Consider the following 70,994-nt stretch of genomic DNA (forward strand, 5'->3'; position numbering starts at 1 on the left):
CCAATTCTTTCTTTGCATAGAGCAAGAGTAAACTTTTAAAATAAAAAATAGGATTTTGGTATTCCATGCTTAATGTTTTTCAGTGGCTTCTATCACTCAATAAAACACAACCCCCCTTGAGTCCTGCTCACAACTACCACTTCAACTTCCTCTCTTGCTGCTGCTGCTGCTGCTGCACCACTTCAGTCGTGTCCGACTCTGTGCGACTCCATAGACGGCAGCCCACCAGGCTGCTACTCTCCCCCTTACTTATTGGGTTCCATCTGCGTTAGTCTTTTCTTTTAATTTCTTGGATTTTCCCCACTTTAGAGCTTTGTAAATTAGGTTTGCTATACCTTGAAAGCTTTTCATTTCATTCTCTGGATAAGTGGTTCCTTATCACATCTTTCAGGGCTCAGCTTCTCACCTCCTCAAGGAGGTGAGTCATCCAATCCAAAATAGTATTTTTTGCTTCTTAGCAATTTGTAACTGTATATTCATTTACATCTACATTGTTGGTGTTGTACGCTAGTAAGTAAACTCCATGAAAGCTGCTGCTGTGTCTGCTTTGTTCACCATGTTATACCTAGTATCAGAACAATGTCTAGCACATAGTCAGTGTTCGATAATATTTTATGAATGAGTGCAGACATCTATTTTAACTCGGGTTTCCAAACCAATTCTAACATATACTCAAGGTGCCATTCCAACAGGCTAGCAAAGCAGCTGCTGCTGCTAAGTCACTTCAGTCGTGTCCGACTCTGTGCGTCACAAAATCAAAAGTTTTATTACTTAATCTCAAATGTACTGTCCAGCTTGAAGAAAGCTTAGGGCTGCCAACTCAACCAAGACTTCCCGGGCACCTCTAAACACTTGAGGCTACAACAGGACTCCTCTGACGAGATTGCACATCATACTATACGGTCACCAGTGCCACCTGCTGGTCAAGATCATTTTCACGTTTCTGGAGAAAAGTCTCAAGTGGGAGCTACAATTAGCCCAGTGCACTTAACGTGCACCTCCCATTCAATTCTAACAGTGGTTCCGTGTGGTCAGTAGTCACTATCTCCATTTTACAGGAAAGAAAACTGGCTAGGCCAAGCTGTGAACCCCAACCAGCCTTCAGAGCCCGTTGCTTTTAGCCAATATACCAGTCTAAAGTAAACTCCATAGTGTTTAAATCCCAGACAGCCTACAAATTGAGAAGATAGGCTTGTCATGATGGCAAAAATGGTCCCCGATACGGTCAGAATGGCGGAGCCTGGGAGCGTCAAAGGTGGGGAGAGCTATGATCAGGCAACCAAGAGCTGGGCACACTGGTGCAGTGAAGGGGGAAAGCCAGCTTTCCTTAGCTGTCCACTCCCTCTGGAGGACGGTCGGCCTTCCCCGCGGCTCACCGGCGTCAGCACCGACGGGCGTTGTCGCCCGGGCGGGACACACAGACCCGCGGCCGACTCTGGGCCCCGGACAGGTCAGGGCCCAGGGCTGCTGAGAGAGGCGCGAGGGCAGCGCTGGAGAGAGATCGTCGTCGGGCTGCGGGGCCCGGGCGCCGCAGGGAGAGTGAGCAGGCTGCAGTCCGAGAGCAGGGCGGACATCGTGGGGCCCCCTGAGAGGCACACCGGCCGGAGCCCCCGGGCGGGAGCCTGACCGGCAGGGGTCTCCGCCGAGGGCGAGCGCCCCCCGGTACTCCTGCGAGAGGAACCGCGCTCTGGTTCCTCGGCGCGCCTTCTGCTCTCAGGAGCCCCGGGATAAGCGGGGAAAACCAACCTGCGCGGAAAGCCCAACTCAAGGGTCCGGCGCCGCAGAGCTGGAGTCGGGAGCCGGTTCCCTCAGGGCTTTGGAGCTCCGCGGGCGCTGTCGACGGCGGCTGCAGAGGGCCAAAAGTAGTCCAGGCCGCGGGCGCCGCCGCCCACAGGCGCCGCTTGACGCCAGGCCCAGGACCTGGACAACCCGCGGAGAACGTTCCCTCATGGAAATGTAGCTTTTAGTGGGGCTTCCCTCACCTGTCCTGTGATTATGCAGTGGGTCAGATCCCGCGACTGTTAAAAGTTCTGGTGTCTTTTCCTTCTGAAAAGGGAAAATACTAATTAAGCGGAAAAGACCTGGTCCTAGCTCCAGGAGCGCTCTGTGGAATCCACTTAGCTGAAAAGGTGAAAAGCAATCTAGGCCAGGTGGAGCTAGCGATAACCCGCCTACCAATGCAGAAGACGTAAGAGACGCGGCTTCCTTCTCTGGGTTGGGAAGATTCCCTGGAGAAGGGCATAGCAACCCACGCCAGTATCCTGTGGACAGAAGCACCCAGCGGGCTACAGTCCATAGGGTCACAAGGAATCGGACACGACTGAAACAACTTAGCCCGCATAGGCCTTAATAGCAGAGTGACTTTGTGAGGCGGGCCAAAAACTGGTGCTCCCAACCGTTGGTTGAACTAATTAAGGGCTGTAGATGGGCGGAGAGCGAGGTACCGTAGACCAGGGGCTGCTGCTGCTGCTAAGTCGCTTCAGTCGTGTCCGACTCTGTGCGACAACATAGACGGCAGCCCACCAGGCACCCCCGTCCCTGGGATTCTCCAGGCAAGAACACTGGCTGCTGCTGCTGCTGCTAAGTCGCTTCAGTCATGTCCGACTCTTAGCGACCCCATGGACTGCAGCCCACCAGGCCCCTCCGTCCATGGGATTTTCCAGGCAAGAGTACTGGAGTGGGGTGCCATTGCCTTCTCCAATGGATTAAAGTGAAAAGGGAAAGTGAAGTCGCTCAGTCGTGTCCAACTCCTCACGACCCCATGAACTTCAGCCTACCAGGTTCCTCCGTCCATGGGATTTTCCAGGCAAGAGTACCAGAGTAGGTTGCCATTGCCTTCTCTGAGACCAGGGGCTACCCGGAAGGTATCAGAGACTAGACAGGTGTTAACACGTTGAAGTTTCAAGAATATAGGTGATGTCCCAACAAGGAGAAAGGGGCCCAACAGACTGATAGGCACCCTGGCATTTCCCATACTGTGAATTAAAGTGGCTACAATTGGGGAACTGGGCTGACTACAGATTGTGGAATACTAATTCCACTCTGCAGGTAATTGGGAGTTACTGAAAATTATAAGTAGATGTGGTGGCTCAGGGGTAAAAAAGCTGCCTGTTAATGCAGGAGACTCTGGTTTGATCCTGAGTTGGGAAGATCCCCTGGAGAAGCAAAAGGCAACCCACTCCAGTATTTTCTTGCCTGGAAAATACAATGGATAGAGGAGGCTGGCAGACTGTAGCCCATGGGGTTGCAAGAGTCGGAAACAACTTAGTGACTGAACAACATGCAGTAAGATTATATCACTAGTGATCTGGATCCTGTGGCAGGGAGAACAGAGCTGGAGGCAGGGAATCAAATTAGGAGACTAACAGAACAATTCAGGTACCAGGTGATGAACTCTTGGATTAACGGATTGTAATAGATTGTAATAGCTGAACAGGCTCTTGTGACTGATACAGGTAAACAGTTGGCAGGGATATCTGTGATCATATATATCTATTGATTGAAGGAATTATGGCATTTCCAAATAAAATGTTCTGTAGGCAGCTGAAGATTTTGGATCTAAGTTATTTTGATTCAAAACTTTAATGCATGAATTCTACTGTAGTCCAGTCTACCTCCAAAGATGGTGAGCTGGTTATGACTGGGCCCTGTCTTTGTGACACAGCTCTAGATTTCCTTTTCACATGGATATGGAAGTTTTGAACTCAGAGCAGAAAAGAATGTAGGGTACTGGTGAATTTCTCAGCACAACAGTGGATAAGAAACAGAATTGAAAACTGAACCTCAGGCAACACCTCAAAGGAGGGAATGAGGCCAAGGTGTGTGTTCTGAAAGAAATCTGAACCAAAGGTATAAGGTTACAGTTTCAAGTAGGACATGATTTTAAAAAAACCAAAAAACACACTCTTCCTGCAACTGGGACATCTTAGAAACTCTTTTCACCTTTTTATAAATGCTAAGTCTTCTTTTCTAGGTAACTCATTGAAGGCAATTATTTTCTTGTTCAACTTTTTATCTCCAAGGCCTATCAGTGTCATATATATTAGGCAGACAGACGTTTGTTAAATTATCAAATGTTCTAAAGGACAGAGAATGAAGACAAAAAAAGTGGAGACCTTGAGAGAGGCATTTCAAAAAAGAAAAAAAAAAAAAAAGAGGCATTTCAGCAGACCCACTCCCTGATCTCATAAACGTCTTTCACTGTCTTCACACCTCTAAAGGACTGCTTATCTAACATGAATGGACTTGCTTCCACAGATCATGCTGAATGTATACTTTATGGGACAGGTTTTTAGGCAGTATCATTGTAATTTAAGAAAATGGCCCTAAAGGGAAGAAAAGAATATAAATTGGTTCTCTTTAACAGATGCATTGAGATAGACCCTTAAAAACATGGTTTTTCTCTTTCTAAGGCTATTATAGGAGCTTGGATGAATCATTAAGGTAATGAAAGCCATGCATAGGTTCAGTAATAACTGCGACTATCCTCTAATTCATAAATATAGGTAATGTCAACTTGTAACAGTCTAGGATTCAGAAGCTGCTTTGGAATACATATTCTCTTTTTTTAAAATGAAGGATAGTTGATTTACAATGCTGTGTTTTTAATAAATACATATTCTTATAAGAGAGACATACAAAATTAGAGGCAATCACAGCCCTAAGCCTGTCCTAGAACACCTATTTATCCTATAGTATTTTGTAACATGTAAGAGTATACTTTTTTTTTTAGCTAACTACTATTATTAAAAGTTTTTTTTATGGGAAATAAACCTGTTCCAATTTGAGAAGTCAGAAAACCCTGTAAATGGGGAGTTACCCTCAACTACCTTTCCCAGCAAAATTAACAAATCAACATCCTCTTTGCTTCAGTTCAGTTTAGTCACTCAGTCGTGTCTGACTCTTTGCAACCCCATGGACTGCAGCACGCCAGGCCTCCCTATCCATCACCAACTCCCAGAGTCTACCCAAACTCATGCCCATTGAGTCGGTGATGCCATCTAACCATCTCATCCTCTGCCATCCCCTTCTCCTCCTGCCCTCCATCTTTCCCAGCATCAGGTCTTTACAAATGAGTCATGCTTAAGCAGTAGCTATTCCCAGAGGAAATGAGGCACAGATACCACAGCACTGTTTTATTAGGGATTTCATTAAAGTTAAATTTCTAGGATTGAAGGAGTCAGTTAGGGAACACAAAGCTCATGAAGCCTCCTCAGATCTCATAGTGAACCACTGGCTCAGGTTCTTTGCTGGGATCGCCGCCTCGTTCCAGGTACAGATTATTGTAAGGATACTGCTTTGGCCCCTAAGGAAAAAACACAGGTCAGCAAGAACAACATATATCCAGCCAACACCTGGCTACAGCCTACCCTGAGGGAAGAATCACACACAGTAAACAGGTACACAGTAGCTTCTGGTGAGACCCAGCTGGGCCAGAACAGCAGGGACAGTACTCTTCTTCCCAGCTCAGCCCAAGGCAGTGAGAAAGCCTAGATTGTAAGAGAAGGGGTGCTACAGAGAGAGAGAGAGAGAGAGTGTGTGTGTAAGAGAAGGTGTGCCTACAGTATATGTGTGTGTGAGAGAGAAAAAGAGGAGGGAGAGAAAGAAAGGGAGAGCATGAGGGAAGCTTTCTAAATGAGATGATGCATCCATCCATCCCACTCTCTCGGGGTTGAGACAGACTCAATCTCCTTTAAGTCACTCAGCCTCTAATGGTTCCACCACTAAAGTGGCCTAGCAAATGAGGCGTGCAGGAGCAGCAGTGGGGGAAGCACAGAGGAAACATGGCTTGGACGTGCTTTAGGGGCTGCTGGCTTTACCAACAAACAGCTGTCAGAGAACACAGCTCAAGGGGAGGAGAAAAGGGTGATGTGCTTACAGAGCTGAAAAATGGAGGAGCCACACTGCGTTGCTTGCTCTCCTGAAGCGAAGTTAGTGCTCACACCAGCCCTATGTGCACTCTCCAGCCTGGGGCCCCTGGGGCTCGGTAGGAAGGCTTGTGTCCGTGCACAGACATGCGCGCTACCATTAGGACATTGCCTGTCTCAGCAGAGGTAGCACTGTGCAGCCAACTGGAGACACGGCAGCCTCCTGCTTTCAGTACCTTTCTCACAGTCTGCCCTGTAGACTATTCCCAGGTTAATCTTTTAAAAACCTAGGCATCATAACAGCATTCTTCTGTTCAAAATCCCAGCATGGCTCCCTGCTTCCTAGAGGCAGGCCAAGTCATCAATGTATTCCCAACCCTTGGCACGTTCTGTACCCAGTACATGACAGGAGCTTCATAAACATTTATTGAATTAATGCATTACTATACCATCAAGTCCAGATCCCTCAGCCACGCAATAAAAGGTGCCCAACCAAACTGATCAAATGCACTTCACAATATTTTTAACACAGCAGTTTCCACACCTGATTTCCCAGCACATCAAAATTACCTGGGAACTTGTTAAATATTGATTGTAGAACCCCACTGTGGAGTTACTGAATTAGGCTCTCCAAGAGCTAAGGAATCTGACTTTTTAGCAGTTCCCCAGGTGCAGCTGGTTGTCTGAGAGCTATTTATAAACCTATTCCACTCCAGCTAACTCACTGTCCTCTTTCTCCATTCTGTTTTTTTCCCCCAAATGTTCTCTTCAACTTCTCTCCGTCATCTAAAAATATATCTGTTTTAGCATCTAGCATAATCCTCCCTAACAGCACAAGCACATATATTCACTATGCACATATATATACAAAAACTGTGCCAAATTCCTATATATGTGCCAATGCTGCTCACGTCACATATCTAAATTTTCTTATCCAAATTAAATGTCCTCAAAGCAAGAGTATACTTTCATTCTTTTTTTTAGTTTATTTAAGTATAGTTGATTTACAATGTTTGTTAATTTCTGCTGTACAGCAAAGTAATTCAGTTGTGTGTGTTTGTGTGTGTATATATATACATACACACACTTTTTCATATTCTTTTCCATTATGGTTTATCACAGGATATTGAATATAGTTCACTGTGCTTTATAATAGGACCTTGTTGTTTATCCATTCTATTTATACTAGTTTGCATCTGCTAATCCCAAACTCTCAATCCATCCCTTCCCCACCCCCTCCCTGGCAACAAGTCTGTTCTATACAGACAGTATATTTGCTGTGTCCTTCATGTTCTCTAAAATTAACTGTCCATGCTTATAGTAAACATTTAATTGCTTCCTATAGAAAATGCCCTTCACACTAATAAAGGATAAGCTTTCAACTTGAGATTCCTGGACTCTACCTTAAAAGATCACTTGCTGAAATATGGTGGTAAGTACAGTTCCCCAAATGGCAACTCTAAAGACTAGCTGGCTTCTTCATTCTCATTCCTCATCTAGTCCTACACAGTTTCTTCTCACTCAGACTGACCCAAGATACAGGCAAAAGCTGTGCTCTGATACTTGTTCCAGGCCAGTAGCTAAGGAACTAAAGCCCTCTATAGGCTAGGCCTCACCAGGAAGCCAAGCTTAATATTGGGTAGATCTCTACTCCAGAGACTGCATTCCCTCAGGAAAGTGTGCCTGAGGGAGCACTCCTCAGATACTCACCACAGGCTGGTAGGTGGGGTAAATCTCCCCTACCCAAAACATGAACAGCATGAAGGCGACGAAGCCGAAAAGGTGCTTACACATGAGGTTCCAATTAACAGGAGTCGGGGACGTGTCCACACGGTTCCTGATATACATGTCCAGGTCCCAGTGCATCTGAGACAGAAAGGCAGATCACCATTACACACTGCTCTTCCTGCAAAAGGCAGGCAGTCCAGAGTGATCAGAGCCTCATACAAGACTTGAAAGGCATTCTCCTGCCCTGGGCAATATTCTGAGAGCCACATCTGAGATACTCTGGCCCACAGGACTGGATGCTGGCTTATGTCTGTGTTTGGTTGATCAGAGACAGTCCCAATCATTAACATTCACAACTCAGAGCTTCAGTTATTCTCAGAAGTCCTTTACACACACACACAGACACACATACACACAGAGACACACACAGACACACACACACACACGGAACCTCAGATCTCAGAGCACTTGACCCTGCTTCCTTGGGCAGAAAAACCTTAGTGTTGTTGATGTTTAGTCACTAAGTCATGTCTAATTCTTGGCAACCCCACGGGCTGTCCATTGGTTCTCCCAGCAAGAATGCTGGAGTGGGATGCCATTTCCTTCTTCAGGGGATTTTCCGGGATCAGGGATCAAACCCATGTCTCCTGCAGTGGCAAGCAGATTCTTCACCACTGAGCCACCAGGAAAGCCCACTTGGGCAGAAAAGTGCCATCTGATCTACAGAAGACATAGGGAAAAGGAAGAAAGGGCAAATGGGACATGGTTCTCTCACCGGTTCACCCCAGTTCAACCGCAGGTCTGGGTGGTCCCAGTCATACCATGGATCCCTCTCCTGCTGTGAGCGGTCAGGCAGTTTCGGATAGTCACCATACCTGAGAGACAGCAAGAACTTCTGGACACGGCTTTGAGAGCCTCCGACAATGCGCAGCCTTCTCATCTCTGAGATGAGAAACCAAGTGACAAGATAATGGCCTCCCACTAAGGACAGAGGAACTAACCTTCCAATCAAGATCTCAGTGTTTTCCTGTGGTGCACATATTGAGAATGTTGGGTTAAAGGGCTGCTGGTAAATATCCCAAATATCCCCCCAGAAAGACTGTGCAATTTACATTCCTACAAATGGTATAAAAGAGATTAATTTTCCTGAATGCTTTCCAGTATCAAAGTTATCATTAGTAAAATAGTTGCTATTTTATTGTTTTATTAAATCTCAATTTTTTACTCACTAAGCACAGCACTAACTGCAGAAATCCAAATTGTTATTAAAAATTCATGTCAAACTCCGAAACATTATTTAACATATGTAAGCTTTTCTTATCTTCTTTCAACAAAAAGAAAAAAAGTCATGCCATGTTCTAAGATTAGCAATGGAAGGGAATTTAACAATCAATCACTCTGTTTTCCTCAGTAGACAGAAAAAGAAACTGAAGTTTTGAGTCTGAACCTAAGGTTGCCCAGTAAACTGGAATAAAAACAAAAAGGTACAGATGAGAGAAGTACTCTCCATAGCAACTGTTTCTCAGCCACAAAATTGACAAACATCTCCAAGCCTCAACACCTGATTGTTGAGTCCCTTTTCTCCCTCTGCTGACTTAGACGCATCCCGGAATAGCGGGCACTCAGGTGTGATAGGCTGGATCTTTCAACAACAAGTCCAGGTTCATCTTATACAGACTGCTACCGAGGCTGCTCTTGTCCACAACACAATAAAAGTCATAGGAAATGATGACAACTAGACATGTGTCACAGAAAGTGATTGGAAAACAACAAGACGAATAGGAGCTGCTAAAATCACTGCTGAAAGAGTGATGCTAGGGAGAAAATGAGGGTGACAGTAATCAATTCAGGTAATTAACCACAGAGATGTTACGGGGTATGGGGGAAAATCATCAACTGGAGTAAGAGTTAGCTATTTAACCTTTTAAAGTTGCTAAGATGTCCACAACGCTAACAGCAACGACTTAAAAAGACAGAAATATACACATATTAATATATAGAGTACTCGGTCTACAAATAAGGTTCTCATGACAGCAGTCCAGCTCCAGCCTGGTCACGTGCCTGGATGACAGCACCTGAGCCCAGCAGATGCTCAATCTAAATGAAACCTTGCACTCTGGATGGACCAAGAAGGTTCCCGCTATTCAGGGGTTCTCAAGGGAGCTATTAAAACCTCAGCTTCCTCATCTGAGGAAACAGCCTGAGCCAAGGAGAAAATTAAAGTCCTCGCGACTGCAGCTGCTCACCCATCCCCTCCCACCTCTCTCCACCGAGAAAAGCACCCACATCACTGACTCTGACGGGTCACGAAAAGGTTCGGGAAAAAGGGTCAGAGTAGAGCCACCCACCCCAGTCCGAACTTCTCCCACTACTACTCGGGTGCGAGCAGACCCTATCTCACCCCATGCCATCATCTGGGTACGGCTCGTAGTCTTCCACCCGCATATTATACTTCTTGGCGGCGGCAGCCCGTTCTTCTGGGGTCTTGGGATAGGGTCCCGGGAGCATGTCCTTGGTAATGTGGGAGGCTAGGGCAAACGAGGGCAGGTCAGAAGCGACCCCACTTTCTCTGCCACTCTAAAAGCTTCAGGCTTCAAGGTCAGAGCCCGAGGCTTCGAGGGACCAGCAGACCTTCCTTCCGTTTTTGTGGATATGCCAACCCTACCTCCGCCCTTTCCCGCACTCGGCGGCCGTGGTGCCCCACCAAATCCACCCTGCGCCCGACACAATAAACCTCAGGCACTTCCCCCTCCCACCCACACTGAGGCCTCGCCCGTTCTAGCGGACCTGTCCGTGCCCCCAGCGGCACCACGTTTCGGGCTGCCTTTTGCAACCATCGGATTCCCAGGACCCCCGCTCTGGCCGCCGCCATCTTCACCTTCTTTCCGTTTCCCCCTGCACATGCGCAGAGACCTTGTCACGGCGGCTGAGCCGGGCCAAACGCGATTAGGGAGAAAAGAGTTAAGGTTCAGTAAGGGCGGGGCTTAAACGGTGCTGGTAAACCAGAGGGAAGGTGAGCGGATCCGTAGAGGCCGAGAGGCAAGGCGGAAAGGACAGAAAATCAAGCGGGTCACTGCTTTGACATTTCTGATTGTTGAGTCCCTTTTCTCCCTCTGCTGACTTAGACGCATCCCGGAATAGCGGGCACTCGGAACCTGAACATCTCGGTGGACAGCTGACCCACCTCCCCCAGGACCTGTATAAGTAAAATGAGCCTGTTTAATCTCTTTTCTAGGGGCTTCCCTCATAGCTCAGTCGGTAAAGAATCTGCCTGCAATAAAGGAGACTCGGGTTCGATTCCGGGGTCGGGAAGATCCCCTGGAGAAGGAAATGGCAACCCACTCCAGTGTTATTGCCCGGAGAATCCCATGGACAGAGGAGCCTGGCAGGCTACAGTCCATGGGGTCGCAAAAGTCGGACACGACTTAGCGACGCAAAAGTCGGACACGACTTAGCGACGCAAAAGTCGGACACGACTTAGCGACGCAAAAGTCGGACACGACTTAGCGACTAAAGAGAGAGAATCTCTTTGACTGCTTGCCTTGTTCCTCTCCTTCAGTGGCAGTTCCTCTTTCCTTATTCAAACGTGATCATTCTTCAAATTTAGTGCTTGGTTTTGTTTGTTCACGTTTTGTTTTCCACATTAATTATTTCCTTTAGTTAGAGGCACGATGCAACACACAAATTGGCCCCAAACTGGTTGTTTTGTTTCAGCCGCGCGGCTGGGGGAATCCCAATTTCTCGACCGGGGATTGAATCCGCACCCTTGGCCTTGAAAGCGAGGAGTCCCAATCTCTGGACCTCCGGGGAATTACCCCCCGCCCCGCCAAATTGTTCTTCAGTTTTTCAGTCCCGTGTTTACATCCGAATGTCTCAGTCACCTCAACCCAACAAATATAAAACCAGTCCTATTATTTGAACTCGCCTCAGATTTGCTAGATTTGGATAAACACACTTCGAGCCGAACCACAATTATCGAACACTAGCCCAACAAAAGAATGAGAGGGGCATTATTGTTCGCATATGAATGTTTTTCTTTACACAAGTATGATTTGCATAATTTACAGTATATCAGTTCAGTTCAGTCGCTCAGTCGTGTCCGACTCTTTGCAACCCCATGAATTGCAGCACGCCAGGCCTCTCTGTCCATCACCAATTCCCGGAGTTCACCCAAACTCTTGTCCATCAAGTGGGTCATGCCATCCAGCCATCTCATCCTCTGTCGTCCCTTTCTCCTCCTGCCCCCAGTCCCTCCCAGCATCAGAGGTGGCCAAAGTATTGGAGTTTCAGCTTTAGCATCAGTCCTTCCAAAAAACAGTATATACATGCACATATTTCCAGGAACTTTTAGGGTGATTACTGTTCTGGAGTAGAATCCATTATTATAGACATTCCCAAATATATATCAGAGCAATAAAAATTGATATATAGTCTTCAGTGTATGAAATTTGGGGGAGAATTACTTTACAGCAACTTTCCCTCATGCATTGGAGAAGGAAATGGCAACCCACTCCAGTGTTCTTGCCTGGAGAATCCCAGGGATGGGGGAGCCTGGTGGGCTGCCGTCTCTGGGGTCACACAGAGTCAGACATGACTGAAGCAACTTAGCAGCAGCAGCAGCAGCCCTCTTGCAAATGAGCAACTAATTGATGTTCAGAATGGTGGGATGACATCTGCACTTGATCAATAGCAAACCCTGATCTAATTCAGTCGAGAAACAGAGTTGGACTAAGGCAAAAATGCCTTTTAAGTAGGTGAGATAGCAGAGAAATCAAATGGTGCCAAGCAAAGAAAAAAAAAACGCCTTTGATTTTGGAAGAATTCAAGTTGCCATATATTTTTTTGCAGAGGACTTCAGATCAAACTTTGCTCAACATCTATATATTGGACAATTGCTTTTCCTTCTGACTTCCTTAGGTGGGTCAAGTTTGTGTCTCTCCCCATCCGTCAGGGTAAAATTTAATGCTTCACTAAACTTGCCTTCTTCTTTGCCTGTTGTGTAGGCCTGGACGCACTGAGCAATAATATTTTGTGAACTGGTTAGCTCAAATGATGACTCCTACTCAGTGAAACAATTGTCTAGTCCTAGGAGGGGCGGCGGTGAGGAGATAGCCCTCGTCCAAGGTAAGGAGCAGTGGCTGCGCTTTGCTGGAGCAGCTGTGAAGAGATACCCCACATCCAAGGTAAGAGAAACCCAAGTAAGGCAGTAGGTGTTGCAAGAGGACATCAGAGGGCAGACACACTGAAACCATAATCACAGAAAACTAGTCAATCTAATCACACTAGGACCACAGTCTTGTCTAACAATGAAACTAAGCCATGCCCTGTGGGGCCACCCAAGACAGGCGGGTCATGGTGGAGAGGTCTGACAGAATGTGGTCCACTGGAGAAGGGAATGGCAAACCACTTTAGTATTCTTGTCTTGAGAACCCCATGAACACTATGAAAAGGCAAAATGATAGGATACTGAAAGAGGAACTCCTCAGGTCGGTAGGTGCCCAATATGCTACTGGAGATCAGTGGAGAAATAACTCCAGAAAGAATGAAGGGATGGAGCCAAAGCAAAAACAATACCCAGCTGTGGATGTGACTGGTGATAGAAGCAAGGTCCAATGCTATAAAGAGCAATATTGCATAGGAACCTGGACTGTCAGGTCCATGAATCAAGGCAAATTGGAAGTGGTCAAACAGGAGATGGCAAGAGTGAATGTTGACATTCTAGGAATCAGCAAACTAAAATGGACTGGAATGGGTGAATTTAAATCAGATGACCATTATATCGATGACTGTGGGCAGGAATCCCTCAGAAGAAATGGAGTAGCCCATCATGGTCAACAAAAGAGTCAGAAATGCAGTACTTGGATGCAATCTCAAAAATGACAGAATGATCTCTGTTTGTTTCCAAGGCAAACCAATATCACAGTAATCCAAATCTATGCCCCAACCAGTAACCCTGAAGAAGCTGAAGTTGAATGGTTCTATGAAGACCTACAAGACCTTTTAGAACTAACACCCCAAAAAGATGTCCTTTTCATTATAGGGGACTGGAATGCAAAAGTAGGAAGTCAAGAAACACCTGGAGTAACAGGCAAATTTGGCCTTGGAGTACAGAATGAAGCAGGACAAAGGCTAATAGAGTTTTGCCAAGAGAACACACTGGTCATAGCAAACACCCTCTTCCAACAACACAAGAGAAGACTCTACACATGGACATCACCAGATGGTCAACACCAAAATCAGACTGATTATATTCTTTGCAGCCAAAGATGGAGAAGCTCTATACAGCCAGCAAAAACAAGACCGGGAGCTGACTGTGGCTCAGATCATGAGCTACTTATTGCCAAATTCAGACTGAAATTGAAGAAAGTAGGGAAAACCACTAGACCATTCAGGTATGACCTAAATCAAATCCCTTATAATTATACAATGGAAGTGAGAAATAGATTTAAGGGACTAGATCTGATAGATAGAGTGCCTGATGAACTGTGGACTGAGGTTCGTGACACTGTACAGGAGACAGGGATCAAGACCATCCCCATGGAAAAGAAATGCAAAAAAGCAAAATGGCTGTCTAGGAAGGCCTTACAAATTGCTGTGGAAAGAAGTGAAAAGCAAAGGAGAAAAGGAAAGATATAAGTATCTGAATGCAGAGTTCCAAAGAATAGCAACAAGAGATAAGAAAGCCTTCCTCAGCGATCAATGCAAAGAAAGAGAGGAAAACAATGGAATGGGAAAGACTAGAGATCTCTTCAAGAAAATTAGAGTTACCAAGGGAACATTTCATGCAAAGATGGGCTTGCTAAAGGACAGAAATGGTATGGACCTAACAGAAGCAGAAGATATTAAGAAGAGGTGGCAAAAATATGCAGAAGAACTATACAAAAAAGATCTTCACGACCCAGTCAATCATGATGTGATCACTCACCTAGAGCCATACATCCTGGAATGTGAAGTCAAGTGGGCCTTAGAAAGCATCACTACGAACAAAGCTAGTGGAGGTGATGGAATTCCAGTTGAGCTATTTCAAATCCTGAAAGATGATGCTGTGAAAGTGCTGCAGTCAATACGCCAGCAAATTTGGAACACTCAGCAGTGGCCACAGGACTGGAAAAGGTCAGTTTTCATTCCAATCCCAAAGAAAGGCAATGCAAAAGAATGCTCAAACTACCACACAATTGCACTCATCTGACATGCTAGTAAAGTAATGCTCAAAATTCTCCAAGCCAGGCTTCAGCAATACGTGAACCATGAACTTCCAGATGTTCAAGCTGGTTTTAGAAAAGGCAGAGGAACCAGAGATCAAATTGCCAAAATCCGCTGGATCATGGAAAAAGCAAGAGAGTTCCAGAAAAACATCTATTTCTGCTTTCTTGACTATGCCAAAGCCTTTGACTGTGTGGATCACAAGAAACTGTGGAAAATTCTTCAAGAGATGGGACTACCAGACCACCTGACTGCCTTTTGAGAAACCTATATGCAGGTCAGGAGGCAACAGTTAGAACTGGACGTGGTTAGAACGTGTTAGAACTGGAACAGACTAGTTCCAAATAGGAAAAGCAGTACGTCAAGCCTGTATACTGTCACCCTGCTTATTTAACTTCTATGCAGAGTAAATCATGAGAAACGCTGGGCTGGAAGAAGCACAAGCTGGAATCAAGATTGTGCGGAGAAATATCAATAACCTCAGATATGCAGATGACACCACCCTTATGGCAGAAAGTGAAGAGGAGCTAAGAAGCCTCTTGATGAAAGTGAAAGAGGAGAGTGAAAAAGTTGGCTTAAAGCTCAACATTCAGAAAACGAAGATCATGGCATCTGGTCTCATCCCTTCATGGGAAATAGATGGGGAAACAGTGGAAACAGTGTCAGACTTTATCTTTTTGGGCTCCAAAATCACTGCAGATGGTGACTGCAGCCATGACATTAAAAGACACTTACTCTTTGGAAGAAAAGTTATGACCAACTTAGACAGCATATTCAAAAGCAGAGACATTACTTTGCCAACAAAGGTCCATCTAGTCAAGGATATGGTTTTTCCAGTGGTCATGTATGGATGTGAGAGTTGGACTGTGAAGAAAGCTGAGCGCCGAAGAATTGATGCTTTTGAACTGTGGTGTTGGAGAAGACTCTTGAGAGCCCCTTGGACTGCAAGGAGATCCAACCAGTCCATTCTAAAGGAGATCAGCCTTGGGTGTTCTTTGGAAGGAATGATGCTAAAGCTGAAACTCCAATAGTTTGGCCACCTCATGCGAAGAGTTGACTCATTGGAAAAGACTCTGATGCTGGGAGGGATTGGGGGCAGGAGAAAAAGGGACGACAGAGGATGAGATGGCTGGATGGCATCACCACTCGATGGACGTGAGTTTCAGTGAACTCAGGAAGTTGATGATGGACAGGGAGGCGTGGCGTGCTGCGATTCATGGGGTCGCAAAGAGTCGGACACGACTGAGCGACTGAACTGAACTGAACTGAACTGAACTGAACTGAACTGAAGGTCTACAGTGTGGAGCTATCGGTTACCATTAGGAGGCACTCCCCAAGGGCTCGGGCGGGCGTTCTTAATGTCTTTGGGCCGCTCTCTCTGTCTGCCTATCTCTATGGTTTCCGTTGTGTTTTTCTCCGGAATAGGCGCACTTCCGCTTCCGCTGGGGCCGTCCCTAGCGGTAGAGATGGCGGCGACTGCAACGGAGGCCGCGTCTTCGGCCTCTGGAGAACCCCGGGAAGAGGCTGAAGGCCCTGGCCCCGCCTGGGATGAGTCCCAACTGCGGAGTTATACCTTCCCGACCCGGCCCATCCCGCGTCTGAGTCAAAGCGACCCCCGGGCGGAGGAGCTCATCGAGAATGAGGTAGGGGGCGGAGCCGCTTTCGAAGGGGGAGGGGGAAGGGACCTGGTTGGGAGGAGAGGTCAAACGCGAGTGGTGGTAGAAGGGAGGGACCCGCTGGGCTGTGGACTGGGGCCTAAGCGGGGATGGAGAGGGAAGCGAGGAGAAATGGAACTTGCGGCGTTCATGCTAGTTAACAAGTTATTTTGAAGTTGGGAAATAGTTGGAATCTTGGGACAAGAACCCACCAGCTCCTTGGGACAACTTGATTTGTTTTTTCCATTTAGGAGCCTGTGGTGCTGACGGACACAAATCTTGTGTATCCTGCACTAAAATGGGACCTTGAATACCTGCAAGAAAATATTGGCAACGGTGACTTCTCCGTGTACAGTGCCAGCACCCACAAGTTCTTGTACTATGATGAGAAGAAGATGGCTAATTTCCAGAACTTTAAGCCAAGGTCCAACAGGGAAGAAATGAAATTTCATGAGTTTGTTGAGAAACTGCAGGATATACAGCAGCGAGGAGGTGAAGAGAGGTGAGTTCCAAGATCATGGCTTTTTCTATTGAATCTAGGGCATCTGTTTTTCTTTCCTGTATTTATTTTAGGCTGAATTTTCTAGCTTGAGGGATGATGATGGAATGACTAGACTTGAAGTGTGACTCTGAAATTTGTTGTCTTCATAAAGTGAGAGTCACATTTGCCTAGCAGAGTCTGGTAGGTGAATGATAGGAGTGAAGGTTTGAGTGAAAGCTATGATGAAGCTGAAGGCATATGCCCTCTTCAGTGTGAGAAGTCATTACTTAACTCTGGTTTCCATTTTGGACCGCAGCCCCAGGGTTGCCAGATAGTCTGATTTCCCCGCCCCACCCCCACCCCCACAGAGAAGCTAGAAATCAGGATTTCTATTTAAAAAAATTTTTAAGCTTCAAGTGTGGGCAGCTAATTCAAATTTTTTAAAATGCTGCCAGAGGCCAGTTTAAAACGTCAGTGAATTTCCTGAGACTGCAGGTTTGCAGCCTTTGTCCTAAAATATTTGAATGGGAGCAGCGCAGGCTGAAAAGTTGAATAGGTGAGGGTAGGGAGAATATTGATGTTCTGCATTGTATTGACAATAGCAAACATAAGACACCCACACACATAGGGGAATGACTTACCTCTCCCTTTTAACTCTCTTTATGAGGACCTTCCAGAGAAGGCGATGGCACCCCACTCCAGTACTCTTGCCTGGAAAATCCCATGGGCGGAGGAGCCTGGTGGGCTGCAGTCCATGGGCTCGCTACAAGTCAGACACAACTGAGCAACGTCACTTTCGTTTTTCACTTTCATGCATTGGAGAAGGAAATGGCAACCCACTCCAGTGTTCTTGCCTGGAGAATCCCAGGGATGGGGGAGCCTGGTGGGCTGCCGTCTGTGGAGTCGTGCAGAGTCGGACAGGACTGAAGCAACTTAGCAGCAGCAGCATGAGTACTTTCTCTTATGTAGTTCTCTGACAGCATCCAGTCCTGCTTTAACTTTGCTCCTGGGGAATTGCTGTCACTGAGTACTTGATGGTGACTGACTATCTCACATTTTGTGCCCAACCCTGGGCTTTTCTTCAGTTTCCAGCCCCATTTCTCTTTCAGACTCTGTTAGCGGTATGTGGCAGAATGAAAGGATTTGAAATATCCGCTTCCCTTCCCACCCACGCCCCCTTTTTGTTCGTCTTCCTAACTCTTAGGTATTGTCATAATGTTGGAACTTTGACCAAAAGAGTTTCCAGAATCTGAATTACAATAGATTTGTTCTTTATGTCTTATAGAGACTGTTGCAGTTGAATCCGTTCATACATTAATGTCCTCAAATTTACCACAGTGTGCACTGATGCACATACAGACAAACACACACACACACACACAACCAACACTGAGAAGAAAGATTGATTTAAATGATGCTGGTGGAGTGTAAATCTGTTGGGTGAACATATGCTCTAGAATGAGTATGAGATAAGATATGAGTCTTTTGGTTTCCCAGTCATTTTAAGGTTTTTGTTTCCCACAGTGAGAACATTTTGCCTAAATGTGAGCTAGGAGTGTAGTCTGTACTTTATGGATGACTTAAGGAAAATTTCATGACTGTTCGCAGATTTTTCCCTACCGGCTGACTTTAGCACCAACTAACTCCATTGTGTAATGATACAGGTTGTTACGATTCTGATGTAAAGGGTATTAGGATCCTTTTTGAGCTGTTTTGAGCGTTTACTGTTAAGGTTTCAGAGGAATTGTTTAGATTCCTGTTTGGAAAGTGTTTCTGACTCTTTCAGAGTTACTTGAGAAATGTTTGTACGAATAATACGTATTTTGTAATCTCTGGGGAGCATTCCAAGGTTGCATTCAAGTCTTGAGGGTTCCATGTCCCCACATAGGTAGCTCTTTTCAAGTTAGCAAGATTTTTAATTAAGGTTGCTTTAAACATCACGGTTATCATCAGGCACTGAGATACCTTTGAGCTTTTTAAAATAATGTTCTCAACACCATTACTTTTTTCCTTCATGTTTGCCCCCTAAATAATATTTCTTTGGGGACTTGAGCAAGTGTGTTTGGGTTTTCATATGTATCAAGTAACTTCTTACCTTCTTCAGGCGTGTTAGGGGCCCTGAGTCTGCAGAAAGCTTAGTGAGGTTTCTTCCTTCAGTTCCAGATGGCTGCTATAGATAGGTAGTTGAATCAGTTAAGATAAACTAGGCTTCATTCCAGGACTCAGCAGTGTGAACCAACAAAGGTTTATTTTTCACACATGCTACATGTCCATCTCGGGTCACCTGGAGGCTCTGCTCTTAGGTCATCTTTTCCACTTTGGGACCCAGATTGCTCCAGCAGTTGCTATCTGAAACTTAGCAGTTGCTGTGGCAGAGGGAAAGTAATGTGGTGGTAGTGTGTACCGTTCTTAAAATTAAAGTTTGGAAGCAGCACCAGTCATTTCTGTGGACAGCTTGGTGGCCAAAGAAGTTAAATAAGCAAGCCTTACTTCAGGGAGGTGCAGAAGAATAACTCTCACAAGGAGGGAATACAGTCTGCCACAATGACTGTCAGAGGCCAAAGGAGACTTCTCAGGCCCTGAGAGTTTCTGGAACAGGCTGAGTCATCATTCTAGGGTCTGTGGGTAGGCTTTGAGGAATCTATGAAATTAAATGAAGGTTTGATGTATGTGCATTTTTATGGGGAACCTCCCTTGGGTACTTTTTTCCTCTCTTGGATTCATAAAAGATTCTTAGTGTGACCCAGAAAAGCCAAGAATCACTTCTTTAAAATACAAAATTTGATGTTGAACAGAGCTCAGAGAAGGATAGGAGAGGATTCAGCTCTGTGAGAGTCCCATGACTGCAGCTGTTTTTGTTAGAAATGTTGGTGTGGGCTTGGGTTTGAATTTCCAGGTGTAGGGAGGCCATGTCACAGACAGTGTGTACATGCACTAATGGGATTTTCTTTTTGGGGAACATAGGTTGTATCTACAGCAAACACTCAATGATACTGTGGGCAGGAAGATTGTCATGGACTTCTTGGGTTTTAACTGGAACTGGATTAATAAGCAACAGGGAAAGCGTGGCTGGGGGCAGCTGACCTCTAACCTGCTGCTTATCGGCATGGAAGGTAAGAAATCGTTCAGAAAGCAGCACGACTTGGGGTCACATGAACTGATTTCTAATCCTTTTCCTACCACTTACTCGATCCATGACTTTGAACAAGTCATGTAACTTTCTTAAGCCTCAGTCTCCTAATTTGTAAAACAGACGCAGTAATACCTTAAAATTGACTATGAAGATTCAATGAGATTAATAGGTGTTACACCTTAAAATAGCTTCAAGCACTCTAAAAAGAAAGTTCCCTTTTCCCTTCCTCAATTGCTTTTTGAATACATATCCTCAGATACTGGCGATCTCTCTAAAATTCTGCTGTTTTCTGTTGGATATGTCTATAGATTTTTATCCTAGTAGAAGAGAAATATTTTTCCGATATAAATTGAACTTATCTTTTGAACAGATAATATATTTGGGGGGTTAAATTCAAAAGATATAAATAGGTATGTAGTGATAAATCTCTCTTACACTCCAGTTCCCAGCCTCTCAGTTTCCATCCCTCCTTGGAGGCACCAAATGTTGTTAGCTGCTCTGTATCCTGCTAGAGGATTTTACATGTACATAAGCAAATACTTGAATAATTCTTTTTTTTTTTTTTTAAAAAGAGACTCCGTTAAACTCCAATGAGGAGAAAGAAAGCTACTTACCAGCCAGGGTCATTGTCTCAATTCTGTCACTGGCTCAGTGCCAGGCTCATAGTAGAGGTACTTAGTAACTGGTGAGTAAATTGAGTTGAACAAGGAAGCGGAGTAATTACTCATTATCAGTCACCACTAGACTCTGAAGTCTCTTCTTCCCCTTTGATTGTCTTTTCTCCAGATTTGTGTCTTTTACTGCTAGTATTAATGAAAGCTTCTAGTATGGCAGCTTATGAATTGTCCCTTAGCCTGCCCCTTTGAAGCCAACTCTTGGTTGACCTACCAGGAGCCAGTTCTTGTTTACTTGACTCTGAATTTGTATGTTGCCTTTCTATCCTGTGGTAGAGGGCAAGGAAGCAGATGCAGCAGGTAGAGACAAGAGAGCAAGTCTTCTTCAGGGATGCACATGGACTCTGCACCTAGTAAAGTGGCTGTCTTGGCCCACTCAGGCGGACTGGGGAATGTTTTCTAAACTCCATGCCTTGCAGAGGGCCCTTGAGCTCTTAAGGACTGTGTGGAGAAACAGTGGGGCGCTTTATAACTGTCAGATCCAGCCCCAGTTATAAAGAGGAGCATACATACACAAGGGCAGATAATTCAAGATGGCACTTTAGATAATTTGCGTTATTCAGAGTACACAACACTCTTCAGGAATTTGTTATGCCCCTCCTGCCCCCACGAGAATCAACAGCTCCAGTGTTGATCTAAAGAAGTGTTGCAGTTCAACAGGTGTGTTGAAGTGGGAGCAAAGGTTGAGAATCTTTGAGCTCCAGAAAGTGTTAGTCACTCAGTTGTGTCCACCTCTTTGCAACCCTATGGGCAGTAGCCCACCAGGCTCCTCTATCCATGGAATTCTTCAAGCAAAATTACTGGAGTGGGTAGCCATTCCCTTCTCCAGGGGATTTTCCTGACCTAGGGATCGAACCCGCGTCTTCTGCATTGCAGGCAGATTCTTTACTGTCTAAGCTGCCAGGAAAGCCCCTGGTGAGCTCCAGAAGAGCTACCAAAGTAAGTACATATATACAACTTAAAATGACTGGTTAACTCCATCAAAGAAGAGCATGCATGCATTGCTGATACCATCATTTCAACTATTTCTAACTCTTGCTTGTGTTTCCCTTGAGTTTGTGCCATTGTCAAGAAGAGTTCAAGTGCAGGTTCCCACTAGCTGTCTGAAAGCAGACCATCCCTGTGAAACCTTCTATAAGCCAAGATGATGTAATACAAAGAAGCAGTTATCCTAGGGCACATCTTGCTAACGGATGCCCAAAGTAAATAGAGATAAAGCACAGATGCTCACACACACAGTCAGAGCTGTGGTAGCTTGAGGCTGAGTGTAGTTTATAGAGGAGGAGGTTGGCAGTGCCGCTCTTACTGCTCATGCTCACTGCCTCTGTAGTGGCTCACTCCAGAGCAAACGCTGAATGATACTTCTGCCTTTTTCTTTGTAAAAATGAAAATTCTCTTTGAATTCCTTTCAGTTAGCAAAATAGGTGCAAATATAGGTCTCCTTTAAAAACAAAGTGGTATAAAGCAAACTTGTGAAAAGCAGGGCATAGCTGTACGGAGTGTATTATTTTGTCATGCTTGTATCATTTTGATGTGCAGTTGTATACAGTAAGGGCAGCAGCCGTCATTTAAGGAAGTCTACTCTGCTAACTGATGGTGAACCCTTAGCCAGCGATGTTGCTACTAGACCTATCGCCTATTAAAAGTGTAACACCTAATTGAATGAGAGTTGTGATTACAGTCTCCCTGATTTTGATTTGGAACCTTTTGCTGAGAGGGCAGACTAGGTTTCTTTGTAACACTGAAGCCTGTGTTCCATCCTGTGCAGTAGCGCTACTGTCTTGAATAAGAAAATGTCTTTTTTCCTACAGGAAATGTGACACCTGCTCACTATGATGAACAACAGAACTTCTTTGCGCAGATAAAAGGCTACAAGCGATGCATTTTGTTCCCTCCGGATCAGTTTGAGTGCCTCTACCCATATCCTGTTCATCATCCCTGTGACAGACAGAGCCAGGTGAGCTTGCGTGATCTGAGGAGGGTATAGAACTCCTTTGAGATCCAAGGTGGGCATGGGTCCCCCTTCTCTGTGGCAGTATGCCAGGTTTGGATAAACTTAGGACAGTTTCACAATGTAGCTTACATATTCCTGGCCCCTGTGGTGGTCCCCAGATGTTCAGGGCAAAGCCCTAACTGATGCTGGTGGGCTCTAGTTATTTTGTTTGATTGGATTATAAATTCATGAAACAAAATGTGTATGTCTCCATTAGATTTTATGATTGTTTACTTTTGTCACAGATGCTACTTCTTTTTGATAAAGAGAAGGATGAATAGAATTGAGATATGTCACTGAAGGTCTTTTCTGGATCTCAGTGAGGTATGTAGTTGACTTTGTGGCCAACCAGAGAGCTCCTTTTCTTCCTTGAGGAGAAAGCTGCTTAGCTTCCTTGTGTAGGAGTCTTTGCTGGTTAGAATATGTGTTTGGGAGAAAGTTTCTGAAAGTTTGGCTGAAAGATGAGTCCTAATTCCTCAAATCTGCAGGCCATGAGTAGGTTCTGACCTGTAAACCTTGATGATTGGCTTTTGACCTCAGGATCACGAGGCCTAGTATTCATTTAACATTGCCCATCTTCTTATGTCATTCTCCGAGAGAGTTTGCATATGTTTAATGTGTGTTGTGTCTTTGTTGGATTTAAAAAAAAATTCTCAAGACTTTTTAAGGGATCTTTTTTGATTACCAAAGTAACAGATAAAAATTTGGTGATTGACTGAATTTTTTTTTCCTCTTGAACCTCTCAGGTGGACTTTGACAATCCTGACTACGAGAGGTTTCCCAATTTCCAGAACGTGGTTGGTTACGAAACAGTGGTTGGCCCCGGTGATGTTCTTTACATCCCAATGTACTGGTGAGGACGGGGCTAGGACCGGGGGCTTCTGGGGAGCTTTCTTTCCCATTCCCTGGAAAGCCTTATCCATGTCCCTTCTTTTGAGTTGTGGCAGGATTGGACTTAATGTACAGGAAGGTTGGCATATCCGGATGATGGGTGTACTTAACCTGGGGGAAATGACAACACTGTCTCTAGATGAGATAACAGTTTTTCTGGTCCAAAGAGGCCCCAGAGGCTTGAGGGTTGGCTCTTTGGTATTTGAAGACCAAACACCACTCCCTCTAGCTCCAGGGTGTGTTTGATAGGATGAGTGTGAAGATACTGTCTTCCTTATATCCCCTAGCTGGACTTTAGCTAGTTTCAGAGGATCTGTCCCTCTGAAAAGTACTGGTGGCAAACAGCAACCTGTTTATTTTCTTGCAGGTGGCATCACATAGAGTCATTACTAAATGGGGGGATAACCATCACTGTGAACTTCTGGTATAAGGTGACTATGGTTTTTTGTTCTAGATGGGAGTGGGGTGAGGTAGGTGTGATGAATTATTTGGGGGTAGGGCAAAGAGGTTGGCTGTCTCTGGAAGTGATTGCCGGGTCTTTGAGGGAGATGAAGAGGGTTGGAGTTGAACTGGGTTTCTTAAGAGGATGGTGCTTGGTACAGTGCGTGACACTGAAGCCTGCTAAACCCATTTCCTGAGCTGCTGCTTCCTTTGCAGGGGGCCCCAACTCCTAAGAGAATTGAATATCCTCTCAAAGCCCATCAGAAAGTGGCCATAATGAGAAACATTGAGAAGATGCTTGGCGAGGCCTTGGGGAACCCACAAGAGGTATGTGGCTGCCCCAAAGTGGCACTCCTGTGACCAGGGAAAGTCAGGGTTGGTGTCATGTTCCCTATAGCTCATCTGTTTCAGTATCTTGTCCTCTCTCTTCATAGAGGTTATGGGTATGTTCAGAAAATTCTAATTTTTTGGTGAGAGCTGGGCTTGACTGGCAGATCAATTATAATCTGTTCCATGCTAGTAGTAATGTTCCTCATGGGGCTTGTGTGCCAGCTGGGGACCCCTGAGGGGATTCTTCTGGAACGGAAAGCGAGCTTTAAAGCATCTTCTCGCGTGCTCCCAGCTGTGCCAAGGATGCTCTAGGTAATGTTGAGACCCGCTTCCCACACAGGTGTGCCAGTGGCCCATTGCATAAATGGGGGAGATTTGTATTTGTGATGCTCTTTACCTCTGTCTTGTGGTTAGCCTCTGCATCCGTAGCACCTATGGGGAGAGAGCACCAGCCCCAACTGCAAGTGATCCTTTCAGGATAAAGAAGTATTTAAGATTCTTAAGGCACATTTACGAAACACGCAGATAGACCCTCTGAGGTGTCTGGGGAGTGTTAGCTCCTCTGACTGACTGTCTGTCAGTTTGGTGCTGCTTATGTGTATAGGGTGTTGTGAGAGGGAAAGTAATCCAACATGGACCCAGAGGAGGGGACCATGCCCCAGAATACCGGGTTGACCTCCAGGAAGAGAGTTGATTAGAGAGTTTACAAGATTGAATGAAAGCCTTGTCCTTGCCCTTGGTTGGACGTCGATGTCTCCAAACACACCCCGTCCTGCTCTGGGGCTAGAGGACAGACAGTTCTGACTGTCTCCTCATGTCTTTCCACAGGTGGGGCCCTTGTTGAACACAATGATCAAGGGCCGATACAACTAGCCTGCCAGGAGTCAAGGCCTCCTGCCAGGTGACTGCTAGCCCGTCCACACCGCTTCATTGATGAGGACAGGAGACTCCAAGCGCTAGTATTGCACGCTGCACTTAATGGACTGGACTCTTGCCATGGCCCTGGAGGCAGGTGTTTGGGGCAAGGCAGGGTGGTTGGCACTCCACTCCCATTCGGAGGGACTTCTTACCCTTGCCTCTGTGCCCCAGCACCTTCCCTCTCTGCCCCCTAAAGTCCTGCATTCAGTGTGTGGAGTCCCCAGCTTCTGGTTGTCATCATGTCTGTGTGTTAGTCTGTCAACCTCGGGGTGTGTGTGCGTGTGTATGCCTGCACACGCGTGTATGTGTTTCTTCCTCGCTCCCTCCTTGTGGGTCAGGATGCCACTTCTGGCTCTCGGCTCTGTCTCCTGTAACCTCAGTGCCTCAGCCTGAGAGAGAGGAGATGCTCTCGGATGCCCCCACATCTGGGCTACAGGGCCACAGCTGTCCTGTCCGTGAGATCAGTCTGCCCCCTCCCAGTTTTCACAGAATGAGGCTCTAGGCTGGTAGGAATGCTACAGGACTCTAATGGGAGAAAGAGGGAGGACGAGGCTTTCCTCTGAGAGCCTCAGTAGCTTCCTAGGAGAGTGAATTAGGCAGGGTTCCAACTTGGACCTTCAAGCTCAAGCCATACACAGAAAAGCACCTTGGGACAAAGGAACCAAGGATTGTGCAAAACGTCCAAATTACAGGAGTTTTTACATACAGCTTCCTTCTTTCAGCACCAGCTCTTGCTCTCTGTCCTGGGTGCCAGAGGAGTCCTCTAGCAGTGGCTTCTGTAGGTTCTAAGGGTGCAAGCCTCTTGTGGATGTGTGTGTGCATGTGTGTCTACACTGGCCTGCCTCTCTGCTGACCAAGTTTCTACTGCTTAACCTTGTCCAATGGAACATACAGTGGGAACTCCAAGGCAATACTGCCTGACCTGGTCTAAAGCTTTTAAACTCATTTTTAGCCATTGGATGTTGGTCAGGCCTCACTGCAACAACCTGCCTGAGACCGACTGGCTAGAGCCTCCAGATCCTACGACCTTCCCTGCCCAGGCCAAGTCCTCTGCTACGTCTGTGGAGCTTCCTGTCTCAAGTAGACTAAGTGGGGTCAAGCTGAGGCAGCTAACTCACCACCTGTCATCCACCTCATGGCAAGGGCAGAAATGTAGCCTTGCCTCTTGAAGCCAGCACCTCTGTCAGACCCCACTGTAATGTTCCACAAACACTCTAAAAAGTCAGGGCAACTGGTGGAGCATGGAGTGGAATTCCTTTTCTGTTCACAGTTACTTGTGGGAACCCCTCTCAGGGCTGCAGCTTACAGCTGGGTCACTGGGCACTGCACAACTCAAAGGGCTTGAGTGGTAGAAGTGGGGCCCTTGGAATTGGGCAGTGTGGTAGCCCTGTGTCCTTTCACCTCCACTCCCATCTCCATGTCCCTTCTCTCTGGAAGGAAAAAGGAGTTGGAAGTCTGTGTTCATTTTTTTCCTTTTTTTTTTTTTTTTTTTGCCAAAGGTTTACTTCCAGTGTCTGAGCTGTGGCTCTCACCCCCAGAGCTCAGTTTATAGTTACAGTGCACTGATGGACTGAGAGGATGCGCGTGTGTGTGTGCATGAGCGCACCTGTGTGTATTTTGGGGTGGGGTGTTTATTTTTAGTACCCCATGCTGGGGTTCTCTGATGCAGTGTGGGTGTTCAAACACGGTACCTTCTAAAGTGTAGTTCTTTCAAATATAGCCAATGCTGGAAAATGTGACCGCAGTGGTCTCCATCCCTCCATCTCTTTTGGGAAAAAGGAACGCAGCAAAGAAAACAGGACAGAGGAAGGATAAATTGACCACCTTCACATTTTGAAATACAGCACATTCTTTGCATTCTTCTCAGCATGTCTGCAGCCTTCCTGGCTCATTCCTCAAAGATGTGGGTGATGGCTTGGTCCTCTCAGCTGATCTTCTCTGGGTGCCCACCCATGTCTGACCAAGGTGGAGGGGCCTTCACAGGTTGGGTCCTGATTCTTGGGTAATACAACAAGGATCCCTGACTATTAAGACACCTAATGTCAAGTGCTTTTGTCTTTGTTCCTCGGTATCCTGCAAGGTAGGTATTCTTATTTTACAGCTCAAGAGTAAGTGATTGGTGGCAATCAGGATTCAAACAGTACTATTTGGCTACAAACACCCTGCTGTGCTTCCCTAGCAAGCTATGTTGACTCACTTACCGTACCTCCTCTGAACTACAAGCCTTGCTCAGATCTCACCCACTGGGCAGTATCTAGTACAGACAGGCTTAGCCCAAAAGAATACAGCTCAGGTAAAAGCTCTTCTGGGCTCCAGCAAACACTTCTTGGGGAAAATGCCAGGAAGCCATATGTGGAGTTAAAAAGAGTTCTGAAATGAGTTACAGGGAAACAGTTCTGGATCCCATTGATTACTTGTGTGTCCTTGAATAGGTCTGGTCACTTCTCCCAGCATGCTTGTGGATCTGGAGCATTGAAGATCTAGGTCTGGAAGTTCACTGAGAACTGTGATTCATGTTCTGCTGCCTGCATTTTCCCTGATGAAAAGATTGAGGCCCTTCCCTTCACATAGCTAAGCTAGGGCTGTTCAGGCACAAATTCTGCTTGTTGCAGAGGAAGCATCTCTGCCCTATTGCTTAACACCTATCCTAACTAACAGCATGAGGGCAGACACAAGAGGGAAAGGTGGGGGTTTGGGCCTGTATAGAGGTCAGCCATGTTGCATGCTCCTATTTTTAAACCAGCAGGTACAGAGGAAACCACTCTCTTGTGAAGTCTAATATTTGTTGGGGGGGTTGGAGTTGGGGGATGGAGGAGGGGCTGTTCTGGGCATCAGTTGAGCAGATGCCCAGGATGCCTGGGGGAGACCAGCTTCTCCTACAAATCAGAGCTCTAAATTACAAGGTTTTTACCAACGCGAACAGTTGGGGGAAGTCGTCTGCTCTCATTTGCGTAATGGTTTCTGTCACTGGTGATTAGACACAGGATGAAGGAAAAGAAATTTGACAATTAGGAATGAGCGATCATTAATCTGAATCTGTTAGGAGACAGAGAGGGGAAGGATCCTTATCAATGGCCAGCCCAATGTGACGAGACCCTCCCTCTGTCCCCCAGAAATTCTTGGGCCACATACCCTTTCATTGTTTCCTCCACAGGCTGAGCTGTTACTTCTTAACAAAGGCTGGGTGGGCCCCTTCCCCAGGCTGAGGTAGATAACAGGAACAGACATCTAGAGGTGTGGGCTGAGAAGGTGTGTCAAATCCAAGTGATAGGGCAAAGAATAGCAATAGAATGGTTTTGACATGTGTTTCTTGTTTGTGGAAAATGTTTTTGTAATCAACACTACAGATACCCCACTTCTGACAAGAATTTGTTAGAGTCCAACACCAAAGGATGTGGAGAGAACCTGCTCTTTTATCCTCCAGGAGCCTCTTTACTTGGAGAGGAAAGCACACGAAATACCCAGAGGTTATGAAACCAAGTGTCATGCACCCTGTGAGGACAAGATTAGAGGCTGTTGAGAGAGGAAGAAGATGAGTGGAGAGCAAAGCTCAACCTCCGGGCTCCTCCCTGTTCTTGGGCTCATCAGAGAGCATGCTTCACCTTGGGCCTCCCCCCTCACATATCATTGTGGCTGTAGTTATGTGGAAGGCCCTGCTGTGTGAGCAGGTGATGAGATGAACTAACAGGCTGAGTGTTAAAGTGTGAAGAGTCCCTACTTGGATCTTATGTCTCCATGTCACCTTGTCTCTCATCCTTCTGATTCTTCGAAGATCATGGACAGTATTTGCATCAGTTATTTCTCAGTTTTGTGACTTACATGTTGGTGGTTCCTTAGGTCAGAGGCTTTCTCAGGGATTGGAGGCAGGGATGGCGGTGGTGGTGCTTCATTGTCTCCTCAAAGTGGGAACTTCCTGTGGATAGGACTGTCTCTCCCCTTGCTAACTTCCCTACCTCTGGGTCTTCTACTGTTCAAAATCCAATGCAGAGGTCAGTAGGACTGCAGAGAGGGGTCCTCAGTGGTCAGTTTTACCCAAACAAGTTGGATATAGGGATACACTTAAGAAATGCTTGTGGACTTCCAGACGCCCTGGCCTTTCTGCCCGTGTCATCTTCCCTTTTTCTGGTACCTCTAGGGCTTCCCTCCAGCCCCAGCCCGCTTCTCTGGTATCCTCTCAAATTGCCTGCTCTAAAGAGATGTTCCAGCTTCTTTGTCCAGAGTACCCCTTCCCCCAGTTTCTCCTCTTCTCCTCTCCCTGCCTAGTCACTTCTCCAGCAGCCCCGTCACCAAGGTCCTTTTTGTGAACAGTCACTTTCTCAGAAGATGCCTGGCTGAGGTGTTTGGGTTGACTTTCTCTAGGGTCCCTTCGTCTTCCTTTTCTGATCTGCAGTTGTTCTGTGGACCTGTTGTGTGTCTGCTCTGTTCTCTTGCCATCCAGTCCTTTGTCATGTCTACACATCCTGGTTTGGCTTTGCTCACTCTGGGAGCCCTTTCTGCTAGTCTTCAGCCAGTTCCATTCAATCCTCATAGGGTTTAGGGTCCTCAGCAGAATCCTGCTGAGCACTTTTGGTGTGATTCTGGGGGACAAAGCCTCACACGTGGGCAGCCTTGAGTCCCAAGGGCCTGTGTTTAGTGAGACCTCCAGTGAGGAATGAGAGGAGGGAATCCAGAGTCATGGACAGGGGAGGACCAGTGAGTAGAGACTGAGCAGGAGACTCCCCAGGAGTAGAGCTGAGCCTGGCAAGCCTGGAGGGAAGAACTGAAGTTTGTGCTTCTGTCTACATGCATTGGTATGCCGTAGGGTCCAGCAGTTGAGGTTTGGTGGGTGTTCTGCAAATGTCCCCCAGTTGCTCTCAGGTTTCTTTGGTGATGCTCCGAGTCACCACATTGGCTCACTTCTGTGTTTCAGTATTTGCTGAAAGGGAGAAGCACACTGAGTAGTCATGTGTCAGGAATGGAGGGTCTTAGACGAGAAAGACACGGGAAGCCAGGGTAGCAGGACACACGGACCCAGTGGTCAGCTTATATAACCAGACTCACTTCACTCCTCCAGGTCTTAGTACAATAGCTGGTTAGAGGAGTTTAAAAAAAATTGGGCCTTGCTTTCCCCATCTAAATCTGGTCTTCAGGTGATGTTTTAGGAAGGGGCATGTATCCTTTAACTTCCAGTGAGAAACAGCGTAACAATTTAGTGTATGAAAGCATGGATTTGGGAATCAGATGTATTTGGTTCAGATCTGTAGTTCTGCCACCTACCGGCTGGGCTGGATCTTGTTGATTGAGTTGACCTTTGTGAGCCTCAAGTTTGCTCAACTATAATGATACCTGTGTAGGGAGAGGGAGTGGGTGTTGAAAATATCTACCTCAGGGCTGATGAATTGATGGAAACAATGTTTGTAAAGCTTTAGCACAGTGCCTGGCAAGCACTTAATAAATGGCTGTGGTAGTTGTGGTTGTATTTTTTTATGTGACTTATTCACAAACTCAATTTTAGTGATACCTTCACTCAAGAAAAGCGTAAGGAAGAATAAATTATGCTGGAGAAGTTCATATTGAGATGGGGACAGACAGAAGAGCCTTGGTATCTTAAACCCACCTTGGAGGGAAACAGGGTAGAATCTGATGCCTTCTGCTTGGTCAGCCAGATTTTTCCTCTACACCAGCCCAGGGCCGGCATGAGAAGCTGTTAGGTGCAGGCTCTCCTTAGACTCTGAGGGCTGAAGGCAGCTGGATGAGTGTCCATTATACCTGAAGAAGCTATTGCCAGCCTTATACCGTTGCAGCAGCTAAGTCAGGCCCCCTCGGTGCGATGTTATGTATTTAAGTTATGCATGTGGTTATTCTAGGACAGAAGGGCATTCAGAAGAGAATTCAGAAAAATACGAGACTGGGATCTTTACTAGCTACCATTCGTGGAGCCTCTGGAGCATTTCTGGTCCAGACCCAGGGCCCGTCTCTACCCACTTGTGCTCAGTTCATTGCGGCCATCAAGCAGGCAGTTGGTGTCACAGGTCTGCAGAGGAGAAGCACCTGACAGGCTCAGGTGTTCACAGGCTTCCTGCAAGAAGTCACACAGTCTAAGCTGATTCATGGAAGACAACCAGGGTTTGGGAGAAGTGAAAGGCTTAAGTTTCTCTTCTGGCTTATCTCTCTCCCAGTTCCCCAAGCAAACACTCTTCCTCCGTGTTTAAGCGTTTTAGGAATCACTTCTAGGAAGGAGCTAGACAGTGGACCCCCAAAAAGAAGAAAACCCTTTGGTTGTCCAGAGAAACCTTTGAAAATCGTTTTGGTTGTCAGCCCAGGTTTGTCCTGGAATGCAAATGGATTTGACTTGCTCAGTTGGAACCCCATCACTGCCTTCTCAGAAGACTGCATTCTGGCCTTTGGAGTTACACTCTGCCTCCCTGCCCGGAAGAGATGCTAGATCCAGTATTTGGGCGTCAGCCCGAGATGTACTCTGATTGCCTGGAATGCTCAGCCTTCTCCACGCTGATACCCACTGATCTCTTAGGTTCTGCCTTCACCCTCTGCCACTGCCCTCCCCACTGTGAGCCACTCATATCCCTTTGCATCTGACCCTGGCTCCCAGCCCTGTGGGTGAAGAAGACCTCTCTAGCAGGTGCCAAGCCATCTTTGGACTGCAGGCCATTCTGTAGTCACTTTGCAGTCACATCTAGATGTCTTTCGCCCTGGACCTTGGCAGCCTTTCCTTTGGCCACAGAACATGTTGCTGTGTTTTTTTCAGTTTACTGAAAACTTACTTGGTCATTGAGGTCAGTCCTGCCCTTCAGGAAAGCTCTACTACTTATCTCCAAATCCAAGCTACTTCTGAGCTAGGTTCTGTTACGTCTTGAATGTGTAGTGTATGGTGCAATATAGGGTCATGGGTGAGAATGAGGACTTGGCATATTTGGCTTTGAATCCTAGGTCTGTCATCTTACGTGACTTTGAGCAAATGACACTGCCTGAAACTTCATATATATGGGTATAAATTACCTACCTTGTTAAGGTTACATGAAATCAAGTATGTAAAGAAAGGCTTAGCAGGGTGAACGTTCCATAGCTCAGACTCATTTGTCATTGGACCTAGCCTTGTCTCTCAAAGCCTTTACTTCTCTTCCCATCTCGCTTTCTGACAAATGTCCTGCTTCTACTCCCAGAGCAAGTCTAGTTGTCAGGTCATGAGCAGAACAGAGATAGGAGCGTAAATTTCCTGCTCATGTTACCATTTCCTACCCCTTCTTGAGTTTTCCTGGTGGCTCAGACAGTAAAGAATCCGCCTGCAATGCTGGAGACCTGGGTTCAATCCCTGGGTTGGGAAGATCCCCCGGAGGAGGGCATGTCAGCCCACTCCTGTGTTCTTGCCTGGAGAATCTCCTCATGGACAGAAGAGCCTGGCAGGCTACAGCCCATGGTGTTGCAGAGTTGGACACGACTGAGCAACTAAGCACCCCTTCTTGGTGATCTCCAACTTATTTTTTACAAGGACTCTACTATACTGCCATTGCTGGGGAATGATCTTCTGAAAGTTGTTTTCAATTATATTAAAAATACCTGAAACACACTGTCAGTGAAAATTAAAAACCTCAGACCTGCTGCCACAAAGGGGATCAGAGGCACTGAAAGTGTGTGGGCTGTCGGCACAACAGGTGTAAGGTGGGTGTGGCAGGGGCATGGGGGCAAGAAGGTTGGCACAGAAGCTGCCATGCTCATCTAGAGGCAGCACATGGGCTTGTTAAATTTCCCTCCAAGTTTTTGAATAGTGAGCTTTTGATTTGTTGGAGCAAAACCCCACCCACTTTACAGTCAGTACAGTCATTGTTTTCATGGGCCTTATGTGATGTTTTGACAAGAATGGAGGCGTTGGATGCGACTCCTGGGCTTAAATCCCTATTGTCCATTTCCTAACTATAATCTCTTAAGTCTCTGTCTCTGCCATTTCACCTGTGAGGGGTTGAAAATAGCACATGGCTTGCAACATTGTTAGGAGCGTTTGTGATGATTTTTTTTTTAATTGGAGGATAATTGCCCCACAATACTGTGCCAACCCTTGCCACACATCAACATGAATCAGCCACACAGGCACATGCATGTCCCTCCCTCCCAAGCCCTCCCCCACCCCTCCACTCCCATCCCAGCCCTCTAGGCCATTACAGAGTACCTGGCCAAACTCTCTGCATCACACAGCAAATTCGCACTTGCTGTCAGTTTTACATATGGTGATGTATATGTTTCCATGCTATTCTCTCACGATTTAAAAAATATGTATATATTTAACTGCACTGGGTCTTAGCTGTAGCATGTGGGATCTAATTCCCCAACCAGGGATTGAACCTGGGCCCCCTGCATTGGGAACATGGAATCTTAGCCTCTGCACCACCAGGGAAGTTCCGTGTGATGATGTTTTTTAAAACACTCAATTCAGTATGGGCACTCAGAAAATGGTTTATTATGAAGACTCAGTATTTAGTTAGTACTTGGAGGGCTGGGCTTTTTTAATCCTCCCCTGACCCTCAAGTTAATATGTGAAGTGGAATCACAGATATATTGGGGTGGGGGAAGCAAAATGGAAAAGATCAGGTTGTGAAAGAGACAAAGTCTGTGAAAGGCAGAGATGGGGACAAAGATGGTTTGGCTAGGATGGGGTCTTAAGGAACAGAAGCAGAGACCTAGGCTCTAGATTACCATCTGATTCATTCTACCATCTGATTCATTGTACCATTCCTGTAGAATGAAGGAAATGGGGCAGGAGGGTGTCTGGATGACACGCTGTGGCTAAGTGGAAGGAACACAAGGCTCAGGGGCCATGAACCTATGTGTGACTCTCAGATGCTTTTCATAGGCTGGGTGACTTTGGGCACACTTGTCTCCATGCTTCAGTCTCTTTCTTAACAGTGCCTAGTATGACTACTGCCTCCTTCACGGGGTTGATGGGACAATATATGTGAGCACGCTGTCTAAACTGAGCACTGTCTGTGGTGGTTGGGGTCAGGGTTTAGAGAGCTTTCCCAGAGTGGTGGGTCACAGAATTGCAGGAGTTCACAGATAAGAGCCTCTCGCATTTTCAACAGGAGACAGTAAAGCAATGTTGTTTCCCACCTAAACACTGTCCTTTCACTCTGCTAACATTTGTTTGCTAAGGATCCTGTTTTGGTTTAAGAAGGAAAAGCAGTGTGCTGACAAAGGCTGTGAGTTTTGGAGTTCCGTGGATTAGGTTTGAATCAGTTTCACCACTCCCAGTGCTGAGATGGTCAGATTACTTATACTGTCTCTGAACTTCGCTTTCTTAGCAGGCCCCTTTGAGTGGCTATTGGGAATGAATGAGACACCTCAAGTAAACAACTCGATGATTAGTACCTCCGTAGTAGTTAGTGAACGGAGAAGGCAATGGCAACCCACTCCAGTACTCTTGCCTGGAAAACCCCATGGACAGAGGCGCCTGGTAGGCTGCAGTCCATGGGGTCGCTAAGAGTTGGGCACGACTGAGCAACTTCACTTTTACTTTTCACTTTCATGCATTGGAGAAGGAAATGGCAACCCACTCCAGTATTCTTGCCTGGAGAATCCCAGGAACAGAGGAGCCTAGTGGGCTGCCGTCTATGGGGTCGCGCAGAGTTGGACACAACTGAAGCGACTTAGCAGCAGTAGCAGCAGCAGTAGTTAGTGAAAGTTGCTCAGTCTTGTCCAACTCTTTGCGACCCAATGGACTATACAGTCCATGGAATTCTCCAGGCCAGGATACTGGTGTGGGTAGCCTTTCCTTTCTCCAGGGGATCTTCTCAACCTAGGGATTGAATCCAGGTCTCTCGCATTGCAGGCAGATTCTTTACCAGCTGAGCCACAGGGAAGCCCAAGAATACTGGAGTGGGTAGCCTTCCCAACCCAGGAATCAAACCAGGGTCTCCTGCATTGCAGGAGGATTCTTTACCAACTGAGCTATCAGGGAAGCCTCCCTAGTAAGTGCCCAGTAAATATAAATTCCCTTTTCTTTCTCTTCAGTTCAGTTTAGTCGCTCAGTCATGTCCAGCTCTTTGCAACTCCATGAACTGCAGCAGCCCAGGCTTCCTTGTCCATCACCAACGCCCAGAGTTTGCTAAAACTCATGTTCATCAAGTTGGTGATGCCATCCAATCATCTCATCTTCTGTTATCCCCTTCTCATCCTGCCTTCAATCTTTCCCAGCATCAGAATCTTTCCCAATGAGTCAGTTCTCAGCATCAGGTGGCCAAAGTATTGGAGCTTCAGCTTCAGCATCAGTCCTTCCAGTGAATATTCAGGACTGATTTCATTTAGGACTGACTGGTTTGACCTCACAGTTCAAGGGACTCTCAAGAGTCTTCTCTAGTACCACAGTTCAAAAGCATCAATTCTTTGGTGCTCAGCTTGCTTTATGGTCCAACTCACATCCATACGTGACTACTGGAAAAACCATAGCTTTGACTAGATGGACCTTTGTCGGCAAAGTAATGCCTCTGCTTTTTAATATGCTGTCTAGGTTGGTCATAGCTTTTCTTCCAAGGATCAAACATCTTTTAACTTCATGGCTACAGTCACCATCTGCAGTCATTTTGGAGCCAAGAAAAAGTCTGTCACTGTTTCCATTGTTGCCCCATCTATTTGCCATGAAGTGATAGATCTGGATGCTATGATCTTAGTTTTTTGAATGTTGAGTTTTAAGCCAGCTTTTTCACTCTCCTTTCACTTTCATCAAGAGGCTCTTTAGTTCCTCTTCGCTTTCTGCCATAAGGGTGGTGTCATCTGCATATCTGAGGTTATTGATATTTCTCCCGGAAATCTTGATTCCAGCTTGTGCTTCATCCAGCCCAGCATTTCACATAATGTACTCGACATATCAATTAAATAAACAGTGACAATATACAGCCTTGACATACTCTTTCCCAATTTAGAACAGTCTTGTTCCATGTCCAGTTCTAACTGTTGCTTCTTGACCTGCATACAGATTTCTCAGGAGGCAGGTAAAGTGGTCTGGTATTCCCACCTGTTTAAGAATTTTCCACAGCTTGTTGTGATCCAAACAGTGAAAGGCTTTGGAGCAGTCAAAAAAGCAGAAGTAGATGTTTTTTTTGAATTCTCTTGCTTTTTCTGTGATCCAATGGATGTTGACAATTTGATCTCTGGTTCCTCTGCCTTTTCTAAATCCATCTGGAAGTTCTCAGTTCCCTACTGTTCCTTTAGGAAGCCTCTAGTTTACCCAGTAAAAGGAACTCAGTTGTCCATGCCTTAGTGTGAACAAGTAATATCAGAATTCCCTTGTCTAGGATGAGATCAGTTACCCTAAGGAGTATGAGAAAGAATTTAGGGAGAAGAGTGCAGGGCTCTGCTATATTGGAGCTGGAGTAGGGGTCCTCTGGTCATCTCATTGGCAGGGGGTGGGTGAAGAAACCATGGTGTTGACAAATGAGTTTGAAGAAAGAAGGTGGGTGCTGAATACTAGAGGGAAAAGTCAGTCGATGAGGAGGCTGTGTGGAGTGAAAGACAGGGACAAGTCGGTGAACTATGGATGAGATCAGAGTTCTGCCAGGAAAACCTTAGAAACTGTGACTACAAATCAAAGTTGTGAGGAAAGTCTTACATTCAGCCTGCTGTCATCTTAATACCTCTAAAACTTGTGGTCTTTCCAGAAAGGAAGAATATAAAAAGAAAGAGAAATCTTCAAGATGGAAAGCCTTTTAAGTGTTTTCAGAGCCGAGGAAGTGCACGACCTAAACAAGGTATCTGACAGCCTAGGTGGGGTTCCAAATGTCTGAGAAAATGTAGTAGGTGCTGCAGCACATGAAACTCAGGGATAGGAGCTGGGGACCAACTCGCTAGGTAATGGAGGCCCTGTGGTAAGGCTTTCAGAGACAATAAGGAATTTCTGGGTCCCTTTTTAGAATATAGTCAGCAGCCCAATCAGTGTTTCTGGTTGTTTTACCATCTTAACCATCTGAGAAGGCAACCTCTAAAATATATTGGGCAGTATCAGTTGTTTCCTTGACAGGAAAGCATCTTTTAACTCTGGAGAACTTAGAATGAAGGATAGGCATGTTTAAGGACACGGAACCTGCAGCATTGCTGTGTTCACTTGAATCGATGCAGTTTGTTTTCAAATCCTTTAACATAAGAGGGAGAATTTGCCTTTTAGTTTGATAGGTTTACCTTATAATATCAACTAAAGAGTGTTGAATAATTTATTTAGGCTTTAATTTTAAGTTGAAATCTTGCCAAGTCTCTGTTGTTTTGGAAGATTTGAAATGATTTGAGATTTGCTGTATTGGTGTGATTTACTGGTGATATGATAAGTACTTGGGAAGGTTTGTTTTAGTCAGATAAATGAAGTACTTAAGGAAATAAAATATATTAACCTTACATAACTCCTTTGTTTTATAAACAATAAGGTTTGCAAGCTGAACTTAACAGCTTAGGCAAGAACTAGGATTTTGAATATGAACTTTGAAAATTGATTATGACTCTTAAAGTAATTTCTGGATAATTATTTTCTACACACAAAAGTATCCCTAAACGCAAAAGTATCAGACACCTCCCAGGGAAACTGCATGTAGCATTAGTATTATAACAGACCCACCCACTCAGCCTCTCCACGTACCAGTCATTCTTCAAGCACTGGCAGCAGTTAAGATGGCCACCGTGGGTCAAATCATAGCTACAGACATGGGTTTTGAAAGTTTTTGGAGTTGGTTGGCAACATTTAGAATAAACTTGAAAAACAAAAGCTTGGTTTCTCTGGAAAATTAGAAGATCTGGTAACAGTTAAATCACATTTCTCATTTGACAACAGTTGGCTCAAGCTGAGTATCTACCACCACTTTGGGCACATTCCTTCCAGTTTGCCAGTCACCACTCTTCACTTTGGTACCTAATAACTGGTTTATCTCACCTCTGTGACCTGTGTGACTGACTTTTTTGCATGCCACCTCTGAACTAGAGATTTTTCAAGGTTCCTAACAGCTGATTGATAGCTGAGGGAAAGGCTCAGGAAAAGTGCAGTCCCTGCCTGCCTCTCTATTCTCATCGTCCCTACCCTGGCTGGGCCATCTTTTCCCATCTATGTGGCCCTAGGTCTGGCTTCAGCCCGTGGAGGAAATACACTAGAAGTTCCCTGGCTCAAACTTCTCCACATTTGCTGCTCTTGGCTATAACCAGACTGCTTCCAGATATTCTCTTGCCCTATCTGCCTGGGCTCTGATCTCACATCTCAGTTGATGTGAACTTCCTGCTTACCTTGGTTATTTAACCACAGCCTCGCTTTGGGGTTTAGGGCTCCCAGGCTCTGCTTTATGAAGCTCCCATAGTTGACTAGACCTGGTCTGTCAGGCTTGGTTGTGAATCTTCCAGTTCAGACTCCCAAATCCCAACCATCTCCACCATCACTGCTCACTCACTGGGCAGTGTGGTTACTCAGCTGAGGAATGGAGGACTGTTGAAGGTTCAGGAGACATGGGAGGTGAGGTTGGAAGTATTTGCACTTTCAAGAGAAGGATGGAGGCTGAAGCCAATCACAGTGTAAGGAGGCAGACAGGAGAAGGCTTTTTAAGTGAGGGAGGCCAGCAAGCCTAGTTGTAGACAGAGAAGGCAGCAGAAGAGAGAGAAATCAGGTGCGAGAAGAAAGTCACAGAGGAGGCGCAGGGTGATAGGATAGGAAATAGCAATAGTTGGTGACACCCAGGGAGATTCTGAAGCTTAAATGCATCTTAACACCTCAAGAGTTGCAGGAGTGGGCACCGTTGGAATTCTGCAGTCCCCTACAGTTAGGGTTAAGTAAATGAGGTTAGGAGAGTAGAAAGAGGGCATGGCCGTGATGGGGCCAGACCTGGGATAAGGGAAATTTCCAGCGGTGCAGCCAGCAGCATCTCGCAGTATCTGTAGACATAGTAGAAACATCTGAACCAAATGGTCATGAAGCTTGGTGAAAACGAGACCCAGTGAAAGTTGATATTGGATCCACATCAGCCTAGACTAGAAAGATGTCTGCAGCAGTATGCCTTAGGGCTCAGTCTGGGCCTGTGTCCTCTGACATTTTTATTGACAACTGACCAAGGCGGCAGGCTCATCAAGTTTGCAGATGATAGAGCTAGGAGGGGCAGCTAATACTTTGCATGAAAGAGTCAGGATTCAAAACGATTTCAACAGGCTGGAACACTGGGCTGGAACCAACAAGATTAAATTTAACAGGGATAAATGTAGAGTCCTGCACTTAGGTTAAAACAAAATCAATGACATAAGTACTGGGTGGGGGGAGCGGACCAAGCTTGACAGCGGTTCATGAAGAAAAGACCTGGGGGGTTTAGTTGACTGCAAACTCAATATGAGTCAGCTGTGTGATGTGACTGCTAAAACCTCAAATACCATCACGAACTGCATTAACCAAAAAGGAGCAGCCAAATAAAAGGAAATGCTTACCCCACTGTTTTCTGAGACTGTCAGGCCACCTCTGGAATACTGGGTCCAATTCTGAGGTCCATTTTCCTAAGGAGGTCAGTGACGAGAGAATATTTTGAACAAGCAGCCAGTGTGGCGTTAGGCTTGAATACTGCCAGAAAGTTTCCAGAAATTCTGTGGTGCTGAGGTTCTGGGATAAAGAGCAGAAGTGACCCCTGGCAAAGATGGTTGTATCTGGAGCACTTTCCTGCTACTTGGGAGGCTTCCCTAGTAGCTCACAGTAAAGAATCTTCCTGCAATGCGGGAGACCCGGGATCAATCCCTGGATTGGGAAGATCCCCTGGAGAAGGAAATGGCAACCCACTCCAGTATTCTTGCCTAGAAAATTCTATGGACAAAGGAGCCTGGCGAGCTACAGTTTCTGGGATCGCAAACAGTCTGACGTGACTTAACAACTGACACACACATGGGGACCTACTTTTCCTCACTTCCTATGGGTACCCAGAGGCATTGGCCTGCGACTTTCATCCTGGATTTCCCGAAGTCGGGCAACTGGGGGTCACTTAGAAGGGGTCTAGGATGGGGATCAGTGTGAGAGCAGGTAGAGAAACGGGGCAGTGTGGCAGTAAGGAATCTGCACACTTGGACCTCAGCAACACCTTCCCAGCGTCCTTCCCAGGACATGTAGTCCCCACTTCTGTCACAGCGTGGCGCCCTCACTCCATGCCGAGATCCCTAGTCCACAGCGGGAGCCAAACGGGCAGCAAGGCCGCAGCTGCCCTTCCCGCACTCCCCACTGCAGGGAGCCCGCGGGGCCGGTCTGCTGCTGTGTGACTGGCCTGGGGTTCCCGTGTGGCAAGAAGACAAACAGACGTGGAATTCAGGTGTGGCTCCTGTTACAGCTGAGCATTCTGGCCTGAGCTACTGTGCACGCAGCCTCTTGTCTGCCCTGGCACAGAGCCCAGGGTGCAGAGAGGTGATCCTCTGGCAGGAGGGCTCCTTGGCACCAAGAGCTTCATCTCCCTGGGGTCATGGACCAACCCAAATCCCCTGCCATGGGCTGGCCAACTGACTGTTCGCAGTTTACCTAAACCAAGTTTTGTTTGTCTTGAGTTCCTTAACTACTTGAAGTAGAATAACACTGCCAAGTTCATAGAGTTGTTAGGACTGAATGAGTCAGGCGTCTAGGGCAATGATTCTAAACAGTTACAGGAATCACCAGAGGAGCTTGTTGAAAGTATAGATTCGTGGCTCCACCAGCAGTCATTTGGTAGTTCTGGATGAAGCTCAGGAATCTTTTTAGTCAGCTCCTCAGGTGATTCTGATGTCCATGGCATTCTGAGAAACTGACCCAGGACATACAAGATGACCTCGTATGCATTAGTTCTGTTTCTCAGGGCACACAAGGACAGTGTGGCGATCAAGTACACAGTCTTTCTCTCTAGATTATTTAGCCAAGATGCTGGGAGGAGGAGGATGGGTCTGGGGACAGGGACACAATGTTTAAGCCCAGAATGGGTGTTTGAGACCTGAGGAGGCTGATGTAAGGAGGGCCATAGAGGAGCTGGGGTGCTGGCATTGTTGGAGAGTGATGGGAGTGTGTTAGTGTATTGTAATGCTGAATGTAATGTGTTGTTGAAGGGAATGAGATCAAAGTGTACTGGGGGGAAGGAGCAGAGAGGGTGCGTTGGGGTACATTGGCATTTTCTTGAGGAGCTGGAGCTGGAGGTTTGTTACATCTTGATGGGGCCACGAAGATGAAGTGGTGGAGACTGTGATGCTCAGTGAAGCCCCACGGGGGCAGTCATGCTTCGTGATTTATGGTGAGACATCAAGCCCAGGCTTCTGACTATTCTCTTCTTGGTTCTAAGAGGGGAGGTGAATACTCCTAAAGGTTCTGGGGGAGCTTTTCTGCTCCCAGAATGTACCAGCGAAATGTATGTGTGTGTGTGTGTGTGTGTGTGTGTGTGAGAGAGAGAGAGAGAGAGAATCGGGAGGGGAAGGTGAGCTTATGTGATGAGATTTTGAAAAGTCTCCCTGAATTTCCTGACTTACTTGAGGAGGGGGAGTCAGTTTCCGCTCAGTCAGTCAGTTTCCTCTCCCATGCCTTCACATACAGAATAATGTTAGACCTGCCTGGTTTCTCTTGGGGTTCAACTCACCAAAAGGGGGCACTCTTGTCAGCTGCTCATGAACATGAGGATGTCTCCTGACTGAAAACATCTTCCAGAAGCTCTGAAGATCTTCCCAGAGGAACATTCTAGAAAGAATCCTCAAATTTCAAATCCTTGAACACTGGAATTGGAAGAGATCTTAGATGCCACCTGATGCAGTTTCCCTCAGTTTGGTCCTGGAAGGACCTTGTGAGGACACCCTACTTTCTAAGCCTTTGGATATCCCAAAGCATGGTGGGGGAGACAACTCATACGTTACCTAGGGAAAGGGGGGCTCCTTAGAGTCAGGTAGGGGTTTGTGGGTTCTGCTGGTAAACACCTAGGAGGTCAGAGGTAGGTGAGAGCCTATAGAGGGCTCCTTAGAGCCAGGCAGCTGGAGCTACACCTTAAAATGGGTGGAATTTATTTTTAGTTACATTTGTTCAATGATTTTATGAAAATTAAGGAAACAAAAAATTCTGGGATGAGAGGGTGAGGCATCTGTCTATAGCGGAGCCTGAATCCATCTGAGGTTTGGAAGACTGTAGAGAGACCACCTTGCTTAGAGAGCTGGGACCACTGTCAGAGCAGAGTAAGTGAAGAAGACAGAGTGGTCTGGCTGTGGTGGGAGGGGCGAGACTGGAAGCCAGAGGAAGGATACTGGGGGTTGGGCTCTCAGCAGGGATGGTGAGGGTTGAGGCTTGAGGAGCAGTTGAGAGCACCCAGTGCTCTTGCCAGGAAAATCCCATGGACGGAGGAGCCTGGTAGGCTGCAGACCATGGGTTAACTAAGAGTCGGACACGACTGAGCGACTTCGCTTTCACTTTTTACTTTCACACATTGGAGAAGGAAATGGCAACACACTCCTGTGTTCTTGCCTAGAGAATCCCAGGGATGGGGGAGCCCCGGTGGGCTGCTGTCTATGGGGTCGCACAGAGTCGGACATGACTGAAGCCGCTTAGCAGCAGGAGACAGAAGAGAGAAGAGGTTTCCAGGGCCAGGTGTGAACATACTTCCCATCCAGAGACGCACTGCTCAAGGAAGCAGGAATGGAACCCAGAGAATGGAGGTCATTGAGCTGGAGAGAACACAGGAGCGGCAGTCAGAGCTCAAACTCCAGTAGCCTCATTTGGTGTAAGAAGCAGGTAAGTGAAGGTCCTTAGAGTTGGTGATTAAGAGGTCAGCAGAATAGTAGGGGTTAAAGAGTGAGTCTGTGGATAAGAAATGGGGCAGTAAGTGTAGACCATTCTGGGTTATCCTTTGAGAAATATACAGAGGGCTGGAGATGGGCTGAAGTCTGAAAAACAAGGTGCAGCAAAGCTTTATTAGCCTGGGGGAGAGGAATAAATCTGTGGACAGAGGACAGGGGAGAAGGAGCTTGGAGACGAAGGGATTGAGAGGTTGGAGAGCTTGGACAGTTGGAGAGGAAGAGATTGAGCAGACACTGGGAAGAGCCATGTTGTAGACAGGGATCGAACCTGCATCTCCTGCATTGGCAGGTGGATTCTTTACCACTGAGCCGCCAGGGAAACCCACACATAAATTAGGTAGATGCTATTATTATCATTACTATTTTATAAATGAGGAAATTGAGGTTCAGAGAGGGGAAGTAACTTAGTTGAGGCCACACAGCCAGTCGATGTCAGAGTTAAGTGTTTGGTTTTTCTGATTCCAAAGCATGTGCTTTCTGCTGTGCCTTTTAATCACTGCTTACTAGGTAAGTGACCTTGAACAAATTAATTTCTTCCTCACTTTCTTCATCTGAAAAGTAGGGATAATAATGCTAGCTCACAGATTTTTGTGAGGCTTAAATAGATTAATATATGAAAAGGACTTAAAACAGGGTCTAGTACGTAAAAAGTGCTACGTAAGAGGATGCTGCCATTATCATTTGTCAGTATCCTCATAGCCTCCAGCCAGAAGCTAAGGACTTATAGAGAAGTGAAAGAAGATCTTGGAACATACAGGTAATTTAGAAAGGTTCAAGTAGTGGGAGAAAAGTGAGAGAACCGTATCGTACCAGTGGTTCTCAACCAGGGATGTTTTTGTTGATGTGGCCAGGAGGAGCTCCTGGGTTTTGGTGGAATCAGGAGTGTTAACAGTGTGCAGTCATTTCCCAGTTGAGAATGTGCAGGAGAAACTTAGCTAGAAAGGATGCTTGGTATTAATTCCAATTCCAATTCTAGAGACTGGGAGCAGCTCGAACAAGTGTCGGGAGGAGCTTGAAGATCTGCCTGGCTGGGGAGAATTAGACTCTGTTGGAGGCAAGTGTTCCTGGAGGGGAGGGAAGGGTTAGGGCTGCAGAGGAGGCTGGGAGCACATCCTAGAAGACTGAGGGCTCTGGACACTGAGCAGAGAAATGGAAACCCGTGGGGTTCTGGGTGAGAGCATGGCATACTTAGGGAGACCACTCATGCAGTCAGGGAAGACAGTGGGTAAGAGGGGGAGAATCTGGACCAAACCCTGGAAGAAAGATTCATGAATTGGACTAGATTTGGGGCTGATTTATGTGAATAAGCAGCAACCTAAGGGACACTTGAAGGAAAACTCCCAGTGTGAAGATGCATGAATGGAGAGTGGGCTGAACCTGACCTAGCAGGCACATGACCTAGGAGAGAATTCTGGGAGAGGTGAGCTGGTTTGGGACTCAGGTGGTCACAGTGAATTTAGTGTGTAGTGACAGGGAATCTGGAAGGAGATGTCTGGTGAGGAACTGGGGATGCTGGTTGAAAGTCAGGACTGAAGTACCGATTTGGGAGTCATTAATCCACATTACTGAGTACGCTCAATACACATATAAAAGAGGGCCCCTTTGAGGGTCATTCCTATGGGGTTGCTAGTTGAATTTAAAGTCCTGCTTGTAGATAAGCTGGTCATGGGAGAGAGTGTAGAGAGGAAAGCACTGAAAACCTTCAGACTGAGCCTTGGCCCCTTCTACAGGTAAGAAGAGTTGCTGGGAGAGAATCAGAGAGGTTGGAGAACTAGGAGAGGTCAGAGAGCGTCCAGGAGGGCGTCACCAGCGCCAGATACCCCAGAGAAGAGGCCTGGGGCTGACTGCTTCCAGAGCAAGTGACTTCAGGACAGCAGTAGGTGGAGACCAGAGACAGGCAGAGGGGCCACTAAAGGAGGGAGGCAGTGGGTAAGGATGCCTGGTGGGCTGGAGAAGTTGGGGAACTCAAGGAAAACGAGAATCGAGGTTCCCGAGGCAGGTTGTTGTAGAGCGGGTATGGGAGACAGAGGAGACACTGAGACTGATGGAGCAGGAGCGGAAGCACCGCTCTGAGCTGAGGGGCTCCCAAAGAGCCACCCCCACCGCAGGTACGAAGTAGGAGAGTTCTCCTGGCTCCACTCCTGGCCTTTCTCTGCTCCTCTTTTAACCCCTAGTTTAGGCTATTATTTCCTCTTTCCCTGCCTCAAGAAACAGAGAAAAACAGCCCATGTCATGTAGCTATCTTGATTTATCTGGCCTTTCCACCCTGCCCTCCAGAGTCAGCGATTCTCACCTCCTGTGCCCTCAGCCTTCCCTTCTCCAGGATAAAGTTCAGTTCCTGTAAGGAGACTGGACTACAGAGTTTTTTCCTTTTTGCCATCCTCAGTGCATGTGGGCTTTTCAGAAAGCTTGTGGGCCACGCTGTGCCCTTCTCCCCCTCCCCCATTGTCTTCTGCTAGCCCTATTCAGGCAGGACTTGCCTTTTTTTGTATGTTGCTTTGATCACAGTCCCTTCTGAGAAATGGTTCCCTATCCCTCCCCCACCAACTCCCTGGTCTCTGAGTCTGTCACCAGACTTAGGAATCAGCAGAGGATGTTGAAAACTCCTCTCCTCGAGGAATCCTCCACCAATTGGGCTCATTCAATTCTTATTGCTACTTCCTCTGTTGATTTTGCAGATGGGGGTCCACTTAGATAACTTTGCAGATAAACAGCAGCACGTGCTCTGGCATCTTCCTGTTTTGGAACTATTCTGCTTCTGTTGTAATATTCCAGAAGGCAGCTAGAGATCGCCTAGTTTAGGGATTTCAAATTTAAATTTTAGAACCTTCAATTCTAAATACACAAACACACACACACACACATACACACAGATAAAAGTAGGAATGCTGTGGCTGAAGTTTGCTCACCTTTGCTCCCATCCTTGCCCACAGCAGCGTGGGTGCTCCCGAGTGCCTGGAGCTCTACAGATGTCTTCATTTACAGGTGAGGAAATGAGGCCCAGAGAAATGAAGAGACTTGCCCAGAGTCACACAGCAGGAGCAAACACTCAGGAATTCCCCATGATCTTCCCGGTTCTGGCATTCTAGGACTTACTAACTAGCCAAGCTGTCCCTCTAGTGCTCTGCTATGTACTCTGTGTTTGTCATTCAGTCATTTAGATGTTTATTGAGCACCTGCTATGCGTTGGGTACAGAGTAGGCCCTCAGGACTATTAGGTAGCAGTCCTGGGAGTCAGTGAAAGCAAAAGCAGACACTGCTCTCATTGGGCCTGCAGTCCAGTGGTGGAGACTGAAAAACTGTATCTGTGAAGAGCACCATAATGGAAGGATCAGCCGTTTAATAAGGAGGGCTTATAAGTGCCATGTCAGTCCTTTGGGGCTTTTAGAACAAAACACATAGACTGGGGCGCTGATAAACAACAGAAATTTATTTCTTACTGTTTCAGAGGCTGGGGAGTCCAAGATCAAGACACCAACAGGATTAGTTTCTGTTGAGGGCCCCCTCCTTGTTCATAGATGACTGTCTTCTCACTGGGTCCGCATACTACAGAAGGGCAAGGGAGCTCTCTGGAATCCCTCTCATAAGGGCACCAATCGCCGCCCAAAGGCCCCACCTCCAGATACCATCATAGTGGGGATTAGACATTCAGTCTATAGCATGAGGGATTTAACCTAGTGAGGAAGTGACCTGAAGCCAAAAGCTGAATGTAAACTAGGAGAACAGAGGAGAGAAGAGTTCCAGGTGGAGGCAGCAGTGTAAGCAAAGCCCAGTGGAAGGAGGGAGCTGAGTGGGATGAGGAGTGAAAGGAGGCCAGCGTGACCTGAACATAGGAAGTAGGGCTGTGGCTGGGCAGGCATACAGGGGCTGTGTATAAGACGGCAGTGCAGGCTGTTGAGAAGTACTGGAATTGGACTTGTGTTTCGGAAACTTGTTTCCAGTTGCAAAAGTAACTGAATGACTTGTGCCCAACCCTGTCCCAGCTGGGTTCCTTTCATTCCATCTCCTCCTTCTGTCTGCTTTTCTGACCTCAGTTACATGCTGCTTGGGGTGGTACTAGCAGAGTTTGTTTCTGTTTTTTATGGCATATGCATTTCAGCTCTAAGGTATATGTGTGCAGTGTAGTGTGTGAATGTGCTATGATTGTATCATTTATTCATTCAATAAATATTAAGTTATTGAGTGCCAAAGAATCTGCCTGCCAAAGCAGGAGATGCTAAGAGATGCAGATTTGATCCCTGGGTTAGGAAGAGCCCCTAGAGTAGGAAATGGCAACCCACTCCAGTATTCTTGCCTGGAAAATTCCATGGACAGAGGAGCCAGGTAGGCTACAGTCCACAGGGTCACAAAGAGTCGGACATGACTGTAAAGCTGAACACGCACACTTGAGCCAGGTACCATCTGATTATCATTATGGGCAACCAATGAGCTGAGTGGTAGCGTGTCCTAGTATGTGATGTTGGTGTGTTGTGTCATCATGTGTGGGTGCCTGTGTGTGAAGGTGTTGACTGTGTGCTCTTAATGATGGTCACTGCAGGTGGCTGTGTTACCACATGGCTATTGGTATATGTCTCCCCTAGGTGTCCTTATATGTGGCTGTCATTATGGGTTTTGTGTGTCTCTCTGTATAACAACAGTGGGTGTGGTTGAGGGTGTGGATGTGTTGCTGTGCAGTGTGAATGTAGGACTGTCAGTGTATGGCATGCATGGCCTGGCCAGGTGAGGCTTGGTGTGTGATGTGTGTGCGTGTCAGTGGGCGATATGGGAGACCCCCATCTCCCACCATAAATCTGGAGGAGAATGAGCTTCCTGGACTGTTGGAGGCACTCTTGGTGGCCCCCGGATGATTGATGCAGGAATGGAGCCTCCGCCTGGCAGGGCCCTGAGACGTTGGGGAGCTGGAGCCTCCCCCACTGGTGCTGGAGGGAGAGGGGTGATAGGGGCGACTAGGCGGCTCTGGACTGGCCAGACGAAGCCAGATTAATAAAGAGGGACCTGGGGGAGGGAAGGCCAGGGCGGCGGCTGCACAGGAGGCAGCTGAGATGAAAGCAGCCCGACTGGTGAGCAGGCAGGTGGCCTCTCCCCTGCCCTGTCAGCACTTTTTAATGTCCCCCTGGTTAGAGTGTGCAGGAGGACTGGGGCGAGGGGAGCCAGAGCTCACCTTTCCCAGGCCCTGGGGGAGGGGCTGGGGTTGCTTTTGGTGGGGTGGGAGGAAAGTGGTCAGAGGTGTAACTGAGAGGAAGAGCCTGGCTCATGCCCTAAACGCTGTCCCCTAAACACTTACCTTGGCTTAGGCTATCCAGGGACAGTAAGGTTAGGAAGCAGCTGGAGAAACAGAAAACCAGAAAGAGGGGTAGAAGGGGGTGACCGTGTGTACAAATGTGGGCACAGCACATGCAGGTTAGTCAGGTGGGAGTGTGTGTGTATGTCTGTGTGTGTGTGTGAAATGTAACCAGCTACGTAAATGAGCGTGAGGCTGAGTTCAAGAGAACGTGTGAGCAAGACCAAGACCCTGTGTGTTTGTGTTTGTTCAGCTCTCTGCTGTTGGCAACTTAAATTTTTAAATAGGGCTCTCATCCTGGCTTGGCTTGTTGCTGGTATGTGGTTGGGGAAGGTCATTTAACCTCTCTGAGCTCACATTCAACTGTAAGTCTCTCTATAAATCTTTGGGGTCATTGTTAATAATTGCACATGGGTTGTGTTGGGTGACTGTGTGTGAAGGTGTGGGTGTGTCTGGAGGCCTGAGTGTCATGGTGGATATCAGCCATAGAGGGTGCGTGGGTGAGAGAACAAGTGTGTTAGTGAGTGTGAGCTATTTGCAATGAACTGTTGTGGGAGGGAGTATACAGGTGTTCAAAATGTATTTGCTAATTGTAGTAAAATATACGAAAATATCTGTGTGGGTCTAAGAGTGCAGAGTGTGTCTGTGTGTGACCGTGAATGTGCGTGTTTGGGTATCCGCATCGTCCCATGTGTCCACTGGAAATAGGTGATTTTGTGTCTCAGGGTGTATCTGAGTTAGTTGTCCTGGCACCTGCGATGAACGGGTGCCTCTTGGAGCATACACTGGCCGTGTGGGGGTGTGCAGGGATGGGTTTGCATGTCCGTGTGTCTCTGGATGTGTGTCCCAATGCAAGTGTGGTTGAATGTGTCTTTGTCTCAGTCGCCTGAGTGTGATGGCGGTATGTGGTGCCTTGGTGTGGCTGTGTGTGACAGTGTATGTGCGTGTGTGCGTGCGCGTGTGTTTGGTGAGCGGCTCTGCTGCCTTAAGCACCTTTCGAATACATTGGCCACAGCTCATTGAATCCTTTAACAATCTGACTCTGCTCTTCCTTCCCCGTTTTTTCTAATTCAGTTCCTCTTATTACAAAAATAAAAAATAAAGCGCTGCCCCTTTCCAGTGGCTGGCCCCGCGGAGCCCCTGCCTCGGGACCAGCCTCGTTTCACTCCATTTCGGAGAAAACGGGAAGTCGGTAATTTTAAAAAATATTTTCTACTTTATTTGGGATTTAATGTTCTTACAGAATCCTGCTGCCTCCCTCTGTCCCCCCTCCCCACCCACCCCCAGCCCCACATGCAAGAGGTGTAATGGCCCGTTCAGCATATTAGGGGAGCCAAGTGTACGCCCTTGTGTGTGTGTGTGTGTGTGTGTATATACATACCCACGCTCTTGGAGAAAAACACGCAGAGACCCACAGCAGACACATGTAGGAATACAGAGCAGCTCAAATGTATACTCAGACATAAATTCAAACATTCTATCCTAATACTCAGACACCACACAAAGACAGAGACAGTCACACTCTGAAGGGAAACGCAAAAGCAGGAGCACTGTCGGGGAGACTCAGCAGAGACATGAAAGGGACCAGACAGGTAGAGAGGGGAGGAAGGAAAGAGATGTGCTCCCAGTGACAGATGAGAGGCAACTTTTACACCGTAAATGAACATGAGCGGTTCAGGAGGACTAGAGGGTGTAGATCATCCCTGGGCCAGGTCTTGTCCCTTTTGTACTGGGGATACTGACGGTCAAAAAGGGATTACTCAAGATCAAGACTAGATGGGGCAGAAGTAATTCTGTGCCACTTCCCTGTGTCCTCCTATCAGGGTCCCAGGGCAGGAAAATGCATAACTGTATACCCCTGTGTGTGTGTGTGTGTGTGTGTGTGTGTGTGTGTGTGTGTGTGTGTGTGTGTGTAAGGTGTGCTTTTGAACGGGACTAACTTAGGTGCCACATACATATTAGGCTCAACAAATGTTTGCAGAGGCTAGCAAGGCCTAGGTATGGCTGTGTTTGTCTTTAAATGTATATTTGAGAACCTGTGTCTACACACAATGGGAGCATCCATTATGGTGTTTAAGCCCGTGTAAGTGTGGCTGTGTATGACCGTGTCTGGCCATAGGCTGTAAGCCCCACAGGGGCAAGACCAAGTATCCTCTCTGTAGCTCCATCACCTAAGAAAGGGCCTGGCACACAGTAGGTGCTCAATAAATATTCATTCAAGAACAAATGAATGAACAAAGTCACTCTGGAAGATCAGATAGCTTAGGAAGGACCTGATCGTCATGGGTAGAGACCATGAGCAGCCCAGTCTCTGCACAGGACCTGGGAAGAGGGGAGATGGTTGGTATATACCATGAAATGTGGAGGGTGGGAACTCAGGCAGTCTCTCCCTGCCTCTGTCTCTTTTGCTAGGAGATGTGGGCCCTGTGGTCAGTGCTTTGTCCAGAGTGATGAGTTTCAAGAGTTATTTCAGACTATTCTGTGGTGAAAAAGAGAAATGAGCTATCCATTTTAAAAATATGGGACAGGTGAGGGAGAGAAGGGCAGAAGTGGACAGAAATTCAAGATGGATGGATGGACAGAGACAGATAGACACACTGAGTGAACACATGAAGTCATTAATAGATTTATTTATAGACAGACCAAAAGACAAATAGAGACACAGATAAACAGGGGTACAGATAGACACACACACTGACATGGATAGGCAGGGAGTCTCCAGGAGTGACTGACAGATCAACAGACAGGCAGACCAATCGATACCCAGCTAGATGGACAGGGCATTGCCCAGAGAAGATGGATATGTAGGCTGCATAGAGAATGGGCCTCCCCAATGGCCATGCCCCATATTCCATCCTCCCTCCTGGCTAGTGGAACCCACTCTTTTGTTTGGTGCTCGGAGACCAAGTGCTTTGGGGAAGGTTGAATCTCTCCCTTGCCCCAGAGGTGACTCTTAATTGGCTCAGGAAAGTCAGGATAATTCCATTTCCCTTGCTGGAGATTGATTAAGAAATGGACATATGATACAAGTCTGACCATTGAAATGTGGAAGGAAGTCTGTTAAGGAAACTTTGGGGAAATTTTACCTCAAACTTATACAAAGACCCGCAGAAGAGATGTACCCTCTTCTCTCCTGGATTTTGGACTTTGCTATGTGAAGATGTAATGTGTTGAGTTGCTGCAGCCTTTTTGAAACCCTGAGGCTTCTCCTGAGTCAAAAGCCGATGTGCCAGAGACGGCGGAGGATAGCTGTGAAAATCTGGGTGCCAGACGATGCCCCCAGAGTCACATTAATCAATTTAGGAATCTCCCTGCCCCCAAACTTCTTGTTATCTGAGATAATTTTTTTTTAATCATCTAAGCAACTTTTGGTAGGGCCACGTGTCACTTGCAGTCCAAAGCATCCTAATTGCTACAGAAAATCACCTGACAAATTGGCAGACAAATGGTTAGATCAAAAACAGGTAGAAAAACAAATGGGCAGATGGACAAAGACAAGTAATCAAACCTCAGGCATGTAGCTATATGGCTAGTTAGACAAACTTAAAAGCAAAAAGAAATGGGTACATGAATGGATGGATAGAGATGGACAGAGAGATAGACAAACTGGGCAGCAGACAGTTGGCAATACAATCAGACTCTGACCCTCGTGTTTATGTTTATCACTTGTTAGATACTTCATTGTCCCTATAACTATGTAATTTTCTTTTTTGGGAGAAGCTCTCTCTGTCCCTCTCCCCTCTCCCACCCCCTCTCTCCCTGTCCCCTACCTTCTCTCCTATCTCTCCCCTCTGTCTCTCTTTTCCTCCCTCCCTCTCTCTCTTTTCTTCTCCTTTCCTTTTCCCCATGTCCTCCCCCTCTGCTTTCTCCTCGTGCTTCACGTGCCTCCCCCTGTATACGTGCACACTGACCTCCAATGATGATAACATCATCAAGAAATTCCTCCACCATGTCTTGTGCTTTCTTCTATGCTCTGGTCAAAGTCCAGGCTCCTGCAGGCTCTTGGTTCATCCCCTTGACCTTCCATATTCTCGGTTCCACTCTTAACAAAGAGGCCCTAATATGTTTTTTGGGTTAATGGCCCTTGATGTGTTCCCTGAACCTTGCTCCTTATCTGCCCAGACAGTGACACTTCCTTCCTCCCCTCCTCCACTGCCCTTCCTCCTCCTCTTCCTCCTCAACATCAACAACCTTCTTTGAGAGCCTACTGTGTGTAGAGTGTGTTCCTTCCACCCTTAGGGCAGAAATCTGGAGCCTGACTGCGTGGGTTGTAATTCTGGCTCCACCTCTTCCTAGCTGGGGGACCTCAAGCAAATTTCTTAGCTTCTCATCTACAAGATGAGATTAATAATGGTATTCACACCTGCTTCACAGGACTGTTGAGAGGATTGATTTGGTATGAGAAGGGTGCTTAGAACAGTCCCTGACACAGAGTCAGTACTATAAAAGTGAGAGTTCTGCTTCTCACTTTATTGTGCTTCTGACTCTAGGAATTCAGAATTCTCAAGTATAGAGGAAGATAATTATCAGCAACTAAGCAGCCCCTTATGCTGCTGGGTCTTGTATGTGGTATCTCAATTAAAACAAACGAAAAAAAACCTTATGAGATGGAACTGTCACCACATATGTTTCCTGAACAAGGCAATGAGGCTTTAGGTGTGTGAAGTGACTCACAAGAGACCTCACCAACCGTACAGGGAAGGTTCAGGAGTTGAACTCAGATTTAGTTGATTCCAAACCTGTGCCTTTTCCAAGACACTGTGCTGTTTCTTTAATTTGTGGATCAAGAGTTTAGGATTTGGTGTTAGCAGTTCAAGGATATGAGGTCTGCGGGTGCTGGTGCTTTGGGTGTCCCCGTTACCTTGACTGAGAGCAGCTGGAATATGAATAGCTTGTTTTCAGAGTGGTTAGAGTGTGTGACATGGGATTGCAGCCTCCCTGCCATACATCCCACCCTCTGCCTTCTGAAATCAATGCTGGCCTCACCGTATGATTTGGGGGTTTCCAGGGGTTGAGGGTCAGGTGAGTACTGGAGGACAGCAAGAATCACCAAATTAATGCCTTGCCTGAGGTCAGGAAGTCCAGGGCCACCTGGAGATGAATTATCTGGTTAAGAAGCCACGACCAGGTAGATCAGTGGAGACAGAGGGTTTTGCCACTTATTGCCCTGCATTTAAAGAGCTGTACTGTTGGAGCTCATGAGGAGTGTTGCCTTTCTCCAGTAGTGCCCCCGCCCTGGACCACTGAATCCTCAGGGAGCCTAACTGGGAGACACAAGAACTGAGGGCTTCCCTAGGAAGCAGATTCTGAGAGATTAATACACAGGGTGTTATCAGGAGGCTCTTGGGGTCAAAACATTTGGAGGGAGAGGAAGGAATCAGGACTGGGCAGAGGCCAACCCTTTGGGCCACTCTGGGAATAGAAAGGCCCTTGAACTTTTCCCCAAGTTGGGGCCAGATTTTCTGCCCTTTTCTACCTTTTCTGCCCTTGGGTCATGGAATACATGTAGTCCCGGAAATGGGTGTGACCTTAGGCTGGGCAGCTCTCCTCAACTGAGGCCAATCCCCCGTGGTAACAGAAAGCTGAGGACTGTCGCAAGCACTCCCAGCAACTGGGGTAAGCCCTTCACTGAAGGGGATCGGGCAGCACATTATAGTGTCTGCCAAGTCACCTCCCTGAGCTGGGGAGGACAGAGCACTCACACAATGAAGGAAGGCTTCTAGGTATGAGACAGTGCCTGGGCTTTGAGAAGTGTAAGTAGGCAAAAAAAAAAAAGTCACGACGGGGAACATGTAGGCAAAGGGGAGTTTCTAGTTGAAAGAACAGCATGCGCTGAAACCCAAAGACAAAGTTGACACAGGAGAGGTAGGCAGGACTCAGATCTGAAGCTCTGTACTGCTGTGCTAAAGAATTTGAGTTTTTGAGGACTACTCTGGTTGTCCAATGGTTAAGACTCCATGCTTCCAATGCAGAGGCAGAAGTTCGATCTTTGCTCAGGGAACTAAGATCCCACATGCCGTGCAGTACAAGTGGTGGTGGAGGGCAGGGGGAAGAATTTGAATTTGTGTATTAAGGAGGTGGGGGCCTTTAAGGATTTTAGGACAGTGTGTGGCATAATTAAAATTTGCACTTTAGAATAATGTTGACATGCCACTTACTAGCTATGTTCCTAAAAAGTGACCTAACCTCTCTGTGCCTCAATTCCCTCCTCTGTAGAATGGGGCAATGGTAGTGCCTGCCTCTTGGAGTTATTGTGCGAATGCAGTGAGATAGTATGGATAGAACTGGGATGCGGCAACCCTTGGTGAAGATTAGCTGTTGTTAGCTATTATAGGCTAGATTGGGATGGGCAGAGACCCGTAGAAAGAGCAATGAGATGGCCGTGGATGGAACTGTGATGGAGCTTGGGAGTGAGACAGAAGACATCTCAGAGAAGCAGAAGAAAGAAAGAGATGCTGATGTCAGGAAAGCCAAGGGAGGAAAGAGACCCCCAAGGAACAGGCAACGCAGCTCATTGTCACAGAGAAAGCGTCAGCAATAAAAGTGGCAGAGTCTGTGGTGAGGGGTTCCTGGTGATGTACCCTGAGGAAAGCATATCATCAGAGTGGTGGGTGGAAGGCAAGTTGTGGTAGTTTGAAGAGTAAAGATGAAGCTGAGGGTTGTATATCTCTGAATGAACAGACATATGGATGGAGAGGTTCACCAAGGTCCATGCTGAGGCCATCCAAATACAGTCTTTCCAGATGACCTCTGCTTGTGCCCTGCTCTCACGTTTCCCATCATAGACCATATCTATCATAGTTACCTCTATTCCTTCCTATGTGTCTACTGGACCAGACGCTCCTTCAAGCTGGGATCCTCAGCCATGTCTGGGTCCTTCTCTGTACCAGATGAATGGTACTGACTACAGGGGCAGGAAATCAGCAGCTCCTTCTGGAGAGAATGAACCATCTGAGGTTAGACCAGGAAGCAGTTTTCCTGGTTTGTAGACTGGTCAGTCAGCAGAGAAGTAGTGAAACTATGTCCTGAAGGAAGATGCATGAGGGCAAGAGGGTTAGCTAAGTATATAGGGGGCATGAATCAAGGGATTTAGGGAAAAATAAATACAACTGACCTTTGAGCAGAAATTCTTAGCCTTTTTAGATCCTAGGTCCCTTGCAGATGCAATGTAAATAATGAACACTTGCCCCAAGAAGAACATGTGTCACACATTCATATTCAGTCTACACGTGATTTCAGGAGTTTCATACCCACTGAGGCTCATCTGTGAACCTGTTCAGTAGTCCCGTGGGTTTCAAGCCAAGAAGGTGCTTGAAGTCCTATGACCTGGGGTACATCACTCACCCACTCTTGGCTTTGGTTTCTTTATCTGTAAGATGAGGAATCATGAGATGGAGACCACAGAAATGAACAACTTTGCAAGTCATCTGAAGCAGGTATTTTATTATACAGACCACAAGTATTCTACCTGGTTAGTAGGTAGAATTATCTCCATTTTGAAAATGGAAATGGAGACTTGGTTCAAGAAACTTGACCAAATTGACACATGAGGAAGTGAAGGAGCTAGAGAATCTACCCAGATCTGTCCAACTCTAAATCCTGGGCTCTTCCCTGTGAACTGAGCTGCCTACCAGGGATAGTACTACTGATGTCTGTCTGCTCATCCCTGGCATGGTTAATGCACTGAAAATATGTGAAAATGATTTAGAAACTGAATAGCACTTTTGCAAATATAAGATACCACATTGGTATCCTCATTACTGATCACCCTGTATCTTAAAATCCCTTCCTTGGCCTCAGTTAGTCCTTCCTCCAACCTCAGGCAGCTTCTTCCTTGCTTCTGTCACCTGTTCTTTCTTTCCCTCCCACTTCCTGAGGGTAGGTTTCTTTAGTCCCTCTTGCTTTCTTTTCTTTACTTTCTAAATCCTGTCGTCGTACAGCTTCAGCTATGACCTCCAAGTAGTGAAGTGAAGTGAAAGTCATTCAGTCATGTCTGACTCTTTGTGACCCCCATGGACTATAAAGTTCATGGAATTCTCCAGGCCAGAGTAATGGAGTGGGTAGCCTTTCCCTTCTCCAGGGGATCTTCCCAACCCAAGGATCGAACCCAAGTCTCCCGCGTTGCAGGCAGATTCTTTACCAGCTGAGCCACAAGGGAAGCCCAAGAATACTGGAGTGGGTAGCCTATCCCTTCTCCAGCCGATCTTCCTGACCAGGAATTGAACGTGGGTCTCCTGCATTGCAGGCGGATTCTTTACTAACTGAGCTATGAGGGAAAGTGACTCTCAAGTCTATGCTCCAGTCCAGAACATTATTTCAAGCACTTGCTGGTAGTTTATTGCCTAAATTGGGCTTTGTTGTGCATTAGAATTGCCTAGAGTGTTAAAACAGATTTCTGGACCTATTCCCACAGTTTCTGATTCTGTAGGCCTACAGAGGGCCTGAGAATATTTTTTACAGCATTATGCAAGGTATACTTGACATGCAGCAAACCACACATATCTAAAGTGAACAATTGGATAAGTTTTATACATAAGTACTCTCATGAAACCAGCACCAAAATCAAGATAATGAACATATTTGTTTCCCCCAAACTCCTTGTTTCCCTTTACAATCCCTCTTTTTCTCTCCTCAACCTCCATTTCCATCCCCAGGCAGCCATTAACCTATTTATGTCAGTATAGATGAGTTTGCATTGTCTAAGAGTTTTTTGTAAATGGAATCATTAAATATGTACTCTTTCTTGTTTCTGGCTTATTTCATTCAACATAGTTATTTGTTACATGTATTAACAGCTCATTCCTTTTTGTTACTGTTAGTCAATTGTATGAATATATAGCAGTTTGTTTCTCTGTCACTGGTTTGTAGACATTTGGTTTTCCAGTTTGGGGCTATTACAGATAAAGCTGCTGAGAACATTTCTGTAAAAATCTTTGTGTTTTTATGTCTCTTGGAAGTGAAGTGAGTCATGTGGTAAGAGTATGTTTAGCTCTTTAAGGAAATGCCAGATTGTTTTTCAAGTTGGTTGCACCATATTACACAGCCATCAACAGTGTATGAGAATTCCGATCATTCCACATCTTTACAAATGTCTGGTATGATCAGTCTTTTAAATCTTAATCATTTGAGTGGGTATGTAGTGGTATCTCATTGTGGTTTTAATTTGCATTTCCTTAATAACTAATGATGTTGAGCAGCTTTTCAGGTTCTTATTTTTCCATCCATTTATCTTCTTGGGTTAAATGTCAGTTCATATCTTTTGCTTATTTTAAAAATTGCATTGTTGTCTGCTTACTATTGAGACATGAAAGTTCTTTATATATTCTAGAACACATGTGCTTTGTTATATATGTGTTTTACAAATAATTTCTCTCAGTATATGTCTTACATTTTCATTATTTAAACAATATCTTTTGAAGAGCAAACATTCTTAATTTGATGAAGTTTAATTTATTGATTTTTTTATTATTTGCACTTTTCTGGACATATTTAAGAAGTCCTTGCCAAATCCAGAGTCATTAGGATTTTCTCCTACATTTTTTTATAGAAATTTAATGATTTTAGCTCTTACTAGGTATATGATTCTTTTCAGGTTAACTTTTGTATGTGGTGTGAGGTAAGGGTCAAGGTTAATTTTGTGTGTGTGTGGTGGGGGCGGGGGCTATCCAATTATTCCAGCATCATTTTTTGAAAAGATTCTCCTTTTCCAATTGAATTGCCTTGGTACTTTTGTCAAAAATCAATTGAGCATTTATTTCTGAACTTTATTCTGCTCCATTGATCTGTTTGACTGTCTTTATACTAGTACCACTCTGTATTGCTGTATCTTACTAAGTCTTGAAATACAGGAATGTAAGCCTTCCAACTTTCTTCCTTTTCAAAGTTGTTTTGGCCAATTAAAAAAAAACATACTATTTTATTTTTTCTAAAGACTTCTATTTCCTTGCTTATCTCATGCTCTTTCTCTTTGTCTACCTATTTGAAGTCTAGCTCTGATATGCCATCCTCCATGAATCCTCCTCCCTTATTCTTCCATCCAAATGTGATTTCTCTCTCTTCTGAACTCTCAGAGTATTCTAATTGTATCCTTCTTGGCAGTTTAGAGTTTGCCTCAAATTATCATTACTCAGATGCCTATCCTGCTAGATTATAAGCTCCCCTTATGGTGCCAAGCACAGGGTTATTGTTCAACAAAGATTTGCTCAAAGAATTTATGAATAAAGGAATGAGTAAGTGAAAACAAATAGTAAACAGTATTTTCTTTCCTCATCATGTGCAGCCTCCATCAAAATCCCTTCACAAGGTTGAAAAGATCCCCATAGTTGATCAAGGAGGAGAGAGAGGCAGAGAGCACAAAGTAAGCCAAAGGACCTCTTCTGTCTGGAGAGGACCAGACTGAGGGAGTATAATTACACTTGACCCAGCCTGCATTGTAACAATGACAACACCGACTAATATTTACTAAGTACTTGCTATATGCTGACACCATGCAAAGTGATGTACATGTACTATTTCATTTAATTTAATCCGCCAACAACCTATGAGATTGGTACTAATCTATCCCATATTTTATAAGTGAGGAGACTGAGGTTCAGAGAGGTTTACTCACCTACCCAGGGGCACAGAGCTTGGAAGTGGCAGAGCTGGAATTGGGACCCAGTCCTATTGGATTACAAACCATGTTCCTAACTATGTGCCAGACTAAATAAAACACGTCTACCTATTCCCCTAAGTGGTGAGGTCCTGACACATAAGAGCCATAATTTATATACTTCTGCCACACTGCAGTGACTAGATAGTCCTGAAGTTTCTGCCAATGGGTGAATATCAAAATTATCAAAGAGAAGTTTCTATCTTAGAATGGCAGAGTAGACATACTTTTCCCAGTTTCTTCCATTCTTCCAACTAAAACTCCTGGACATAATACATAGAGCAAACATCGGAAAACTCTGAAAAGTAGAGATAAGAAGGCAGATGAGCTAGGGAACTTGAAACCAGAGGAACAACATAATGGTGAGTTCCCTGAGTTTTCTTTTTGTCTCACCTCATGTATCTCAGACCTAGAGCTAAAGAGGGCAGCAACCCAGAAATACTAATAAGTACAGATTTTTTTTTTACAAGTTCCAATGAAAGCTTGCTCTCTAATCAAAGAACTAGAAAAAGGAAAAATTAGGAAGGCAACTTATAGACAAAAACAGCTCAACTCCAGCCAAATGGCACAGAAAAACCTGTGATCCACCTCTCACCTATTCCAGCAAGGGCAATTGCTGAGTCTATACCCCTACCTTCACTAGTCCAAAAGTTGGCATCCCAACCCTCTGCAGGATGGTGTCAGAGGGGGCTAAGAAGGGAGCCTGGATGTTCATACTGGCCAGTGGTAGCAAGCTCCCCATCTCCACTGCACAGTATTAGTGGAGACCACATGAGGAGCCTGCATACCCAGCAGCAATAAAGCAACCCTTTCTCTCCACACTGGGGTGGTATCAGAGGAGGCTTACTGGAGAGCTAGAACTTTCATGCCTCCATGATGTCAGTGGAAGCCATGTGGGTAGCAGTAACAAAGTACCCCCTTGCATCCAGGGAAGTATCAGAGAAGGCTTCGTGGAGAGCTGGAACTTTCACCTCCATCCAGCAGTAATAAGATAAGAAGCAAAGTGGGGAACGTGAACTTCTACTCCGCCTTGCAATTACAAAACAGTGTTCTCCCCCTTCTTCAGCTGGAGGAGTGTCAGAGGAAGACAGCAAAAACAGAAGATTTAAATAAAATCAAGAGTCTTGTAATACCCAGACTGTTCAACTTTGGATAAAAATAAATCACTTATAATACCATGAACAAGGAAGATACCAAACTGAATGAAAGAAAAGACATTAAATAGATGCCACCACTGAGATGACAAAAATGTTAGAATTATTTAACAAAAATTTTAAAGCAACCGTCACAAAAATATCTCAATGAACAATTATGAACATACTTGAAACAAGGGAAAAAATAGAAAATTTCAGCAAAAGTATAGAAAGTCTTAGCAAATCAATAGAAAATATAAAGAACCAAACAGAAATTTTAGACCTCAATGGATGGGCTCAAAAGGAGAATGGAGAGCAAAGGAAAGAATCAGTGAACTGGAAGGTAGAAGAGTAGAAATTACCCAATCTGAACAACATAGAGGAAAAAACACAGAAAACAGACTGCATGACTATAACAAAAGGTCTAACATATTTGTCACTGGAGCCTCAGAAGGAGGAAAGAAAGAGAGCAGGGCTGGAAAAGTACTCAAAGATGGCCAAAACGCCCAGAAATTCAGCAAAAGATATAAACCCACAGATTCAAGAAGTTGGTACATTCCAAACAGGATAAATCTAAAGAAACCCACTGCAAGACATATCATAGTCAAACTTCTAAACACTGAAGACAGAACTCTTGGAAAAAAGTGAGAGAAATGACATTTTACCTGTAGAGGAAAACCAGTTCAAATGCAGTGGATTTTTCATCAGAAACCATACAGATGAGAAAGAAGTAGCACATTTTTTCAAGTGCTGAAAGAAAAGAACCGTCAGTCAGCCTAGACTATCCAGTGAAAATATCCTTTAGAAATGAAGAGGGAATCAAGATGTTCTCAGATGAAGGAAAATGAAGAGAATGTGTCACTAGCAGACTTATCCTAAAAGAATGGCTAAAGAAAATTCTCAAAATAGAAAGAAATTGATAAAAGAAGGAATCTTGGAACATCAAGAAGGAAGAAAGAATATACTAAGTAAAAATATGGGTAAATATAATAGACTTTCCTTCTACTCTTGAGTTTTCTAAAATGTGTTTGTTGAAGCAAAAATTATAACACTATTTGATCTATGTAATGGATATATTTAAGCCAATGATATTATAAATGAGAGAGGATAAAAGTGTAAAATGAAGTAAAGTTATATAGTTGATTCAAGCTGGTTAAAATGATGACACCAGTAGACTGTGATGTTATGCATATATAATGTAATACCTACAGAGACAAGTTTTTTTTAAAAGCTATGCAAAGAGATACCCTCAAAAACATTACAGGAAAATAAAAGCAGAATTCGAAAAAAAAAGCTCAAGTAAACCATAGAAAGGCAGGGAGATGAAAACAGAAAAAAAAAAAAAAGACAGAATAAACAAAAAATCCTCAGAAAATAAAAAGGCAGAACCTAATATATCAATAATTACATTAGATATAAATGGTATAAATATACAAATTAAAAGATTGACAGAATGATTAAAAATCTTGACTTAACTATACGCTGTCTACAAGCAGCTCACTTCAAACACATCTCCTATATATAAAGGCAAATTGAAAGCAAAAGGATGGAAAAGATCATAAAACATTAAAACATTAATCAAAAAAGCCACAGTTCATATGTATATCAGTCCATATGCCATGTTAATATCAAATAAAGTAGACTTTAGAGCAAATAAAATTACCAGAGATGGGGGTGTAATATAGCAGTAAAAGGGTTACTCCATCAAGAAAATGTACAATCCTAAGTGTGTATGTGCCAAGCAACAGAGCTGCAAGATACTTTAAGGCAAAAATTGATAGAACTGAAAGGAAAAAGACAAATGTAAAATTACAGTTGAAAATGTAAACATCCCCTCTCAATAACTGATTGAACAACTAGGAAAAAAATCAGACCTCAACACCAGCATCAACCAAAAGAATCTGATTGACATTTACATACACTGTCCAGGAACAGCAGAATACACCTTATTTTCAAGTGTATGTGGGACATACACCAAGATAGACCATATCCTGGGCCATAAAACTAACCTCAGCAAACTTAAAAGAATTGAAATCAGTTATGGTGTGTCCATTGACCACAGATAAAATTTTTTATAAACAGAACTGATGATAACATAAATATAACAAGAAACTCTCCACTTAGAAATAAAACAACACATTTGTATATAATCCATTGGTCAAAGAAGTCTCAAAGGAAACTTTAAAGATCCCTGAACTGAATGAACATGAAAATACAATAAATCAAAATGTATGGGCCACAGCTAAAGTAGTACTGGCAGAAAAATTTATACACTAAAGTCATGCATTAGAAAAGAAGAAAAGTCTCAAATCAGTTTTACAAGCTCTCACTTCAAGAATCTAGAGAAAAACAAGATAAACATAAGACAAACAGGAGAGGGAAATAATAAGGGCAGAAGTGAAGTGAAGTGAAGTCGCTCAGTCGTGTCCGACTCTTTGCGACCCCATGGACTGTAGCCCACCAGGCTCCTCTGTCCATGGGATTCTCCAGGCAAGAATACTGGAGTGGGTTGCCATTTCCTTCTCCAAATAAGAGCAGAGGTTAATGAAATCGTAAACAGTAAAACTGAGAAAATCAGTGAAACAATGATCTGGTTCTTTGAAAAGATCAACAAAACTGACAAACCTTTAGCAAAATCAACAAAGATAAAGAGAAATCCCCAGTATAAGGAATGAACAGGAGATACCACTACAGACCCTGTAGACATCAAATGTATAAGGGAGTAGTAGGAACAATTCTTACACACACTGAAGAACACAAACTGCCACAATTCATCCAATATGAAACATCATTTTAATAGCATTCTAACTATTGAGGAAGTTGAATTAATAATTTTTAAACTCCTATAAAGGAAATCTCCTGGTCCAGACAGTTTTACTGTGAAATTCTACCAAATGTTTAAAGAAGAATGTATTGCTACATAATCTCTTCTAGAAAACAGAAGAGGGAGGAACATTTCCCAATTAATTTTATGAAGCTAATATTACCTGGATATCACCAACAAAGACTGTATCCAAAAAAAAGAAAACTACAAATCAATATCCCTCATGAATACATGCAAAAATTGTCAACAAAATACTAGCAAAGTAAATCGAGCAATATATAAAAAGAATTATATGACATAAGTAATTGGAATTTATTCCAGTCATGAAAGGCTGGTTCAATATTTTAAAATCAGTCAATCTATTCTATGTACAGGCTAAAGAAGAACAATCACATAGATATATTAGTTGATGAAGAAAAGTCATTTGATAAAATTCAATACCCATTTATGATTTAAAAAAAAAACTCTCTGAAAAATAGGAATAGTGGGGATTCCTCAATTTAATAAAGAGTATCCATTAAAGTCCTAGTGCTAACATTATACTTAATGATGAAAGACCGAATGTTTTCCCCCAAAGACCAGAAACAAAATGAGGATGTCCATTCTCCCCACTCCAATTTAACATGTTCCTTAAACTTCTAGCCAGGATGATAAGGCAAGAGAAGAAAAGAAAAGAAAAGCTATATCGATGAGAAAAGAAGACATTTTGTCTACTTAAGGAATCCCAAGAATATTTTTTTTTAATTTAAAATACCCTAGAATTAATGAGTCAATTTAGCAAAGTTGCAGGATACAAGATAAATATATAAAACTCAGTTATTTTTTATATATGAGCAATGACCATATGGACACAAATTTAAAATGTTTATGTAACTGCTCAAAAATAAAGTGAAATGCTGTTAAGTCGCTAAGTTGTGTCCAACTCTTTGAAACCCCGTGGACTACAGTACACCAGGCTTCCCAGTCCTTCACTATCTCCCAGAGTTTGCTCAGATTCATTGAGTCAGTGATGCTATCTAACCATCTCCTCCTCTGCTACCCTCTTCTCCTTTTGCCTTCACTCTTTCCCAGCATCAGGGTCTTTTCCAATGAGTTGGCTCTATGCATCAGGTGGCCAAAGTATTGGAGCTTCAGCTTCAGTATTAGTCCTTCTAATGAATATTCAGGGTTGATTTCCCTTAGGATTAACTGGTTTGATCTTCCTGCAGTCCAAGGGGCTCTCAAGAGTCTTGTCCAGCACCACAGTTTGGAAGCATTTAGTTAAAATAACATGGGCAGGATTTGTATGCATGTATTTCTTTCTTTGAGAGGGTCTTTTTAAAAAATGGAAAGATGTATCATATTCACAAATTGGAAGATTTAATATACTACAAATGTCCATTCTTCTCAAACTGATATACAGGTTTAACTCAATTCTTATGAAAATCCCAGTAAGATTTTTTAATAAATATAAACAAATTATTCCAAAATTTGTTGGTAAAAAAGCTGAGGAACTAGAATAATTAAAACATTATTAAAAAGAATAAAGTGGAAGGAATATATCTGTACAGTTTCCAGTTCTATTATATAGCTACAGTAACAAAGATTGTAAGGTATTCGTAGAGGTATAGGCACAGATCATGGAACTGAGTAAACAATCCAGAAATAAACCACACAGTTGTGTCCAGCTGATTTTTGACAAAGGTACAAAAGCAATCCAATGGAGGAAAGATTATTCTCTTAACAAATGTGTAGAGCAAGTGGAAATGCATAGGCTTGAAAAAAGAACTGCCTCAACCTAAGTCTCACACCTTATAGAAAGGTGAACTCAAAATGAAGCACATATTCAAATGTAAAATTAAAATATTTAGAAAAAAACAGAAAATTGTCAGGATCTCAATAGGCAAAGAGCTTTTAGATCAAAAGCATGATCCATATAAGGAAAAACTGATAAACTGAACTTCATAAAAATTTAGAACTTTAGTTCTATTAAAGACTGTTAAGAGAATGCAAATACAAACTACAGACTGGGATAAAATATTTGCAAATCATATATTCAACAAATGATAGGTATATGAAATATATAAGAAAGTCAAATTCTTGACATTAAAAAAAAAAAAAAGCAACCCAATAGAAATGGACTTAAGACCTGAAGAGAGATATTTCACCAAAGAGGATATACATATGGCAAATAATTATATGGGAAGATATTCAAGGTAATACAAAAACAAAAGCAAAACCAAACCACAATGAAAGATTATATACCTTTCAAAATGGCTTAAGATTTAAAAAAAAAAATCATGACACTGCCAAATGAGAGCAAGGATGCAGAAAAATGATCACTCATAGATGCTTACTCCTTGGAAGAAAAGTTATGACCAACCTAGATAGTATATTCAAAAGCAGAGACATTACTTTGCCGACTAAGGTCCGTCTAGTCAAGGCTATGGTTTTTCCAGTAGTCATATATGGATGTGAGAGTTGGACTGTGAAGAAGGCTGAGTGCCGAAGAATTGATGCTTTTGAACTGTGGTGTTGGAGAAGACTCTTGAGAGTCCCCTGGACTGCAAGGAGATCCAACCAGTCCTTTCTGGAAGATCAACCCTGGGATTTCTTTGGAAGGAATGATGCTAAAGCTGAAACTCCAATACTTTGGCCACCTCATGCGAAGAGTTGACTTATTGGAAAAGACTCTGATGCTGGGAGGGATTGGGGGCAGGAGAAGAAGGGGACGACAGAGGATGAGATGGCTGGATGGCATCACTGACTCGATGGACGCGAGTCTGAATGAACTCCGGGAGTTGGTGATGGACAGGGAGGCCTGGCGTGCTGCGGTTCATGGGGTCGTAAAAAGTCGGACACGACTGAGCGACTGAACTGAACTGAACTGAACCAATACATTGCTAGTGGGAATGTATTGTATAGTCACTCTGGAGACCAGTTTGGCAGTTTCTTAAAATTATCTATCTATCATATGACCCAGCAACTGTAATCCTAGACATTTATCCTAAAGAAATGATAATAATTTATGTCTACACAAAGCCTGTACACAATTGTCCATAACAGCTTTATTCATAATAACCAAAAACAACCCAATTGTCTTTCAATAAGTGGATGTTCTTCTGTGGGGAAATGTGGTACATTCACCCACAGAACACTACTCATCAGTATAAAAAGGAATGAACTACTGATACATAGCACCATCTGGATGACTCACCAGAAAATTTTGCCAAGTTAAAGAAAAGCCAATCTCCAAAGGTGATTTCACTTGTGTGAATATTATATAGGTGAAATTATGTGATTTCACCTATATAATATTCTTGAAATAACAAAATAGGAGAACAGAGTAGTTGTTGCAAGGGGTTACGAAGGTAATGAGAGCTAGAGGGAAGTAAGAGTGTCTTAAAGGGCAAGATGAGAGATCTTTGTGATGAAAGTTTTCTGTACCTTTCCTTTATCAGTATCGATATCCTGATTGTGGGATATTATGCTACAGCTTTGTAAGGTATTACCATTCCGTGAAACTGGGTAAAGAGTATTGTGTTATTTCTTACAACTGCATGTGAATTACCTCAAAATAAAAAATTTAATGAAAAAAAAATGATCAATGTGGGACTTCCCTGGTGGTCCAGTGGCTAAAGACTCTGGGTTCAATCCCTGGTCAGGGAACTAGATCTCACATGCCACAACTTAAGATCCCGTATGCCCCAACAAAGACTGAAGATACCGTGTGGCACAACTAACACTGGGCACAGCCAAATAAATAAACAAATAAAAATAAATTTTTTTAAATGATCAAAGAAAGTCAGCAACTACTTTACACAAGCCCTTTATAAACCTTACCCTGGGAGATGAGGCACAGCTGAAAACATATACAGAATCAAAGTATTATGCCTGTATGGTAGGTCTGTGAGTCATTCTCTGATCCTTGGGGCTCTTCCTTAATACCAGGGAGGACAGCTATGTCCCCTGTAACACTCTGTGGGACTTTGTCAATATGGGACCTGAAATTCAAGGAAGCACAGGGCAAAGCTGCAGGGCAAGTGTCTGGTTTTTATGTTGGAGGAAGATATGAAAGGAGTTGAGGGACAGATGTGAGGGAGGACAGAGCCAGCTCAGGAGCCACCCCCTTCAGGAATGCTCTGCACAGTTGCCCAAGTTAGGTATCCCCTTCCATCTGCTCCATTAACCTGCATCACAGTTTACTATGATTAATAACTTACTTCTCTGTCTCCCCCTCTAGACCATACATTTCTTGAAGGCTGAGATAATTTCTTAGTTTGCCTCTGCATACCTTAAATGTTTTATTTTTGAGTTAAAACAAAAAGACTATTTACTCTCTAGTTTTTTTAGATGTTTGGCTAAGACCTTTCTTTGTATATGGGTGTGCCAGCTTAGCATTCCATCATCATCTTCCCTGCATGAGCTATACCCAGAATGCATTGACTTCCATTTTCAGTTTTGATTTCTTTCACATGGTTTGGAAACTTTAAAAAAAAAAACATTAAGAAACAATCTGAATGCAGAGCCTTAGACTTTAAATAATTTTTCTTCTTCTTTTGCAGTTACATCACCAATACAAAATTTGATAACAAAATTCTTTAGCAACTTGCTGTTATGGAAACTTTCCAAACAGCAACACTATTTTTTTTTTAATTAATTTGGCTACATTGGCCTTTAGTTGCAGTACGTGGGATCTTCCTTGCGTCATGTGGAATCCTCCACTGCGGCGCAGACTCTCTGATTATGGTGCACAGACTTGGCAGCTGTGGCCTCCAGGCTCCAGAGCACACAGACTTCAGTAGCTGTGGTGCGTGGGGTTAGTTGCCCCATGGCATGTGGCATCTTAGTTCCCCAACCAGGGACTGAACACACGTCCCGTGCATTATAAGGGGGTCTTAACCACTGGACTGCCAGGGAAGCCCTAGCAACATTAGTTTTGCACTCATGTTTTAATGGCTTATGTAATATTAATTTAAATTAGATAATAAGAATAATAGGCACAGCTGGCGTAAATACGCAGAGTTAGAAACAAATGATTCTTGGTAAACATGCAGTTCAACCCAATGGGGGAGCACAAGTGTACAGCATCCTAGCCATGAAGGTTTGATGAGCCATGAATGTTAGTATGTTTTACAAAAGAATTGATGGTGTCACTTAAGCTAGTGAGCCAGGTAAGTGCAGGTTGAAGTCCCATTTTAATAATATCAGTAATTTAATCATCTCAGTAATAACTAACACTTATCAAGTGCTTACTGTGCCAGGCATCATGCTAAATGCTTCTATACATATCTCAATTAATCCTACCTAAAGAAAGTACTATCCCCATTTTATAGGTAAAGAAGTTGAAGCTCAACGAGGTCCAACAACTCTATAAGTTCTCACAGCTTTTAGGTGGTAGAGCTGAGTTTCTGTCCAGTTCCAAATCTGTGTTTTTTTATGCACTACACTGTATTACTTCTGTGTGCATGCATGCTCAGTTGCTCAGTGGTGTCTGACTCTTTGTTACTCCATAGACTGCAGTTCACCAGCTCCTCTGTCCATGGGATTCTCCAGGCAAGAACACTGGAGTGGGTTGCCATTTCCTTCTCCAGTGCATGAAAGTGAAAAGTGAAAGAGAAGTCGCTCAGTCATGTCCGACTCTTCGAGACGCCATGGACTGCAGCCTACCAGGCTCCTCCGTCCATGGGATTTTCCAGGCAGGAGTACTGGAGTGGGGTGCCATTGCCTTCTCCACATGTTATTTCTAGAATATATCTAATGGATGAAGGAATGAATGCAGGAGAGCATACAGAGGGCAGGGTAAGGCTGGAAGTTGGGAAATATTTTTCTACAGTCAGGAAAGTATCCCTTAAAGACCAACTGGCTCACCCTTGGCAGTTTCTTAAGGCAAGAGGGGTTCTGAAGAAGAGGGTTAGCTGTTGGGAGAGGGCGAGACCCACCAACGGTGCTAGAGGAGGCCTGCACCTGGTGCTGGGTAATGGGGGGCACCTCTCTTTTACTTAGTCCAGACTTCTGACCACCATCACCAGTGGCCTCCCTTTAGTTCAGTTCTGCCTTTTATTTCAACTGAATCTGCCTACAATTTTAAAATCTTAATTACGAAATGAAGGGAAAATAGCAAAGCTACACCCTGAATGCCTGGACTAGAAGCTGAATTTGGCTGCTATAGCTTATGGGCCAAATACTTCTTGTTTCTCACCTCAGCTCTGGGTGGATCAAGCATGATGGCTTCAGGCTTGCACTATGATCTGACCAAGGCTGGGTGTGTGTGTAGGGGAATGCTCAGTTCTTCCCCAGGCCTCCTTCTTAGCTGCTTTCCCTAAGCATCTGTCCCCTGGCCAGCTGCATACTTCTGCACCTCAAAGTCACTGGGCTCCTAGGGGCCCAGTCTCCTAGTGAGGAAGAACAGTCAAGGTTTGGCTCGTCCTTGTATTTCGGTCCCCTCTGTCTTCCTGCTCCCCAACCATTGCTATTTCTTCCGCTTCTTGGGTGACTTATCCTTAGAAGAGGCTGTGCTCTACCTCCTCAGGGCCATTTCTCCCTGCCGTCTTGAATCCCATTACCTAAAGCATACCTACTGACTGAAGTTTAAGCTAGTTTCCTTCCTCACTCAGGTTGCTGGCTGGTACTTGGGTTGGTGTCTCCTTTGCCTTGTACTTTAAAGAAGGCAGTGTGCTCGTTGGTGCCTCACTGTCTCCTGCTGGATCCCTCCCATGGTCTGGAGCAGATTATTCACCTCCTGAAAGTAATTCCTTCTACCTGGAATGCCCATCCCTGCTTTCTTGCCTAGATACCTTTTAACTATGCTGTGGATCACAACTCAGATGTCACCGCTTCCAAGAAACTTCTCCAGTACATCTGTGCTGGCCGCCTTCCTTTCCTCTGTGTTGGGTGCCTTTTTAGCTTCCAAACCATCATACTGAAATTGACTTGTTATTTATATGTCTCTTGCTCTAGGTTCTAATCCCTGAGAACCTATGTCTTGTTCATTGCTGTAGTCCAAGAACCTAACAGTGTTTGCTATGAATTAGGTGCTCAGTGAATATTGTTTATTTATAGTTTGAAAGTCTAGCCTACTACCCATCAACTTTCATCTACTGTATAAGAATGGTTCTGTCTCCCTGAACATGGGTGGGACAGAATGACTCACCTCCTGACCCTAGTGAATGAGCAAGTACAACTCACCTAGCTACTCACTTTCTCAATGGACTCATTCTTCCTGGGTTCTCAGAAACCTCCTGGCTTTCTATGTCTGAGGATATTCATATATATATATATATATATATATAACTGTATGTGGAAGTTGTATAAGTCAGGATAGATGGGTGTGTGGCTATAGCAACCCCCCTCCCCCACCAGTTCAGTAGTTTAAGGCAAGGAAAGTTTATTTCTCACACATACCATGTGTGCATCATGGTTGGGCTGGGAACTCAGCTTTGCACTGTTGTCTCTGAAGGACCCAAGCATGGTTTTAAGAAGCATTATGGTTTAAAGAAGTTAAAATCCTGTTTATATTTGTTTAACCTTCTGTTTTCCAAATTATTTGGCCCGATTCCTTTTTGTTATGCAACAATTATTTATACCCTATGGACCTCATGCTCAGAGATGCCAGTCTAAAGAGGTTATAGCAGATCAAACCTTTGTGGCACATCTAATAGGTGATAGAATATGAGTAAAGCAGTCTCTGTTCACATTTGTTGATTTTCAGAATATGTTCAATAAATATCCATGAAGCCCTTAATTTGTGCCAAGTGCTTTGCCAGGTGCTGGGGATATAGGACTTGCTGAAATATATATGGTCCTTGCTCTCATCAAGCCTCCCTTTCAATGGGGAAGACACTATTAAACTGCAAACAGCCATCCTCACGATGCCATATAAAGTAAATATATTCCAAAGTGATCTTGCATAGTCAAGTTAAGACTGTTGCAAGGAAATTAATCTGATATTTTACAAGATAAGCAGTTAGGCAAAGTAGGAGTAGAGAGCAGTGGCTAGAGGTGGGAAATGTACTAGGCAGAGAAAACAGCATGTGCAAAGGCCCTGAG

General features: G+C 44.9%; 2 protein-coding genes across 3 annotated transcripts; one reads left to right on the forward strand and one right to left on the reverse strand.

The window, feature by feature from the left end:
• Positions 1-5,136: 5,136 nt before the first annotated feature.
• On the reverse strand, positions 5,137-10,497 carry NDUFB8 (NADH:ubiquinone oxidoreductase subunit B8). 2 transcript variants are annotated; one of them, XM_068961531.1, is made up of 6 exons: positions 10,383-10,497; positions 9,997-10,123; positions 8,371-8,470; positions 7,581-7,733; positions 6,779-6,787; positions 5,452-5,511 (listed from the first exon to the last, which is right to left on the reverse strand). In XM_068961531.1, the coding sequence occupies exons 1-6, from the start codon at positions 10,465-10,467 to the stop codon at positions 5,467-5,469; spliced, it is 519 nt and encodes a 172-aa protein (XP_068817632.1). In that variant the 5' UTR covers positions 10,468-10,497; the 3' UTR covers positions 5,452-5,466. The 2 variants fall into 2 exon arrangements, with proteins under 2 accessions (XP_068817631.1, XP_068817632.1); XM_068961530.1 differs by lacking the exons at positions 5,452-5,511; positions 6,779-6,787 and adding an exon at positions 5,137-5,305 and having other exon boundaries at positions 7,578-7,733.
• A 5,767-nt stretch (positions 10,498-16,264) lies between these two features.
• Positions 16,265-27,190, forward strand: HIF1AN (hypoxia inducible factor 1 subunit alpha inhibitor). The gene is made up of 8 exons (XM_068961478.1): positions 16,265-16,441; positions 16,705-16,955; positions 19,899-20,047; positions 22,553-22,698; positions 23,481-23,587; positions 23,993-24,056; positions 24,283-24,393; positions 25,225-27,190. The coding sequence occupies exons 1-8, from the start codon at positions 16,265-16,267 to the stop codon at positions 25,267-25,269; spliced, it is 1,050 nt and encodes a 349-aa protein (XP_068817579.1). The 3' UTR covers positions 25,270-27,190.
• Positions 27,191-70,994: the final 43,804 nt, after the last annotated feature.

Source organism: Capricornis sumatraensis, chromosome 23 (genome assembly GCF_032405125.1).
Source record: "Capricornis sumatraensis isolate serow.1 chromosome 23, serow.2, whole genome shotgun sequence".
NCBI classification, from domain to species: Eukaryota; Metazoa; Chordata; class Mammalia; order Artiodactyla; family Bovidae; genus Capricornis; species Capricornis sumatraensis.

What these genes read in the sequence shown, in the direction of transcription:
- HIF1AN (XM_068961478.1), top strand. Translation starts at nt 16,265, where the DNA reads ATGGCGGCGACTGCAACGGAGGCCGCGTCTTCGGCCTCTGGAGAACCC. An exon ending in CCTGTGACAGACAGAGCCAG is followed by an intron (nt 22,699 to 23,480) that starts GTGAGCTTGCGT and finishes TGAACCTCTCAG; the next exon opens with GTGGACTTTGACAATCCTGA. An exon ending in CTGTGAACTTCTGGTATAAG is followed by an intron (nt 24,057 to 24,282) that starts GTGACTATGGTT and finishes CTTCCTTTGCAG; the next exon opens with GGGGCCCCAACTCCTAAGAG.
- NDUFB8 (XM_068961530.1), bottom strand. Translation starts at nt 10,467, where the DNA reads ATGGCGGCGGCCAGAGCGGGGGTCCTGGGAATCCGATGGTTGCAAAAG. An exon ending in GCCGCTGGGGGCACGGACAG is followed by an intron (nt 10,124 to 10,382) that starts GTCCGCTAGAAC and finishes CGTTTGCCCTAG; the next exon opens with CCTCCCACATTACCAAGGAC. An exon ending in TACCCAGATGATGGCATGGG is followed by an intron (nt 8,471 to 9,996) that starts GTGAGATAGGGT and finishes GCTGTCTCTCAG; the next exon opens with GTATGGTGACTATCCGAAAC.